This window comes from Rattus rattus, chromosome 15, assembly GCF_011064425.1.
Source record: "Rattus rattus isolate New Zealand chromosome 15, Rrattus_CSIRO_v1, whole genome shotgun sequence".
In the NCBI taxonomy this organism is placed as follows: domain Eukaryota; kingdom Metazoa; phylum Chordata; class Mammalia; order Rodentia; family Muridae; genus Rattus; species Rattus rattus.
In genome coordinates, this window is record NC_046168.1 from 991,239 (window position 1) to 1,052,186 (window position 60,948).

The 60,948-nt window shown below is 39.9% G+C and overlaps 4 protein-coding genes across 4 annotated transcripts; all 4 read left to right on the plus strand.

The window, feature by feature from the left end:
- The first annotated feature begins 19,184 nt into the window (after window positions 1–19,184).
- On the plus strand, window positions 19,185–22,041 carry LOC116884895 (fructose-bisphosphate aldolase A-like). Its single transcript, XM_032886125.1, is given in 2 exon segments — window positions 19,185–19,244; window positions 20,669–22,041. Coding segments are annotated over 2 exon segments (1,245 nt in total). The 3' UTR covers window positions 21,854–22,041.
- Window positions 22,042–28,502: 6,461 nt separating this feature from the next.
- On the plus strand, window positions 28,503–33,795 carry LOC116884614 (protocadherin beta-4-like). Its single transcript, XM_032885754.1, has one exon. It carries the CDS (start codon window positions 30,429–30,431, stop codon window positions 32,823–32,825), a length of 2,397 nt encoding a protein of 798 aa, XP_032741645.1. The 5' UTR covers window positions 28,503–30,428; the 3' UTR covers window positions 32,826–33,795.
- A 7,648-nt stretch (window positions 33,796–41,443) lies between these two features.
- Window positions 41,444–45,608, plus strand: LOC116884702 (protocadherin beta-6-like). The gene is given in 2 exon segments (XM_032885890.1): window positions 41,444–45,329; window positions 45,331–45,608. Coding segments are annotated over 2 exon segments (2,382 nt in total). The 5' UTR covers window positions 41,444–42,977; the 3' UTR covers window positions 45,361–45,608.
- A 5,640-nt stretch (window positions 45,609–51,248) lies between these two features.
- On the plus strand, window positions 51,249–54,378 carry LOC116884758 (protocadherin-3-like). The gene is given in 2 exon segments (XM_032885976.1): window positions 51,249–52,271; window positions 52,274–54,378. Coding segments are annotated over 2 exon segments (2,391 nt in total). The 5' UTR covers window positions 51,249–51,613; the 3' UTR covers window positions 54,007–54,378.
- The last annotated feature ends 6,570 nt before the right edge of the window (window positions 54,379–60,948 follow it).

A 60,948-nucleotide genomic window follows, 5' to 3' on the forward strand; every position in this document is an offset into this window, starting at 1 on the left:
AGGAAAGACTACACACCCGAAAGCAGAACACTCTGTTCCCACAACTGGCTGAAAGAAAACAGGAAAACAGGTCTACAGCACTCTGGACACACAGGCTTTTAGGACGGTCTAGCCATTGACAGAAATAGCAGAACAAGGTAACACCAGAGACAACCTGATGGCTAGAGGCAAGCGCAGGAACCCAAGCAACAGAAACCAAGACAGCATGGCATCATCGGAGCCCAATTCTCCCACCAAAGCAAACACTGAATATCCAAACACATCAGAAAAGCAAGATCTAGATTTAAAATCACATTTGATCATTATGCTGGAGGACTTCAAGAAAAGACATGAAGAAGAACTCAGTGGTAGAGCCCTTGCCTAGGAAAGGCCCTGGGTTGTCCCCAGCTCGAAAAAAACCAAAAAAAAAAAAAAAAGAAAGAAAGACATGAAGAACTCCCTTAGAGAAATGCAGGAAAACATAAATAAACAAGTAGAAGCCTATAGAGATAAATCACAAAAATCGCTGAAAGAATTCCAGGAAAACACAATCAAACAGGTAAAGGAATTAAAAATGGAAATAGAAGCAATAAAGAAAGCATAAAGGGAAACAACACTGGACATAGAAAACCAAAAGAGGAGACAAGGAGCAGCAGAAACAAGCATCACCAACAGAATACAAGAGATAGAAGAGAGAATCTCAGGAGCAGAAGATTCCATAGAAATCATCGACACAACTGTCAAAGATGATGGAAAATGGGAAAAGCTACTGGTCCAAAACGTATAGGAAATCCAGTTCTCAATGAGATGATCAAACCTAAGGCTAATAGGTATAGAAGAGAGTGAAGACTCCCAGCTCAAAGGACCAGTAAATATCTTCAACAAAATCATAGAAGAAAACTTCCCTAACCTAAAGAAAGAGATGACCATAAACATACAGAACTCCAAATAGGTTAGACCAGAAAAGAAACTCCTCCCATCACATAATAGTCAAAACATCAAATGCACAAAACAAAGAAAGAATATTAAAAGCAGTAAGGGAAAAAGGTGAAGTAACATATAAAGGCAGACCTATCAGAATCACACCAGACTTCTCATCAGAGACTATGAAAGCCAGAAGATCCTGGACAGATGTCATACAGACCCTGAGAGAACACAAATGCCAGTCCAGGCTACTGTATCCTGCAAAACTCTCAATTAACATAGATGGAGAAACCAAGATATTCCATGACAAAACCAAATTTACACAATATCTTTCTACAAATCCAGCACTACAAAGGATAATAAATGGTAAATCCCAACATAAGGAGACAAGCTATACCCTAGAAGAGGCAAGAAACTAATCATCTTGGCAACAAAACAAAGAGAAGAAAAGCACACAAACATAACCTCACATCCAAATATGAATATAACAGGAAGCATTAATCACTATTCCTTAATATCTCTAAACATCAATGGCCTCAATTCCCCAATAAAAAGACATAGATTAACAAACTGAATATGCAATGAGGACCCTGCATTCTGCTGCCTACAGGAAACACACCTCAGAGACAAAGACAGACACTACCTCAGAGTAAAAGGCTGGAAAACAACTTTCCAAGCAAATGGTTGGAAGAAGCAAGCTGGAGTAGCCATTTTAATATCAAATAAAATCGATTTTTCAAACAAAAGTCATCAAAAAGATAAGGAAGGACACTTCATATTCATCAAAGGAAAAATCCACCAAGATGAACTCTCAATCCTAAATATCTATGCTCCAAATACAAGGGCACCTACATACATAAAAGTTGGTTCTTTGAGAAAATCAACAAGATAGAGAAACCCTTACTAACGATCAAAGCACACATTGCACCTCACACAATAATAGGAGGAGATTTCAACACCCCCCTCTCATCAATGGACAGATCATGGAAACAGAAATTAAAAAGACATAGACAGACTAAGAGAAGTCATGAACCGAATGGACTTAACAGATATTTATAGAACATTCTATCCTAAAACAAAAGATATACCTTCTTCTCATCACCTCATGTTACTTTCTCCAAAATTGACCATATAATTGGTCAAAAAACAGGCCTCAACAGATTCAGAAAGATAGAAATAATCCCATGCGTGCTATCGGACCACCACGGCCTAAAGCTGGTCTTCAATAACAATAAGGGAAGAATGCCCACATATACGTGGAAGTTGAACAATGCTCTACTCAATGATAACCTTGTCAAGGAAGAAATAAAGAATGAAATTGAAGAGTTCTTAGAATTTAATGAAGGTAAAACATACCCAAACTTATGGGACACAATGAAAGCTGTGCTAAGAGGAAAATTCATGGCTCTGAGTGCCTGCAGAAACAAACAGGAGAGAGCATATATCAGCAACTTGACAGCACACCTAAAAGCTCTAGAACAAAAAAGAAGCAAATACACCCAGGAGGTGTAGAAGGCAGGAAATAATCAAACTCAGAGCTGAAATCAACCAAGCAGAAACAAAAAGGACCATACAACGAATCCACAGAACCAAAAGTTGGTTCTTTGAGAAAATCAACAAGATAGAGAAACCCTTAGCCAGACTAATGAGAGGACACCGAGAATGTGTCCAAATTGACAAAATCAGAAATGAAAAGGGAGACATAACTACAGAACTAGAGGAAATTCAAAATATCATCAGATCCTACTACAAAAGCCTATATTCAACAAAACTTGAAAATCTGCAGGAAATGGACAATTTCCTAGACAGATACCAGGTACCAAAGTTAAATCAGGAACAGATAAACCATTTAAACAACCCCATAACTCCTAAAGAAATAGAAGCAGTCATTAAAGGTCTCTGAACCAAAATGAGCCCAGGTCCAGATGGGTTCAGTACAGAATTCTATCAGACCTTCATAGAAGACCTCATACCAATACTATCCAAACTATTGCACAAAATTGAAACAGACAGAGTGCTACGAAATTTTTTCTATGAAGCCACAATTACTCTTATACATAAACCACACAAAGACCCAACAAAGAAAGAGAAATTCAGACCAATTTCCCTTATGAATATCGACGCAAAAATACTCAATAAAGTTCAGGCAAACCGAATCCAAGAGCACATCCAAACAATCATCCACCATGATCAAGTAGGCTTCATCCTAGGCATGCAGGGATGATTTAATATATGGAAAACCATCAATATAATCCATTATATAAATAAACTGAAAGAACAAAACTACATGATCATTTCATTAGATGCCGAGAAATCATTTGACAAAACTCAACACCCCTTCATGATAAAAGTCCAGAAAAGAATAGGAATTCAAGGCCCATACCTAAACATAGTAAAAGCCATATACAGCATACCAGTTGCTAACATTAAATTAAATGGAGAGAAACTTGAAGCAATCCCACTAAAATCAGGGACTAGACAAGGCTGCCCACTCTCTCCCTACTTATTCAATATAGTTCTTGAAGTTCTAGCCAGAGCAATCAGACAACAAACGGAGGTCAAGGGGATACAGATCGGAAAAGAAGAAGTCAAAATATCACTATTTTAGATGATATGATAGATATTTAAGTGATCCCAAAGTTCAACCAGAGAACTACTAAAGCTGATAAACAACTTCAGCAAAGTGGCTGGGTATACAATTAACTCAAATAAATCAGTTGCCTTCCTCTATACAAAAGAGAAACAAGCCGAGAAAGAAATTAGGAAATGACACCCTTCATAATAGTCCCAAATAATATAAAATACCTCGGTGTGACTTTAACCAAGCAAGTAAAGGATCTGAACAATAAGAACTTCAAGCCTCTGAAGAAAGAAATTGAAGAAGATCTCAGAAGATGGAAAGATCTCCCATGCTCATGGATTGGCAGGATTAATATAGTAAAAATGGCCATTTTATCAAAAGCGATCTACAGATTCAATGCAATCTCCATCAAAATACCAATCCAATTCTTCAAAGAGTTAGACAGAACAATTTGCAAATTCATCTGGAATAACAAAAAACCCAGGATAGCTAAAACTATCCTCAACAATAAAAGGACTTCTGGGGGAATCACTATCCCTGAACTCAAGCAGTATTACAGAGTAATAGTGATAAAAACTGCATGGTATTGGTACAGAGACAGACAGATAGACCAAAGGAATAGAATTGAAGACCCAGAAAAGAACCCACACTCCTATGGTCGCTTGATTTTTCACAAAGGAGCCAAACCATCCAATGGAAATGAGATAGCATTTTCAGCAAATGGTACTGGTTCAACTGGAGGTCAGCATGTCGAAGAATGCAGATTAATCCATGCTTATCACCCTGTACAAAGTTGAAGTCCAAGTGGATCAAGGACCTCCACATCAAACCAGATTCACTCAAACTAATAGAAGAAAAAGTGGGGAAGAATCTCGAACACATGGGCACTGGAGAAAATTTCCTGAACAAAACACCAATGGCTTATGCTCTAAGATCAAGAATCGACAAATGGGATCTCATAAAACTGCAAAGATTCTGTAAGTCAAAGGACACTGTTGCTAGGACAAAACGGCAACCAACAGATTGAGAAAAGATCTTTACCAATCCTACAACAGATAGAGGCCTTATATCCAAAATATACAAAGAACTCAAGAAGTTAGACCACAGGGAGACAAATAACCCTATTAAAAAATGGGGTTCAGAGCTAAACAACGAATTCACAGCTGAGGAATGTCAAATGGCTGAGAAGCACCTAAAGAAATGTTCAACATCTTTAGTCATAAGGGAAATGCACATCAAAACAACCCTGAGATTTCATCTCACACCAGTGAGAATGGCTAAGATAAAAAAAAACTCCAGTGACAGCAGATGCTGGCAAGGATGTGGAGAAAGAACACTCCACCAGTGCTGGTGGGATTGCAGACAGGTACAACCATTCTGGAAATCAGTCTGGAGGTTCCTCGGAAAATTGGACATTAAACTACTGGAGGACCCAGCTATACCTCTCTTGGGCATATACCCAAAAGATGCCCCAACATATAAGAAAGATACGTGATCCACTATGTTCATAGCAGCCTTATTTATAATATCCTGAAGATGGAAAGAACCCTTCAACAGAGGGATTTGTTTTTATTATCCTGGAAAGATGCCCTTCAACAGAAGAATGGATTCAGAAAATGTGGTACATCTACAAATGGAATATTACTCAGCTATCAAAAACAATGACTTTATGAAATTCATAGGCAAATGGATGGAACTGGAAACTATCATCCTGAGTGAGGTAATCCAATCACAGAAAAACACACATGGTATGCACTCATTGATAAGTGGATATTAGCCCAAATGCTTGAATTACCCTAGATGCACAGAACAAATGAATCTCAAGAAGGATGACCAAAATGCAAACGCTTCACTCCTTCTTTAAAAGGGGAACAAGAATACCCTTGGGAGGGAATAGGGAGGCAAAGTGTAGAACAGAGGCAGAAGGAACATCCATTCAGAGCCTGTCCCACATGTGGCCCATACATATACAGCCACCCAACTAGACAAGATGGATGAAGCAAAGAAGTGCAGGCCGACAGAAACCAGATGTAGATCTCTCCTGAGAGACACAGCCAGAATACAGCAAAAACATAGGTGAATGCCAGCAGCAAACAACTGAACTGAGAATGGGACCCCCATTGAAGGAATCTTAGAAAGGATCAAAAGAGCTTGAAGGGGCTTGATACCCCATATGAACAACAATGCCAACCAACCAGAGCTTCCAGGACTAAGTCACTACTCAAAGACTATACATGGACTGACCCTGGGCTCCAACCTCATAGGTAGCAATGAATAGCCTAGTAAGAGCACCAGTGGAAGGGGAAGCCCTTGGTCCTGCTAAAGACTGAACCCCCAGTGAATGTGGAGGGATTTGGGAGGGGATATTGGGGAAGGGGAAGAGGAATAACAATCAGGGGAATTTAAATAGGAAACCGAAGAGGAAAAAAATAAAATAAATATAATATATACATATATACATATATACATATATACATATATACATATATACATATATACATATATACATATATACATATATACATATATACATATCACCTTGGTTACCCTGTATAATAAAAACAAATCCCAAATTTTAAAAGCTAAAAAAAAAAAGTGTGCAAGCCTAAAGATCTGTTTAAGCTAGGTTCAAGCTGCCTCAGGGGTTAGAATTCTGCACTTGCTTTATGAAGCCAAAACATCAGAAAATGTCACATTCTTCATACCGCTTATGGTCTCTTTTAATGCTAGATATGAGAACCTGTGAGACTGCTTTTTATAAAGTAATTGATGGGCAAAAATCACATAGATGGCCGGGTGTGGTGATTTATGCCTTTAACCCCAAATCCCAGATGTAGATGTGGTGGTACACATCTTTAATCTGGGCCATTCTGTTTGCTGGAGACCTACATAAGGATATTGAAAGAGGATGAGACAAAACCTGCATGCAGAGAGCTAGCCTGCCAGGAGGTCTCCCTCCTAAGCCCACAGCCCACAAGTGGGACCCCACTTTCTCTCCATTGATTGTCCAAGGAGAGGCCCACTGAGAGCACAAGGGCGAGGGAGCCACACGGTAGCCTAGGAAAGGACACTTCCAGTCTGCATCTGAGCCCAGAGCTGGGACTGTCCCACGGCTATCATAACCAAAACTTGCCTTGAGAAAGCTGGTCTCCAAGGAGCACTCTCATTTCTACGAACACAGGCTCACAGGCTTAAGGTTTCACAGGCTCACAGGCCCATAGGAGGACAAGCTTCAGTCAGAGACAGCAAGACCAACTAACATCAGAGATAACCTAATGTCAAGAGGCAAGTGCAAGAACCTAAGAAGCAGAAACCAAGACTACTTTGCATCATCAGAACCCAGTTTTACCACCAAAGCAAATACTGGATATCCCAACACATGGGAAAATCAAAATTTGGATTTAGAAGCATATCTCATGATGATGATAGAGGACTTTAAGAAAGACATTAATAACTTCCTTAAAGAAATACAGGAGAACATAATTAAAAAGGAAGCACATAAAGAGGAAACACAAAAATCACAGGAAATACAAAAAAAAACAAAAAAAAAAAAAAAAGGTGAAGGAATTGAACAAAAGCATGCAGGATCTAAAAATGAAAATAGAAACAATAAAGAAATCACAAAGGGAGACAACCCTGGATATAGAAAAGTTAGGTCAGGAGTCATAGAACCAAGCATTACAAAAAGAATACAAGAGATAAAAGAGAGAATTTCGGGGGCAGAAGATACCATAGAAAATATTGACATAGTAGTCAAAGAAAATGCAAAATGCAAAAATCTCCTAACCCAAAACATTCAGGAAATCCAAGACACAATGGGAAGATCAAACCTAAAAATAATTGGTATTGAAGAGAACAAAGATTCTCAACTTAAAGGGCCAGAAAATATCTTTAACAAAATTATAGAAGAAAAATTCCCTAACCTAAAGAAAGTGATGCCCATGAACATACAAGAAACCTACAGAACTCCAAATAGATTGGACCAGAAAAGATATTCCCCCATCACATAATTGTCAAAACCTATATAAACCAAAGAAAGAAAATTAAAAGCAGTAAGAAAAAAAAATCAATTAACATATGAAGATAGACCTCTCAGAATCACACCAGACTTCTCAGCACAGACTATGAAAGCTAGAAGATCCTGAACAGATGTCATACAGACCATAAAAGAATACATATTTCAGCCCAGGCTACTGTATCCAGCAAAACTATCAATTAACATCAATGGAGAAACCAAGATATTCCATGACAAAAACAAATTTACACAATATTTTTCCACAACTCCAGGCCTACAAAGATAGTAGATGGAAAACACCAACACAAGAATGGAAACTACACCCGAGAAAAAGCAAGAAAGTAATCTTCTTGCAATAAACCCAAAAAATATAGCCACACAAGCATAATTCAAACTCTAACAACAAAAATAACAGGAAGCAACAGTCACTATTCCTTAATATCTCTTAACATCAATGGATTCAATTCCCCAATAAAAACACCTAGACTAACAGACTGGATACATAAATAGGACCCAGGATTTTCCTGAACATATGAAACACACCTCACTAACAAATACAGACACTACCTCAGAGTAAAAGACTGGAAAACAATTTTCCAAGCAAATGGTCCCAAGAACCAAGCTGGAGTATCCATTCTAATATTGAATAAAATCCACTTTCAACCAAAAGTTATCAGAAAAGATAAGGAAGGACACTTGATATACTCAAAAGAAAAATCCACCAAGATGAATTCTCAATTCTGAATATCTATGCTCTAAATGCAAGGGCACCTCCATTCATAAAAGAAACCTTACTGAACCTGAAAGCAAACATTGCACCACACACAATAATAGTAAGAGAATTTAACACAACACTCCCATCAATGGATAGATCATGGAAACAGAAACTAAACAGAGACACAATGAAACTTCTGTTAGAAGTTATGAACCAAATGAACTTAACAGACATCAACAGACCATTTCATCCTAATACAAAAGAATATACCTTCTTCTCAGAACCTCATGGTACCTTCACAATGATTGACCATAGAATAGGTCATGAAACAGGTCTTAACAGATACAAGAAGATTGAAATAATCCCTTGTATCCTATTGGATCACTATGGACTAAGGTTGGTCTTCAATAACAACAAAAACAACAAAAATCCCACATACACATAGAAGCTGAACAACACTCTAATCAATGACAACTGGGTCAAGGAATATAGAAAGCAAGAAATTAAAGACGTTTTAGAACTTAATGAAAATGAAGGCACAACATACCCAAAGTTTTGGGATACAATGAAAGTGGTGCTAAGAGGAGAACTCAAAGCTCTGAGTGCCTCCAAAAAGAAAGAGTAGAGAGCACAAAATAGCAGCTTGAGAACACACTTGAAAACTCCAGAACAAAAATAATCAAATACACCAAAGAGGAGTAGATGGCAGGAAATGATCAAACTCAGGGCTGAAATCAACCAAGTAGAAAGAAAAAGAACTATACAAAGAATCAACACAAACAGGAGCTGGTTCTTTGAGAAAATCAACAAGATAGATAAAGCCTTAGCCACACTAACCAGAGGGCAGAGAGATAGTATCCAAATTAACAAAATCAGAAATGAAAATGGAGACATAACAACGGAAACTGAGAAAATTGAAAAAATTATCAGCTCCTAATAAAGAAGCCTATGCTCAACACAACTGGAAATATGAATGAAATGGGCAATTTTCTAGATAGATACTAGGTACCAAAGTTAAATCATGATCAAATAAACCATATACACAGCACCGTAACCCTCCCAAAATAGAAGCAGTCATTAAACGTCTCCCAACTAAAAGAAGCTCAGGACCAGATAGGTTTGGTGCAGAATAAGATCAGACCTTCAATGAAGACCTAACACCAATACTCTTCAAACTATTCTACAAAATAAAACAGAAAAATCACTGTCCAAATTGTTCTTTGAAGCCACAATTATGCTTATACCTAAACCACACAAAGACCATATAAAGAAAGAGAACTTCAGACCAATTTGCCTCATGAATATCGATGCAAAAATACTCAATAAAAGTTTTGCAAAAAGAATCCAAGAACACATCAAAATGATCATTCACCATGATCAAATAGGTTTCATTCAGTGATGCAAGGATGGTTCAATATATGGAAATCCATCAATGTAATCCACTATATAAAAAAAGTCAAGAAAAAAAAACCACATGATCAATTCATTAGATACTGAGAAAGAATTTGACAAAATTTAATACCCCTTCATGATTAAAGTCTTGAGAAATCAGGAGTTCAAGGCCCATACCTAAACATAGTAAAAGCAACATACAGGAAACCAATAGCCAACATCATACTAAATAGAGAGAAACTTGAAGAAACCCCACTAAATCAAGAAATAGACATGCTGCCCATTCTCTTCCTACCTATTCAATATAGTACTTCAAGTTCTAGCCAAAGCAATTGGACAACAAAAGAAGGTCAAAGGAATAAGAATTGGAAAGGAAGAAAACAAAACATCACTATTTACAGATGATACAATAGTATATTTAAGTGATCCCAAAAATTCCACCAGAGTATTCCTACAATCTACGAGCATGTTCATCTATGGTAAACAATGTCAGCAAAGTGGCTGGGTATAAAATTAACTAAAAAATAAATAGTCCTCTTCTATTCAAAGGATAAACAGGGTGGGAAAGAAATTAGAGGAAATGAAACCTTTCACAATATTCACAAATAACATAAAATACCTCAGTGTGACTATAACCAAGCAAGTGAAAGATGTGTATCACAAGAACTGAAGTATCTGAAGAAATAAATTGAGGAAGATCTCAGAAGATGGAAAGATACCCCATGCTCATAGATTGTCAGGATTAACGGTGTAAAAATGACCATCATGCCAAAAGCAGTCTACAGATTCAATGCAATCCCCATCAAAATTCCAATCCAATTCTTCATAGACCTAGACAGAACAATTTGCAAATTCATCTGGAATAACAAAAAACCCAGGATAGTTAAAACTATCCTCAACAATAAAATGACTTCCAGGGGAATCACTATCCCTGAACTCAAGCAGTATTACAAAGCAATAGTGATTAAAAAAACTGTATGGTCTTGGTACAGAGACAGACAGGTAGATCAGTGTAATAGAATGAAGACCCAGAAATGAACCCCCACCTATGGTCACTTGATCTTTGACAAAGAAGCTAAAACCATCTAATGGGAAAAATAGCATTTTTAACTAATGGTGGTGGTTCAACTGGAGGTCAGGATGTAGAAGAGTGCAAAGCAATTCATTCTTATCTCTCTGTATGAAGCTTAAGTCCTAGTGGATCAAAGACCTCCACATCAAATCAGATACACTCAAACTAATAGAAGAAAAGTGAGGAAGAGCCTTGAACACATGGCACTGAGGAAATTTTCCTGAATAGAACACCAATGGCTTATGTTCTAAGATCAAGAATAGACAAATTGGACTTCATAAAATTGCAAAGTTTCTGTAAGGCAAAGGCCACTGTCATTAGTTCAAAACAGCAACCAACAGATTGGGAAAAGATCTTTACCAACCCTCTATCCAACAGAGGGATAATATCCAATATATTCAAGGATCTCAAGAAGTTAGACTACAGCAAGCCAAATAACTCTATTAAAAATGGGGTACAGAACTAAACAAAGAATTCTCAAGTGAGGAGTATTGAATGCCTGTGGAGCATGTAAAGAAATGTTCAACACACTTAGTCATCAAGGAAATCCAAATCAAAAACACACTGTGATCAAACCTCATACCAGTCAAAATGGGTAAGATCAAAAACTCAGGTGACAGCAGATGCTGGAAAGGATGTGGAGAAAGAAGAATACTCCATTGTTTGTGGATTGCAAGCTGGTTCAACAATTCTGGAAATCAGTCTGGAGGTTCCTCAGAAAATTGCACATAGTACTACTTGAGGACCCAGCTATACCACTATTGGGCATATACCCAAAAGATGCTCCAACATACAACAAGGACACATGATCCCCTATGTTTATAGCAGCCTTATATATAATAGCCAGAAGCTTGAAATAACCCTGATGTCCCAGAGGAATGAATACAGAAAATATGGTACATTTACACAATGGAGTACTATACAGCTATTAAAAACAATGACTTCATGAAATTAACAGGCAAATGGATAGAAATAGAAAATATCATCCTTGGTTTCTAGCTGGAGCCTGAACCTCACTGATCCCAGCCCACAGCTCCCTGTTCCCAAACCTGTGGGAGAGAGAGCTCATCACCAGACAGGTGGGCACTTCTGAGATTGCAGGGCAGGAGAGACCTCCAGTACTGCCCACTTTTGCCCACATCCATGGCCCAAGAGGAAAGTGTACAGGGCCTCTGGGAACAGGAAGATAGGAGCACTCAAGCTGCAGGAGCCCTGCGGTCCAGACTGCGCACGGATCTGAAGGGACCTGGTCAAACAGCTCCCTGCACCCATATTCTGTGGAAGGGAGAGCTAGACCTTCAGAGGGGCAGACACACCTGGGAAGCCAGAGGAGACTACTCTCTGCCCACATTTCTGACTCTAGATGAAAACACATAATGCCATCTGGGCCCTCTGTGCACAGGGTCACGAGCAAAGGCAGGACAGGCCCTTCTGGTTGCTGCCCTCACAGAGAGCTGAAACCCAGTGCCGAGGAGCGACTCCAGGCCTGAGAGCGACTTTTCCGCTCCAAGTGACCTACCTGGTGGACTCAGGACACACAAAGGCAAAATTCCTTTGAGACAGGACAATTCTGGTTTCTAGTTAGAGCCCAAACCTCACTGACCCCAGCCCACAGTTCCTTGCTCCCAAACTCCGTGGGAGAGAGAGCTCATCCCCCAGAAAGTTGGGCACTCCTGAGACTGCAGGGCAGGAGAGACCACCAGTACTGCCCAACCTTGCCCACATCCCTGGCCCAAGAGGAAACTGTATAGGGCCTCTGGGAACAGGAAGATAGTGGCACTAAAGCTGCAGGAGTCCTGTGGTTCAGACTGCGTCCAGATCTGAGGGTACCTGGTCAAACAGCCCCTGCACCCAAATCCCGTGGGAGGGAGAGCTAGACCTTCAGAGGGGCAGACACGTCTGGGAAGCCAGAAGAGACTACTCACTGCCCACATTTCTGACTCTAGAGGAAAATGCATAGCACCATCTAGGCCCTCTATGCACAGGGACCTGAGATAAGGCAGGGCAGGCCCTTCTTGTTGCTGCCGTCACAAAGAGCTGAAACCCAGCCCCGAAGAGTGACTTCAGGCCCAAGACCAGAGGTAAGACCAACTTTTATTCTCCAAGTGACCTGCCTGGTGCACACAGGACACATGCCCACAAGAACAGCTGACGACCAGTAGACAGGAATGACTACACACCTGAAAGCAGGACACACTGTTCCCATAACTGGCTGAAAGAAAACAGGAAGACAGGTCTAGAGCACTCCTGACACACAGGCCTATAGGACGGTCTAGCCACTGTCAGAAAAAGCAGAATAAGGTAACATCAGAGACAACCTGATAGCGAGAGGCAAGTGCAGGAACCCAAGCAACAGAAACCAAGACTACATGGCATCACTGGAGCCCAATTCTCCCACCAAAGCAAACACAGAATATCCAAACACACCAGAAAAGCAAGATCTAGTTTCAAAATCATATTTGATCAGGAGGCTGGAGGACTTCAAGAAAGACATGACGAACTCCCTTAGAGAAACACAGGAAAACATGAATAAACAAGTAGAAACCCATAGAGAGGAATCACAAAAATCCTGAAAGAATTCCAGGAAAACACAATCAAACAGGTGAAGGAATTAAAATGGAAATAGAAGCAATAAAGAAAGAGCACAGGGAAATAACCCTGGATATGGAAAACCAAGGGAAGAGACAAGGAGCCATAGCTGTACATGTATCACCAACAGATACAAGAGATAGAAGAGAGAATCTCAGGAGCAGAAGATTCCATAGAAATCATCGACACAACAGTCAAAGATAATGTAAAACGGAAAAAGCTACTGGTCCAAAACATACAGGAAATCGAGGACTCAATGAGAAGATCAAACCTAAGGCTAGTAGGTATAGAAGAGAGTGAAGACTCCCAGCACAAAGGACCAGTAAATATGTTCAACAAAATCACAGAAGAAAACTTCCCTAACCTAAAGAAAGAGATGACCATAAACATACAGAACTCCAAATAGGTTGGACCAGAAAAGAAACTCCTCCTGTCACATAATAGTCAAAACACCAAATTCACAAAACAAAGAAAAAATATTAAAAAGAGTAACAGAAATAGGTCAAGTAACATATAAAGGCAGATCTATTAAGATCACACCAGACTTCTCACTAGAGACTATGAAAGCCAGAATATCTTGGTCAGAAGTCATACAGACCCTAAGAGAACACAAATGTCAGCCCAGGTTACTGTATCCAGCAAAACTCTCAATTAACATAGATGGAGAAACCAAGATATTCCATGACAAATCAAATTTACACAATATCTTTCTACAAATGCAGCCCTACAAAGGAAAATAAATGGCCAACACAAGGAGGCAAGCTACACCCTAGAAAAAGCAAGAAACTAATCGTTTTGCAACAAAACAAAGAGAAGACAAGCATACAAACATAATCTCACATACAAATATGAATATAACAAGAAGCAGCAATCACTATTCCTTAATATCTCTCAACATCAATGACTCAATTCCCCAATAAAAAGACAGAGATTAACAAACTGAATATGCAATGAGGACCCAGCATTTTGCTGCCTACAGGAAACACACCTCAGAGACAAAGACAGACACTACCTCAGAGTAAAGGGCTGGAAAACAACTTTCCAAGCAAATGGTCTGAAGAAGCAAGCTGAAATAGTCATTCTAATATCGAATAAAATCGATTTTCAAACAAAAGTCATCAAAAAAGATAAGGAAGGACACTTCATATTCATCAAAGGAAAAATCCACCAAGATGAACTCAATCCTAAATATCTATGCTCCAAATACAAGAGCACTTACATACAGAAAAGAAACCTTACTAACGATCAAAGCACACATTGCACCTCACACAATAATAGGAGGAGATTTCAACACCCCACCCTCATCAATGGACAGATCATGGAAACAGAAATTAAACAGAGACATAGACAGACTAGGAGAAGTCATGAACCAAAGTGACTTAACAGATATTTAAAAAACATTCTATCTTAAAACAAAAGGATATACTTTCTTCTCACCAGCTCATGGTACTTTCTCCAAAATTGACCATATAATCGGACATAAAACAGGCCTCAACATATACGGAAAGATAGAAATGATCCCATGCCGCCTATCAGACCACCATAGACTAAAGCTGGTCTTCAATAACAATAAGGGAAGAATGCCCACATATACATGGAAGTTGAACAATGCTTTACTTAATGATAACCTGGTCAAGGAAGAAATAAAGAAAGAAATTAAGGACTTCTTAGAATTTAACAGAAATGAAGGCACAACATACCCAAACTTATGGGACACAATGAAAAATGAATGCTGTGCTAAGAGGAAAACTCATAGCTCTGAGTGCCTGCAGAAACAAACAGGGGAGAGCATATATCAGCAGGTTGACAGCACACATAAAAGCTCTAGAACAAAAAGAAGCAATTATACCCAGGAGTATTTGGCAGGAAATAATCAAACTCAGAGCTGAAATCAACCAAGCAGAAACAAAAAAAAACTATACAAAGAATCAACAGAACCAAAGGCTGGTTCTTTGAGAAAATCAACAAGATAGAGAAACCCTTAGCCTGATTAACCAGAGGACACAGAGAGTGTGTCCAAATTGACAAAATCAGAAATGAAAAGGGAGACATAACAACAGAATCAGAGGAAATTCAAACATCTTCAGATCCTACTACAAAAGCCTATATTCAACAAAACTTGAAAATCTGCAGGAAATGGACAATTTCCTAGACAGATACCAGATACCAAAGTTAAATCAAGAACAGATAAACCATTTAAACAACCCCATAACTCCTAAAGACATAGAAGCGGTCATTAAAGGTCTCTGAACCAAAATGAGCCCAGGTCCAGATGGGTTCAGTGCAGAATTCTATCAGACCTTTAAAGAAGACCTCATACCAATACTATCCAAACTATTTCATGAAATTGAAACAGATGGATTGCTATGGAATTCCTTCTATGAAACCACAATTACTCTTATGCCTAAACCATACAAAGACCCAACAAAGAAAGAGAACTTCAGTCCAATTTCCCTTATGAATATCAACTCAAAAATACTCAATAAAAGACTTCCAAACCAAATCCAATACCACATCAAAACAATTTTCCATCATTATCAAGTAGGCTTCATCCCAGGTATACAGGGATGGTTTAATATATGGAAAACCATCAACGTGATCCACTATATAAACAAACTGAAAGATAAAAACCATATGATCATTTCATTAGATGCTGAGAAAGCATTTGACAAAATTCAACTGCCTTTCATGATAAAAGTCCTGGAAAGAACAGGAATTCAAGGCCCATACCTAAACATAGTAAAAGCTATGTACAGCAAACCAGTAGCTAATATTAAACTAAATGCAGAGAAACTTGAAGCAATCCCACTATAATCAGGAACTAGACAAGGCTGCCCACTCTCTCCCTACTTATTCAATATAGTTCTCGAAGACCTAGCCAGAGCAATCAGACAACAAAAGATCAAAGGGATACAGATTGGAAAGGAAGGGGTCAAAATATCACTATTTGCAGATGATATGATAGTAAATTTAAGTGATCCCAAAAGTTCCACCAGAGAACTACTAAACCTGATAAACACCATCAACAAAGTGGCTGGGTATAAAATTAACTCAAATAAATCTGTAGCCTTCCTCTACACCAAAGAGAAACAAGCTGAGAAAAGAAATTAGGAAAACAACACCCTTCATAATAGTCCCAAATAATATAAAATACCTCGGTGTGACTTGAACTAAGTAAGTGAACGATCTGTTTGATAAGAACTTCATGCCTCTGAAGAAAGAAGTTGAAGAAGACCTCAGAAGATGGGAAGATCTCCCATGCTTATGGATTGGCAGGGTCAATATAGTAAAAATGGCCATTACAAAAACTTATCTACAGATTCAATGCAATCCCCATCAAAATTCCAATCCAATTGTTCAGAGAGTTAGACAGAACAATTTGTAAATTGATCTGGAATAACAAAAAACTATCCTCAACAATAAAATGACTTCCGGGGGGAATCACTATCCCTGAACTCAAGCAGGATTCCAAAGCAATAGTGATAAAAACTGTTTGGTATAGGTACAAAGACAGGCACATAGACCAGTTGAGAAGAATTGAAGACCCAGAAATGAACCCACACACCTATGGTCACTTGATTTTTGACAAAGGGGCCAAAACCATCCAATGGAAAAAGGATAGCCTTTTCAGCAAATGGTGCTGGTTCAACTGTAGGTCAGCATGTAGAAGAATGCAGATCGATCCATGCTTATCACCCTGTACAAAGCTTAAGTCCAAGTGCATCAAGGACGTCCACATCAAAGCAGATACACTCAAACTAATAGAAGAAAAAGTGGGGAAGCATCTCGAACACATGGACACTGGAGAAAATTTCCTGAACAAAACACCAATGGCTTATGCTCTAAGATCAGAATCGACAAGTTGGATCTCATAAAACTACAAAGCTTCTGTAAGGCAAAGGACACTGTTGTTAGGACAAAACGGCAACCAACAGATTGAGAAAAGATCTTTACCAATCCTACAACTGGTAGAGGGCTTATATCAAAAATATACAAAGAACTCAAGAAGTTAGACCGCAGGGAGACAAATAACCCTTTTTAAAAATGGGGTTCAGCGCTAAACAAAGAATTCACAGCTGAGGAATGTCGAATGGCTGAGAAGCACCTAAAGAAATGTTCAACATCTTTAGTCATAAGGGATATGAAAATCAAAACAACCCTGAAATTTTACCTCACACCAGTCAGAATGACTAAGATCAAAAACTCAGGTGACAACAGATGTTGGTGAGGATGTAGAGAAATAGGAAACACTCCTCCTTTGTTGGTGGGATTGCAAGCTGTTTCAATCACTCTGGAAATCAGTCTGGAGGTTCCTCAGAATATTGGACATTGCACCACCTGAGGACCCAGCTATACCTCTCTTGGGCATATACCCAAAAGATGCTCCAACATATAACAAAAACACATGCTCCACTATGTTCATAGCAGCCTTATTTATAATAGCCAGAAGTTGGAAAAACTCAGATGCCCATCACCAGAAGAATGGATACAGAAAGTGTGGTACAACTACACAATGGAATACTACTCCGCTATCAAAAACAAATGACTTTATGAAATTTATAGGCAAATGGATGGAACTGGAAAATATCCTCCTGAGTGAGGTAACCCAATCACAGAAAAACACACATGGTATGCACTCATTGATAAGTGGATATTAGCCCAAATACTCGAATTACCCATAGAACATATGAAACTCAAGAAGGATGACCAAAATGGGAATGTTTCACTCCTTCTTTAAAAGGGGAACAAGAATACCCTTGGCAGGGAATAGGGAGGCAAAGTTTAGAACAGAAGCTGAAGAAACGCCCATTCAGAGCCTGCCCCAAATGTGGCCCATACATATACAGCCACCAAACTAGATAAGATGGATGAAGCAAAGAAGTGCAGGCTGACAGGAACCAGATGTAGATCTCTCCTGAGAGACATAGCCAGAATATGGCAAATACATAGTCGAATACCAGTAGCAAACTACTGAACTGAGAATGGGACCCCCGTTGAAGCAATCAGAGAAAGGACTGAAAGAGCTTGAAGGGGCTTGAGTCCCCATATGAACAACAATGCCAACCAACCAGAGCTTCCAGGGACTAAGCCACTACCTAAAGACTATACATGGACTGACCCTGGGCTCCAACCGCATAGGTAGCAATGAATAGCCTAGTAATGGAACCAGTGGAAGGGGAAGCCCTTGGTCCTGCCAAGACTGAACCCCCAGTGAACGGGATTGTTGGGGGGAGGGCAGTAATGGGGGACAGATGGGGAGGGGAACACCCATATAGAAGGGGAGAGGGAAGGGTTAGGGGGATGTTTGCCTGGAAACCGGGAAAGGGAATAACAATTGAAATGTAAATAAGAAATACCCAATTTAATAAAGATGGAGAAAAAAAGAAAGAAAATATCATCCTGAGTGTGGTAACCCAGTTACAAAAGAACACACATGGTATGTACTTAATTATAAGTGGATATTATCCCAAAAGCTCTAAATACCCAAGATACAATTGACAGACCACTTGAAGCTCAAGATAAGGAAGACCATAGTGCTGATATTTCAGTCCTTCTTAGAAGGAGGAACAAAAATTTTCATTGGTGCAGAAATGAAGACAAAGTTTGGAGTGGCGACTGAAGGAATTGCCTTTCAGAGACTGCACCACCTGGGGATCCAACCCACAGCAAACCCAGTTACTATTATGGATGCCAAGAGGTGCATGCTGACAAAAGCCTGATATATCTGTCTCCTGATAGGCTCTGCCACAGCATGACAAATACAGAGGTGTAGTCTCATAGCCAACCATTGAAGTGAAGAGGTGTTCCCCAGTGAGGAAGTTAGAGACAGTTCCAACCAGAGCTCCCAGTGACTGTACCACCATGCAAAGAGTACAAATGGACAGACCAATAGCTCCAGCTGCATATGTAGCAGAGAATGGTCTTGATGGGCCCCAATGAGAGGAGAAGCCCTTGGTCCTGCCACGGCCGGAGCCCAGTATAGGGGAATGTCAGGGCAGGGAGGCAGGAAGGGGTGGTTGGATGAATGGGGGAACACCCTCATAGAAGAAAGGGGAGGGGTATAGGTTAAGGGTTTATGGACAGGAAACAGGAAAAGGGGATAACATTTGAAATGTAAAAAAAATTATCCAATTAAAAATGTTTTTAAAAAACCTCAGAAGTACAATCCTGAGAACACAGAGGAGACAATTACTTTCTGCCCACATTCCTAACCCAAGAAGAAATAGCTTAGTGCCATCTGTGACCTTCGGGCACAGGGACTAGAGCAATCAGGGGCAGGACCTTTCGAGTTTCTGCCTATGCTGAAAACTGAAAGCTGGTTGCCAGGAGTGCCTACACTCCTGAAAACAGAGGTAAGACCAACTTTTCTGCTCCAAGTGACCTGCCCAGTGGCTTCAGGACACACAAAGGCAGAAGTCCTCTGGAACAGGACCCTTCCAGTTTCTGGCTGTGCCCGGAACTGAACTGAACTAATCCCACAGCTCCCTGCACCCAAACCCTGTGGTGGAGAGAGCTGAACTCCCAGAAGTGCAGATAATCCTAAGACCTCAGAGAAGATAGCCACTTCTGCCCACATCTCCTCATATTCCTGGTCCAAGAGGAAACTGCATAGTGGCTCTGGATAGAGGAATATAGGAGCAGTCAGCTGCAGGAACTGTCTGATTTCTGGCTGCACCTGGAACTGAACTGAACAGATCCCACAGCTCACTGCACTCAAATCCCATGGAGGAGAGAGCTGGACCATCAGAAGTGCAGAAAATCCTGAGAACTCAGGGGAGACAACAACTTTCTGCCCACATTTGTGACCCAAGAGAAAATTGCCTAGTGCCATCTGTGCCCTCTGGGCACAGGGACCTAGGAGCAGGAACCTTCGGGTTTCTGCCTTCGCTGAGAGCTGAAAGCTAGGCACCAAGAGAACCTACACACCTGAGAGCAGAGGTAAGACCAACTCTTCTGTACCAAGGAACCCGCCTGGAGGCTTCAGGTCACACAAACCTAAGAACAGCTTTCTGTTCTCAGATCCGGATGAAAGAAAGCCTGTCTACTGAACTGCTAAAAAAACAGGCCTAAAGGAGGGTCAAGCCACTGACAGAGACAGCCAGACAAGCTAAAACCAGAGACAACCTAATGAGAAGAGTCAAGTGCAGGAACCTAAGCAACAGAAACCAAGACTACTTAGAATTATCAGAGCCCAGTTCTCCCACCAAAACAAATACTAAATATCCCAAAACACTGGAAAAGCAAGATTTGGATTTACAATCACATTTTATGATGATGATGGAGGACTTTAAGAAGGATATAAACAACTCCCTTAAAAAAATACAAGACCCCCCCCACCCCAGCTGAATAGGCTGCGTTCTCTTGAAACGCACCGCAGAACGAGGTTCTGGTGACCCCTAGCCGCGTTCCCTCTTTAGTCCTTTCACCTACCCACCGGCATACCCGACAGACCCACCCCGTCCTGTGCCAGTAAAGCGCTGCCACCGGCACCATGCCCCACCATACCCAGCACTGACCCCGGAGCAGAAGAAGGAACTGGCTGACATCGCTCACCGAATTGTAGCTCCGGGAAAGGGCATCCTGGCTGCAGACGAGTCCACTGGAAGCATTGCCAAGCGCCTGCATTCCATTGGCACCGAGAACACCGAGGAGAACAGGCGCTTCTACCGCCAACTGCTGCTGACTGCCAATGACCGTGTGAATCCCTGCATTGGAGGGGTGATCCTTTTCCATGAGACACTGTACCAGAAGGCAGATGATGGCCGTCCCTTCCCCCAACTTATCAAGTCCAAGGGTGGTGTTGTGGGCATTAAGGTAGATAAGGGTGTAGTGACCCTGGCTGGAACCAATGGCGAGACAACTACCCAAGGGCTGGATGGGCTGTCTGAGCGCTGTGCCCAGTATAAGAAGGATTGAGCCGACTTTGCCAAGTGGCGCTGTGTACTAAAGATTGGGGAACATACTCCCTCGTCCCTCGCCATCATGGAAAATGCCAATGTTCTGGCCCGTTACGCCAGCATCTGCCAGCAGAATGGCATTGTACCCATTGTGGAGCCTGAAATTCTCCCTGGTGGGGACCATGACTTGAAGCGCTGCCAGTATGTAACTGAGAAGGTACTGGCAGCTGTCTACAAGGCTCTGAGTGACCACCATGTCTATCTGGAAGGCACACTGCTGAAGCCCAACATGGTCACCCCTGGCCATGCTTGCACTCAGAAATTTTCCAATGAGGAGATTGCCATGGCAACCGTCACAGCACTTCGTCGCACAGTGCCCCCTACTGTCCCTGGGGTCACTTTCCTGTCTGGAGGGCAGAGTGAGGAAGAGGCATCCATCAACCTCAACGCTATCAACAAATGTCCCCTGCTGAAGCCATGGGCCTTGACTTTCTCCTATGGCCGAGCCCTGCAGGCCTCTGCTCTAAAGGCTTGGGGTGGGAAGAAGGAGAACCTGAAGGCAGCCCAGGAGGAGTACATCAAGCGAGCCCTGGCCAACAGCCTCGCTTGTCAAGGAAAGTACTCTCCAAGTGGCCAGTCTTGTGCCGCAGCCAGTGAATCTCTCTTCATCTCTAACCATGCCTACTAACCAGAGCTAATCTAAGGCTGCTCCATCAACACTCCAGGACCCTGCCTACCCACTTGCTATTGAAGAGGGGGCTTCAGGCTCTTTCCCATCACTCTTGTTGCCCTCGTGTGTGCGGTGTTGTCTGTGAATGCTAAATCTGCCATCCCTTCCAGCCCACTGCCAATAAACAGCTATTTAAGGGGGAAAAATACAAGAGAACACTAGTAAACAAGTAAACCTTAAAGAGGAAACAAAAAAGTCTTTTAAAGAATTACAAGAAAACACAAAAAAACAAGTGAAAGAATTGAAAAAGATCCAGGATTTGAAAATGGAAATAGAAACAATAAAAAAGGCACAAAGGGAGACAACCATGGATATAGAAAACCTTGGAAAGAGATCAGGAGTCATAGATGCAAGCATCATCAACAGAATTCAAGAGATAGAAGCAAGAATCTCAGGGGCAAAAGATACCATAAAAAACATCAACACGACCAACAAAGATAATGTAAAATGTCAAAAGCTCCTAGGCTAAAACATCCAGGAAATCCAGGACACAATAAGATCAAACCTAAGGATAATAGGTATAGAAGAAAATGAAGACTCCAAACTTAAAGTGCCAGCAAATAGCTTCAACAAAATTATAGAAGAAAGCTTACCTAACTTAAAGAAAGATACGCACATAAACATACAAGAATCCTACAGAACTCCAAATAGATTGGACCAGAAAAAAAGTTCCTCCCATCACATAATAGTCAAAACACCAAATGCACAAAACAAAGAAAGAATATTAAAAGCACTAAGGGAAAATGTCAAGTAACATATAGAGGCAGGCCTACAACAATCACACCAGATTTTTCACCAGAGACTATGAAAGCCAGATAATCCTGGGCAGATATCATACAGACCCTAAGAGAACACAAATGCCAGCCCAAGTTACTGTATCCAGCAAAATACTCAATTAACATAGATGGAAAACCAAGATATTACATGACAAAAACAAATTTACACACTATCTTTCCACAAATCCAGTCCTACAAAGGATAATAAATAGAAAACTCCAAACACAAGAAGATAAACTATACCCTAGAAAAAGGAAGAATGTAATCTCCTTGCAACGAAATCAAAAGAAGAGAGACACACAAATATAATTCCACCTCTAACAACAAAAATAACAGGAAGCATCAATCACTATTTCTTAATATCTCTTAACATCAATGGACTCAATTCCCCAATAATAAGACATAGACTAACAGACTGGATACGTAAAGAGGACTGCATACAGGAAATACAGAGACAAAGACAAACACTACCTCAGAGTTAAAGGCTGGAAAACAGCTTTACAAGCAAATGGTCCAAAGAAACATGTTGGAATGGCCATTCTAATATCAAATAAAATTAACTTTCAACCAAAATTTAAGGTAAGGAAGAATATTTCATATCCTTCAAAGGAAAGATCCACCAAGATAAACTCTCAACCCTAAATATCTATGCTCCAAATGCAAGGGCACCTACATTCATAAAAGAAACCTTACTAAAGCTCAAAGCACAAACTTCACCTCAAACAATAATAGTAGGATATTTCAACACCCCACTCTCATCAATGGACAGATCATGGAAACAAACTAAATATAGTTAAACTAACAGAAGTTATGAACCAAATGATTTTAAAGGTTATCTATAGAACATTTTGTCTTAAAACAAAAAATGAATATACCTTCTTCTCAGCACCCCATTTTGCCTTCTCCAAAATTGACCATATATATAAAGAGGCCTCAACAGATACAATAAAATAAAATAATCCCATGCACCCAATCAGATCACAATGGATTAAGGCTACTCTTCAATAACAACAAAAATGACAGTAAGCCCACATGTAAATGAAAGTTGAACAACACTCTACTTAACAGTATCTTGGTCAAGGAAGAAATAAAGAAAGAAATGAAAGACTTTTTAGAATATAATGAAAATGAAGGCACAACATACCCAAACTTATGGGACACAATGAAAGTGTTGCTAAGAGGAAAACTCATAGCTCTGAGTGCCTCTAAAAATGAACAGGAGAAAGCATACATTAACTGCTCGAGAGCACACCTAAAAGTTCCAGAACTGAAAGAGGCACATATACCCAAGAGGAGTAGAAGGCACGAAATAATCAAACTCAGGGATGAAAATAACCAAGTAGAAACAAAAAGGACTATACAAAGAATCAACAAAACCAGTAGCTGGTTCTTTGAGAAAGTCAAAAAGAAAGATAAAATCTTTGCAAGACTAACCAGAAGGCACAGAGACAGTATCCAAATTAACAAAATGAGAAATTAAAAGGGAGACACAACAGAATCTGAGGAAATTCAAAAAGTCATCAGATCCTACTATAAAAGTCTACACTCAACAAAACTGGAAAATTTTGGAGGAAATGGGCAATTTTCTAGACAGATAAAAGGTAGCAAAGTTAAATTAGAATCAGTTAAAACCATCTAAAAACCCTATACCTCCTAAACATATAGAAGTAGTTATTAAAAGTCTCCCAACAAAAAAAAAGCCCAGGGTCAGATGGGTTTAGTGAAGAATTCAATCAGACCTTCATAGAATACCTCATATCAATACTGTCCAAACTGTTCCAAAAAAATAGAAATAGCACTACCCAATTCCTTCTATGAAGCCACAATTATGCTTATATATAAACCACAAAAAACTCAAGAGAGAAAGAGAATTTTAGACCAATTTCCCTTAGGAATATCAACACAAAAATACTCGATAAAATTCTTGCAAACCGAATCCAAGAACACATCAAAACGATCATTCATCATGATCAAGTAAGCTTTATCCCAAGGATGCAGATATGTGTCAATATATGGAAATCCATCAACATAATGCACTATATAAACAAAATCAAAGAAAAAACCACATGATCATTTCATTAGACACTGAGAAAGTATTTGACAAAATTCAACACCCCTACATGATAAAAGTCCTGGAAAGATCAGGAATTCAAGGCCCATACCTAAACATAGTAAAAGCAATATACAGCAAACCAGTAGCCTACATTAAACTAAATGGAGAGAAACTTGAAGCAATCTCATTAAAATCAGGGACTAGACAAGGCTGCCAACTCTTCCTACTTATTCAATGCAGTACTCAAAGTCCTATCCAGAGCAGACAATGAAAGAAGGTCAAAAGGATGCAAATTGGAAAGGAAGAAGTCAAAATATCACTATTTTCAGATGATATGATAGTATACTTAAGTGACCCCAAAAGTTCTACCAAAGAACTACTAAGCCTAATAAACAACTTCAGCAAAGTGATTGGGTATAAAAAATCAGTAGTCTTCCTCTTCTCAAAGGATAAACAGGCTGAGAAAGAAATAAGAGAAAGGTCACCCTTCATAATAGTCCCAAATAACATAAAATACCTCGGTGTGATTCTAACTAAGCAAGTGAAAGATCTGTATGACAAAAACTTCAAGTATCTGAAGAAAAACATTGAAGAAGATCTCAGAAGATGGAAAGACCTTCCATGTTCATGGATTGGCAGGACTAATATAGTAAAAATGGCCAAAAGAAATCTAAAGATTCAATGTAATTCCCATCAAAATTCCAACTCAATCCTTCATAGAGTTAGAAAGGGCAATTTGCAAATTTATTTGGAATAACAAAAAACCCAGGACAGCAAAAACTATCTTCAACAATAAAACAACATCTCTGACCTCAAGCAGGATTACAGAGCAATAGTGATAAAACTGTATGGTCTTGGTACAGAGACAGGCAGGTAGATCAGTGTAATAGAATTGAAGACATCAAAACAAACCCACATATCTATGGTCTTTTATCTTTGACAAAGGAGCTAAAACCATCCAATAAAAAAAGATAGCATTTTCAACCAATGTGCTGGTTCAACTGGAGGTCAGCATGTAGAAGAATGCAATTTGAACCATTCTTATCTCCCTATACAAAGCTCAAGTCCAAGTGGTTCAAGGACCTCCACATCAAATGAGATATTCTCAAACTAATAGAAGAAAAAGTGAGGAAGAGTCTCGATCACATGGGCACTGGGGAAAATTTCCTGAACAAAGCACCAATGGCTTATGTTCTAAGATCAAGAATGGACAAATGGGACCTCATAAAACTGTAAAGCTTTGGTAAGGCAAAGGATACTGTCAATAGGACAAAATGGCAACCAACAGATTGGGAAAATATCTTTAACAATCTGATAGAAGATGATACAAAAAACTCAAGAAGTTAAACTCCAGAAAGCCAAATAACCCTATTAAAATGGTGTACAGAGCTAAACAAAGAATTCTCAGGTGAAGAATTTAGAATGGCACAGAAGTACCTAAAGAAATGCTCAACATCCTTAGTCATCAGGAAAATGCAAATCAAAGCCACCCTGAGATTCCACCTCACACCAGTCAGAATGGCTAAGATCAAAAACTCAGGTGACAACAGATGTTGGTGAGGATGTAGAGAAATAGGAAACACTCCTCCTTTGTTGATGGGGTTGCAAGCTGTTACAATCACTCTGGAAATCAACCTCAGAGTTCCTCAGAAAATTGGACATTGCACCACCTGAGGACCCAGCTATACCTCCCCTGGGCATATACCCAAAAGATGCTCCAACATACAACAAAGACATATGCTCCACTATGCTCATAACAGCCTTATTTATAACAGCCAGAAGCTGGAAAAAACCCAGATGCCCTTCAACAGATGAATGGATACAGAAAATGTGGTACATCTACACAATGGAGCACCTCTCAGCTAACTAAAACAATGACTTCATGAAATTCATAGGCAAATGGATGGAACTAGAAAATATCGTCCTGAGTGAGGTAACCAATCACAGAAAAACACACATGGTATACACTCATTGATAAGTGGATATTAGCCCAAAAGTTCAAATTACCCAATATACAATCCACAGACCATATGAAACTCAAGAAGAAGGATGACCAATATGCAGATGTTTCCGTCCTTCTTAAAAGGGGGAACAAAAATATTCATAGGATGGAATACGGAAGCAATGTTTGGAGCAGAGACTGAAGGAATTGCCATTCAAAGCCTGCCCCACATGTGTATATAGCCCTTATTTATACAGCCACCAAAACTAGATAATATTGATTAAGCTAAGAAGTGCATGCTGAGAGCCAGATATAGCTGTCTCCTGAGAGGTACAGCCAGAGCATGTCAAATACAGAGGCAAATGCTAGTAGCAAACCATTGAACTGAGAATGGGACCCCTGTTGGAGTAGTTAGAGAAAGGGTTGAAAGAGCTGAAGGGGCTTGCAACCCCATAAGAACAACCATGCCAACCAATCAGAGCTCCCAGGGACTAAACCAGTACCCAACGTCTATACATGGACTGATCCATGACTCCAGCTGCATATGTAGCAAAGGATGGCCTTGTTGGGCACCAATGGAAGGACAAGCCCTTGGTCCTGCCAAAGTTGGACCCCACAGTGTTGGGAAATGTCAGGGGCCAGGAAGCGGGTGTGGATGAGTAGGGGAACACCCTTATAGAAGTAGTGGAGGGAAATAGGATAGGGTGCTTGTGTCTGGGAAACCGGAAAAGGGAATAACATCTGAAATGTAAGTAAAAAATATCCAATTTAAGAAAAGAAATGTAAAGGAAAATACCCAATAAAAATTTTAAAAATAACATCAATCTCTGAAGAAAGAAATTGAAGAATATCTCAGAAGATGGAAAGAACACCCATGCTCATAGATTGGCCGAATTAATATAGTAAAAATGGCCATCATGCCGAAAGCAATCAACAAATTCAATGCAATCTCCATCAAAATTCCAACTCAATTCTTCATAGAATTAGAACTAGAAAATATCCTGAATGAGGTAGCCCAGTCACAAAAGAACACATAGTATGCACTCAATCATAAGTGAATATTGGCCCAAAAGCTTGGAATACCTAAGAAAAAATTCACAGATCATATGAAGCTCAAGAAGAAGCAAGACAACAACGTGAACACTTCAGTCCTTCTTAGAAGGGAGAACAAAGTACTCACAAGAAGAAATACAGGGACAAAGAGTGAGCAGGAACTGAAGAAAAGGTCATCCCACCTGGGGACCCTCCCCATATGCACCCACCAAACCCAGTCACTATTGCTGATGCCAAGAATGCTCGTGATGACACGAGCTAGATATGGGTGTCTCCTTTGAGGCTCTGCCGGAGCCCTTCTGATACAGATAAGGATGCTTGCAGCTATCCATTGGACTGAACAAGGTGACCCCAATGTAGAAATTAGAGGAAATACTGAAGGAGCTGAAGGGGTTTGCAGCAGCATAGGAAGAACGCAATATCAACCAACAAGACCCTACCAGAGCTCCCAGGAACTAAACCACCAACCAATGAGTACACATGGAGGGACCCATGATTCTAGCCACATATGTAGCAGTGGTTGGCATTGTCCACCATCAATAGGAGGAAAAGCCTTTGGTCCTATGAAGGCTCATTTTCCAAACGTAGACTAATGCCAGAGCATTGAGGTTGAAGTGGGTGAGTGCAAGTGGAAGCATCCTCATAGAAGCAGGGGGAGTGGGGAAGAGGGATAATATTTGAAATGTAAATACAGAAAATATCTGAGAAAAATAAATTTTAAATAAAAAATAGAAAGAAGAAAGATTTGCTCTTCTTTGTCTGCTTACATTTACTTGCCAGCCTTCTACAGAAGACCAGCTGAAACAACTAGCCTCATGGGATTGAGCAACTACTAGATTCTTGGACTTCTCACTAATTGTTGACCATTGTTGGGGTAGTTGGACCACAGACTATAAGTCATCACAATAAATTCCCTCAACTTAGAGAGACATTCCATAAATTCTGTGATTCTAAAGAACCCTAACTAAGACAGTATTCATGTATCAAACATTACTGCTTTAACAACAAAGATCAGAGAAGCAACTACTAAACAACTCAGTCTATGGAAGCAAACTGTGACAAAACCAGGCAAATACAATAATGGGAGAAAACTACATAGCCATTTGTCTTATCATCAATTACTTAAAACACCTCAATAAAATACTGGCAAAAAACAATAATAAAACATGAGATTGTATTCCACAGCTGAAAAGGATTTACCCAAGAACATATTGGCTCAACATACAACAATAATTAAATATGCCTCATGGACAAAATGTCACAATTGTCTACATTAATGAAGAAAATCATTTCAGAAAATCTGATAATTGGAAGAGGAAAACACAAAGTGTCTGTATGTATAAATGGTGTGACCTTGCATGTATAAAATTCTATGTAATCTCCAAATATTCTAACATTAGTGAACAAGTTCAGCAGATGTGTACAATAGAAGATCATTATCCAAAGAATAACCATCTCTACGTGTTTGCATTTGAATCCAGTCCTTGGATTCAAAAGGAGCTGGATGCTTAGAAAGGAAGCAAACAAGTGTGTAGACATATTTTATACAGAACAATAGACAATACTGGAGGATATTGCAGAAGACCTATCCAAGGAGGAAATGTATGTGAACTCTAAGACTGGATATTACAGATTACCCTCAAACTAGTTTACAACTTAATGGAGTCATTATCAAAATGTCAGTTTGCCTTTTCCCCAGAAGTTGCAAAACATCTCTAAATTTTTCATTTGTAAATCCAAGGACTACTGAACAGCCAGAAAAAAAAGAAAAGAAAAAATGACAAATTTTAAAAAATCATGTTTCCTAAATTTAGAGAAATGTTCTAAATTGGAAATAAATTCTTTGAGTGATTTTTATACATTAAATACATAGATACTATTTTCTATTTAAATACAGGCTGGAAATAGTTGTTAGTTGTCTGACAATGCATCAAAAATTTGTAATGTCAAACTACTTCCAAATGCTTTAGAATTAGGAGGTTAGCCAATATTAAACTTAGGTTTGCACTATTTGGTTTGCTGCTATTTCACTCAGCTGTCAGCTGATGAATCTGATCTATGCATCTGTATCGGTACATTGGGGTATTTCAAAAGGCAATGCTTGTGTAATAGTTTATACTAATGATACAAACTGTTGATATTAAGAATGTAACTTTGTTCTTTAGGCACTGTGAGAAAGCACTGTTAGAAATAGGATTTCTTGAGGTTTTTTAAACCTGGTTATTCAAAATTTAAAAGCATGTGTGGGAAGAGCAGCTGTCTTCTCCTTTATGTAAATGATTCTTCTTGTACACAGTAGTGGATGACTTTACCAAATTATGCAGTATAAGATAATAACAATGTTGCCAAAGACAAAACTATATACACTTTCAACAGGGCATTAATCTGAACATTAAGAATGTGTTTTGATATTAAAGAATTGTTTGACTTAAAACTAGAACTGTATCAATTATCCCAAAAAGACACAGGGTGGCGCTGCAGGCTAAGATTGTGATTGAAAAGCTCTAAAGTACCCGGAATCGCTTGTTGCAATACAGAACAAAAGACGCAGGCAAGAGCTTTGCAAGCACTGTGGAGCTATACGGGGTTTGGGGCAAGAATATGATGGACTAATATGAGAATAAGAGCAACACCGTGAAGTCACCTGAAGAGGAAATCAGAATCAGTCTTTCAAAGCATTGGGAGACTGCTACAGGATTGGATGCAAGCATGCACTTCCCCACCATGGAGAAGCTGAGGAAGATTCACCTAAACAGGCAAGTAATGCTGTTTATTTTTATGATGACTTTGGTTCTGGTTTGCAGTGAGCCAACAACTCGATACTCTATCTTAGAGGAAACAGAAAGTGGCTCCTTTGTAGCCCATCTGGCCAAGGATCTGGGTCTGGGAGCTGGGGAGCTGGCTGCCAGGTCTGCACGGGTGGTGTCTGATGATTACAAGCAGAGATTGCTGCTGGATCCTGAGACTGGGGATTTGATTCTGAGAGAGAAACTAGACCGGGAAGAGCTGTGTGGCTCTGTGGATCCCTGTGTGCTGCCTTTCCAGGTGTCTCTTGAAAAGCCAGTGCAATATTTTCAAGGAGAATTATTGATCCAGGACATAAATGATCATGCTCCAGAATTCCCAGATAGAGAATTGCTCTTGAAAATTCCGGAAAACAGCCAGCCAGGCACACGATTTTCATTGAAATTAGCCCAGGATTTGGATGTGGGCAGCAATGGGCTTCAAGAGTACAGAGTCAGCACCAACCCTCATTTTCATGTCCTCACTCGAAATAATAGTGAAGGCAAGAAATACCCAGAGTTGGTGCAGGACAGAGCCCTGGACAGAGAGGAGCAGGCAGAGCTGAGCTTAACCCTCATGGCTCTGGATGGAGGATCTCCACCGAGGTCAGGAACAGCCCTAGTTCGAATCCTGATCATAGACATCAATGACAATGCTCCTGAGTTTGTGAACAGCCCCTATGAGGTGCAGGTCCCAGAGAGCAGTCCCCCAGACTCCCCAATCCTGACTGTCTTAGCACGGGATGCAGATGCTGGCAACTTTGGGAGTGTTTCCTATGGCTTGTTCCAAGCATCAGATGAAATCCAACAAACATTCTCAATAAACGAAACTACTGGAGACATGCGACTGAAAAAGAAATTGGATTTTGAAAAAATTAAATCTTACCATGTGGAAATCGAGGCCACAGACGGAGGAGGGCTTTCTGGGAGAGGTTCTGTGATGATAGAGGTGTTGGATGTGAACGACAATGCCCCAGAGCTGACCATATCTTCACTGACCAGCTCAGTCCCAGAAAATGCTCCTGAGACCATAATCAGCATCTTCAGAGTTGGAGACAGGGATTCTGGGGAGAATGGAAAGGTGGTTTGCTCTATCTCAGAAAACCTGCCATTCCTTCTAAAATCCACTTTCAAGAATTTCTACACTCTGGTGACAGAGAGCCCTCTGGACAGAGAGAGTAGAGCTGAATACAACATCACCATCTCAGTCTCAGACCTGGGCACACCCAGGCTCACAACCCAGCACACCATAACAGTGCAGGTGTCTGACATCAACGACAACGCCCCCGCCTTCACCCAAACCTCCTACACCATGTTTGTCCGTGAGAACAACAGCCCCGCCCTGCACATAGGCACCATCAGTGCCACAGACTCAGACTCAGGCTCCAATGCCCACATCACCTACTCGCTGCTGCCGCCCCAGAATCCACAGTTAGCCCTCACCTCATTAATCTCCATTAACCCTGACAATGGGCAGCTGTTCGCGCTCAGGGCGCTGGACTATGAGGCCCTGCAGGCCTTCGAATTCTATGTGTGTGCCACAGACCAAGGTTCACCAGCGCTCAGCAGCCAGGCTCTGGTGCGCGTGGTGGTGCTGGACGACAATGACAATGCGCCCTTTGTGCTCTACCCACTGCAGAACGCCTCTGCACCCTGCACCGAGCTGCTCCCCAGGGCAGCGGAGCCAGGATACCTGATCACCAAGGTTGTGGCTGTAGACTGCGACTCTGGCCAGAATGCTTGGCTGTCATTCCAGTTGCTCAAGGCCACAGAGCCCGGGTTGTTTAGCGTGTGGGCACACAATGGCGAGGTACGCACCACCAGGCTGCTGAGCGAGCGAGATGTGCCCAAGCACAGGCTACTTCTGCTGGTCAAGGACAATGGGGACCCTGCACGCTCTGCCACAGTCACGTTGCACGTGCTACTTGTGGATGGATTTTCACAGCCCTATCTGCCTCTGCCGGAAGTTGCTCGGAACGCCGTTCAGGAAGATGATGATGCTCTTACACTGTATCTGGTCATTGCCTTGGCATCTGTGTCTTCTCTCTTCCTCTTGTCTGTGCTGCTGTTTGTGGGTGTGAGGCTGTGCAGGAGGGGCAGAGAGGTTTCTCTGGGTGGCTGCTCTATTCCTGATGGACACTTTCCTAGCCACCTGGTGGATGTCAGTGGAGCAGGGACCCTGTCTCAAAGTTACCAGTATGAGGTGTGTCTGAGGGGAGACTCTGGGACTGGTGAGTTCAAGTTCCTGAAACCCATGGTCCCCAATGCTGGGATAGAAATTATGGAAAGTCCCCACTGCAGGGAAAGCTTTGTATTCAACTAAATATTCTAAATGGTCCAATTAATCCTAAAAATTAATATACTTTTTGTAGGTAAGTGTAATATTAACTAGTTTTCAAAAAACTGCTACCTTGTGTGCAGGTCTCCAACAGCTCTCATTTTTCCTATTCATACTAAGCATGCTTAGGCTGTCACTATAGCACATGTTAAGTATGAGGTTTTTATGCAGTCAATGTCTTTGATGACTAATATTCTCATAACTACAAGTAACTCAAGTAACAGAATTTCTTCAAACTTTCAAAAGAAAATTTGAATTTCTATATATAATTATGACACCTGTTTTAACTGTGTCTTTTATCTTTTTAAGGTTAGAACGCTTAGAATTTTATTTGGCCTTAGCATACTTACTTTTCCTAGATCATGTTAGATGCATTTCAATAGAACACTCAATTGTGACACTTGTTACGAGCATCATAAATGTTAGTGTTTGTTTTACGTTTGTTCCTGAAAGTGTTTTAAAAGCAGTCAGGCTAAAAATTTCCATTAATTATATTTTAATAAAAATTGAAAGAGTGCATATTTTATAATTTGTCATCCCTTTCATGAAATAAAATTGTTAATCCATTGCTAAGCATGATTTTTTTCAATAAGCAAAATCCTAATCCAAACATCCCTACATAATGAAGCACCAGACTCACCCTTTCTGACCTCACACTTGGCAGAAACTGAAGCCTAAACTACATTGCATGTTCCTGTAGCCGGCCCTGTCTTCCAATAAAGAAACGTCTACATTCTGACAGCCTTGTTCAGAGCTTACTATTGTGACACAATATTCTTGTCTTTCGTCATTTGGTAGCTATGAGTTCTTTGTAAAATCAGCAGTAGAATCCCCTTTACTATTTTCATTTCTTCTTTGACGTTTAATGTGGCTTCAGTTGTTTTTAACTTTAATTTCCAATCAAATGAATATGCCATTCTAGAAAATAAATACTGGCTCATGATTGAACAGAAAAGCGTTTATTGAATTATAATTGTTTTATAACTTTTAAGTGTTTATTGTTTATACTGTGTTCGGTGAATCTAGTGAGCACATTGTGTGGTTCTACCTAGCTATATTTATATTGATGTGACTGTAAAATGGTCAGTGAAGTTTAGATAAAAAATGAGGAATTGAATGGCTTTCTATAGTTGGGCATGGTGGCACATGCCTTTAATTCCACAGAACTTGGCAGATCTTTTTAAGTTCAAGGCCTTTCTGGTCTTGAATAGTAAGCTCCAGGCCGGTCAATGTTATACAGTGAGTCCATGTCTCAAAATTTAACCAGACACTGGAGCTTGTGTTGCCTTACTCCACAGAAGCCAGTGTGTAGTGTCAGAAATGGACATCACTTTACTTAGAGAGCTGCCAATCTGAGAAGGCAACAAGTCAACAGCCTCACAACCATTTCATGTCTCCCTTCCAGGCAGCAGATTACCAGGAGGAAGGTGGGGTGAAGCACCCAGTCATTCTGAATTTAGTCTCTGAGCAGCTGGTCAGTTACATGTTTTCAGAGTTCTGATATCTTCGTTTCTCTCATTGAAATCAGCTAACCTCTTCCCTCATTCTGTAGATAACAAGTTCAAGATCCTCTTGTGACAGGTCCATTTAGACTTGCTGAATTTATCCTGATAACTCTTCTAGAAGTATCTAGACAGGAATGGTGTGGTAGCTCAGAACAGACAGTTAATCGTGTAAACATATCAAGCTATTCATATGTGAGTTACAGGCTCCTTTTTACAACATGGAGTACACCTAGTGCCTTTATACAGACTATATATGAAAGTGCACCTACCAGTCTTCTCTGGTCTCTGCCGCTTGAAGTTTACATGAATGATCTGGTAAGAGAAACAATCATAAAAGCAGGGAAAAGGCCAGAAACCATTACTCTTCAGCCACAGAAAGCATGCTTTATAATGGGCTGAGGATAAAACCCCCGGGGAATGAGAACTGGGTCCCATTGTCTATTTGCTCCCAAAGAAGTTTTCTGGGTCTGAGCAAACAACACAGGTTTGTCAGCTCACAGAGTAAATAGGCAAACTTAAGTATATTGAAGATTGAAGACCAGTTCCTTCTATCAGGGCACATACTCAGGAAAAACATGCACAGTTCAATGAAGTGGAAATTTCTGGTTTCTTTGAAGACTCAGTTGTATCTTGTGAGGTTTTCCTAGAAACAGTCTGTAGAGGATGATTATCCTGAACAGACACATGGGAGGACGTTTTGCTGAGAACAGACGTGTGATGTTTTTCTGGAAGATGCCTGGAAAAAAAGGGCATGTGATGGTTTGCTAGAGCAGATGCTGGAGAGAACATGCGATGTTTGAAAAGGATATAAATTTAACCCAACAGACAGTGGACGATGCTGTGTGGTATTGGTTTTCCTTGCTACTCTTTTGCTATCATTGGACTTTGCTGATGATGGTCTTTGCTGACAATGCTGAATAGTATTGGTTCACCTTGCCACTCTTTCTTTGCTGGTCATCATTTGTGTGACTTCATAGAGAGAAATGCATCACAGAACTTCTGGTAGTGTTCCAGTGCCTTCTTGAAGATTCCATTGTCTCCGGCCAACTGGCAGACCCTCAGGGTTTCTTCTGGATCAAACTGCTGTTACTGATTTGTGAATGGTGTTTTCAAGTAGATCCGGCTACTGCGGCTGATTCCTGAGAACTGAACTGCTGATATCGAGATAAGACAGATTGAATTCATTACAAAGAACAATTTCTAAACAGGTCCACATGTGCCTTTGCTCTATTAACCTTTCATTTCCACTGCCTCTAGTGGGTGGAGGGATACAAGGTATCTTAGAACATTTACACACACTTATCAAAGTAAGATTTTGAAAATATAAGTCTACAATTAAAACCCAAGAACCTGAATGCAGAGACAGAAGGACCTCTAAGAGTTCAAAGCTACATAATAGTGTTTTTCTTGCTATGTAAAAATTAGGGTTTGAGGCCTGGAACAGGAAAGAGATATCAAGAATACAAATTCTCAACTGGAAATTAAGTAGTATTTGTTGCTTATCAGTCCTGGGACTAACCTTAATTAGGCACAATGCCTGTTTGGATTAGAGTAACTTGATTAGACATGGCTATACCATGCAAAGCTCAAAAGGATCTCCCAAAAGGGAAAATAATAGGAACTTGACCCTTGGTTAAATTTTCACATGAACAGCCAGTCTTCAGTAGAAAGATTTGATGCAAGCCCCCACTACTCAGTGACAAGAATAAACCAAGCAAGAAAGCATAACACATTTGACTTAGAAGGCTCAGATCTTAGACTGAAAGATCGTATCAAAAATCAACTTAAATAATTATTTAAATTAATGAGTAGGGATATCAAGTTGGTTTGGTGGGGAAAAGGGCTTGCTATCACCAAGCCCAAAACCTGAGTTTGTTCTCCAGAACCCAAAAGGAGGAAGAAGAGAACTGACTTGTGAAATTGTCCTCTTGACTTGTACACACACACACACACACACACACACACACACACACACACACACACACACAGTGTCATGTGCATGTGTGGGCTCCCAATTCTAAAACTGATTAACAACTGTTCAATATGTTTTGTGAAAGTCTATCTAGACAAATGATGTGGGAATTGCTGCTTTTGTTGAAGACTCAGTTGTGTCATGTGATTTTTTTTTCTGGAAACTGCCTTGTGAGAAGATGATTTGTGGAGAACAGACATGTAGTGTTTTTCTGAAAGCTGGCTGTTGACATTCGACGTTTTGCCAGGGCCAACACTTGAGAGGACACATGATGTTTGGAAAGAGTATAAATATAACCCAACAGATGGTGGACAAGATTCTGGCATTGGTTCTCCTTGCCACATTTTGCTGGTCATGGTTGGGTTTTGATGACGCTGGTCTTTGCTGGTGACACCCTTGCATTGGTTTGTCTTGCTTTCTCACTGATCTTCATTTATCATGACTTCATAGAGAAAAATAAACCAAAGAACTTCTGGTGGTGTTCCAGCTGCTTCTTACCTCATGCTGATCAGCATAGCCTTGAGCTTTCTTCTGGATCAAATCACTGCTATATTAGTTCACTGTCTGGTGGAGTTTGCTGAGTAGACTGGACCGCTGACAATGAAGATTGGAATCACCTCAAGTAACTATTTCAAAACTGGTCCACAACCCCTGTTTCCTATTAAACTTCCTTTCCCCCTACCTCTAGTGGGTGGTGGGCTAGATGAGAAGTTGAAGCATTAAAGAACCATAATTAAAGAAAAATCTAAGCCTACAGACAAAGGTCAAAACACACCTTAGGAGAAAATTTTAAAAAAGTACAATATTAAAGTCAAATAGAAAAGCAAAAAATTTTCTAGCCATCACATGAAAAAAAATTACTTTTAAAGAAACGTTAGAGAAATGCAGCAATGGCTTCTCAATATAAATCTCGAGACCAACAACAAATGAGTCACGTTTTTGACATCTCAAAAGAGAATTTTTGCACACTAGAATTCTATTACTAGAGAACAGATACCCAAGAAAATGAAGTTTTCAGACAAAGAATATTAGCAATAGGAACACTGAAAGAAATATGTTATAAATACTACATTTAAAAAAAGCATTCTAAATAACCATTCTAGAAGACATCATAGAATTTCAGGAAGAAAGAAAAAATGACTGAAAATGAATATTGATTGAGTGTTGATTATGTAGCCAACAAGAATAGGGAGATTAATTATTTCATAGCATTGTGGATGAAGATATATTGCTGAAATTTCTTAGGTAAGTTTTAAAGAATGATTCAAAGACTAATTGAAAGAAAATTTAATAAAAATATTTGAGTAATATAGGAACAAAACACAGGGGACAAATAATAATATACTGTAAATACAGAGAAAATAGATAGTACATAAATTATAAATGAACTAAAATCTAATTATACAACCAAAATTATCAGACTACATTTAAGAAAAATTGTAAATTACATACAACCAAATATATGTATGTGCAAGGAAAGAAAACAAAAAGACTGAACATTTAAAAATGGTCTCATCCAAAATAAACCAATGTAGTTGAATTCATTGAGTCAAGAGAAAGAGACTTAAAGGGAAAAACACTGCTGATGTAAAAAAAACACTGATGTAAAAGTGAATGTATAATAATGATACACTTGTAAATATAGCAAAAATATGCTATATTAAGATGTAATGATTTCCCAGAACTACAGTTATGAAAAATTTTAAAAATCCAGAAATTCTTTAAACTTAAATAATAGAACTCCTGAGTAAAGATAAGCTCAGAACAGAAATTTCCATAATTTTCAGCAAAATAACAATTAAGAATGAAAATATTGGAACTTAAGTGATGGGAACAGAAGGAACACATGTTCAAGGCAGCCTAGGCTACGTAGCAAGAGAGCTGGTTTTAAAATCCAAAATTAAACAAACACACTAACACACTGCAGTAAAACTTGAAAGTTTAAAACCTTGACTGTATTAGAAAAATGAGTAAGTTTGATCTTGAGAAGTTATACTTGAAACAGCAAGTCAAATACAAATTAAAAAAGAAGGGGGAGAGAGAGAGAGAGAGAGAGAGAGAGAGAGAGAGAGAGAGAGAGAGAGAGAGAGCCCTTGAATAAAGTAGATAACAAATATTCAAGAGAGAAAATGAGACCCCCGTTGCTTTTTTCTAGTAATTAAAACCATTTAAAATTCTTAAATGTGACAAGAAAAAAAGATAAAACAATAGCTTTCAACCCTCTTCCTATTTAAAAATGAAAGGGGAAACAGTTGTAGCATGTGTCTTCAATCCCAGCACTCAGATAACAGAGACAGGTGAATCTCTGTGAGTGTGAGGCCAGCCTAACCTACATAGTGAGTTTCAGGACAGACAGACCTTCCTACAAAGATGCTGACTCAAAAAAAAAATGCAAGGAGTACTCTAAAGAAGTTTGTGCCAATAAAGTTGAAAACATATAAATTATCTTTCAAGCTCCACTTTTTCCAAAACTAAAGTAAGAAAAAAAACTCAAAATCAAAAATTTTAACTAGCTTTTTAAATAATTTTGAAACATAAAATGCCTAGAAATATACTGGCCATAACATGATTGCATAGGAAGCTATACAAAATTTTTGGAAAATCATAAAATCTAAATAAGTTGAGTAATGCTCACAAATTGTCACTAAGTGAAGGATTCAGTAGGTGAAAAGCTAGCTCTCCTCCAATCAATTTACAATAGCAACAAATTCTTAATGTTTCAAGACATCTCTTAATGTATATATTCCACATGAAAATACAAACAGAATAATTGCAATTTTTAAAAAGAAGATAGCATTGAAGTTACTACAACAAAGGTATAATCCCTGGAACAAGAAGTGATACTATCAATGACTCAAATCTTTTCTTCTGCAAAATATCCTATAAAGGAAATAAAGGAAAACTGTAGATTGGGGAGATGTTTCAAAAACCTTATTTCAGAGAGGATGGCTACATAATGTACACACAAATTTATAAAACTCAACAACAATGAAGAATGACATGTAAAAGTTCTCCGAACCACACAGGTGGTCAATATGCACACAAGAAGCTGTGACACATTGTATGTCATTCAAGAAATGCCGGTTTAATTCTGAGGTGCCAAAACAAGACTAGTAGAATGTCCAGACTGCAGAACACCAACGTTGTCAAACGCTGAGGGGGGTGGGGAGCACCTGGAACTCTGATTCGTGGAAATGGGCATGACAACTGATGTAGCCACTTTGGAAGACAGTTGAATGGTTTCTTCAGCATTGAGTGTCCTCTTATTATGTGGTCCAGCATGCACACACTGCAGCGTTCATGTAAAGAAATGGAAAACACAGCTACACAAAAATGTGAACATGTGTGTTTTTAGAAACATTTATACACATCAAAACTTAAGAGATTTAAAGATGGAGATTCCTCAATAGAGCGGTGGATAAATACATTGTGGCAGAAGCAGAAAATCAAGTGTTTAACATCAAAAAGAGCCAACTCCTCATGAAATGGCATTGCAAGGACTTAAGTGCATGTACTAAATGAAGGAAGGCAAGCTAAAGACTCTTCCTTCTTTGATTCTCACAAGACATTTTAGAAAAGGAGAGAGCCATGCTGACAGTAAAAATATCAGTGATTTCCAGAAATCCAGGAAAGGTAGGGAGAAATGGGAAGATTTAAAGAATTTGGAGGCCAGGAAACCAATCTATTTGTCCAAAACTACAGAATATACAACATCAAAGGAAAAAGTAGCTTACAATTTGGGCTTGGTGGTAAAGATGTGTAAACGGAAGCTTGAGATTGCTCAGTGGATAAGAACACTTACTGTTCTTCCAAAGGATCTGACTTTCCATCCCTAGCACCTACATTGGACAGCCTGTTAATTCTAGCTCCAGGGAATCCAGTAGTCTCTTCTGACATCTACACATATTTGTCATACAGTCACATAGCTGTACACAAGAATAAAATAAAAATAAATCCTTTTTTAAAAATAAAGTTAGTTGGGCTGTGGTGATGCAGTTCTTTGAATCCAGTACTGAGAGGCAGGAAGATCTCTGTGAGCCCCTGTGAGCCCAGGTTAGTTGATTGTTGGTTTTCTTGTAGTGTCCTTGACCCCTCTGGCTCCTATAATCCTTCCTCCCCTACTTTAGTAGGAGTCCCTGAACTCAGCCTAGTGTTTGGCTGTGAGTCTCTGCATCTGTTTCCATCAGTTGCTTGATAAAGCCTCTCTAAGGACAATGGCTAGGCACCAATCTCACAGTAGGGGTCTCAACATGGACCCATCAAAAAGTTGGCCATTCCCACCATTACTGTTCTACCTTTACACCAGCCATCTTTCAGGCAGGACAAATTGTAGGTCAAAGGTTTGATGACCTACCCCAATCTCTTCACTGAACATTTTGCCTGGCTACAGATGATGGCTGGTTCAGGATCTGTAGCCCTCATTTCTCAGAGTCTTAGCTACTGTAACCTTCATAGATTCCTGGGAGGTTTCATTGCACTAGGTTTCTTTCTCACCTCTGAAATGCCAACCTCCATTCCAGTATTCTCTCCCACAACTCTCTCCCCCATTCTTCCCCCACCTGATCCCCCTGTTCCTGTCCCTACCCACCTCCAGTCCACCTTCCATATCTATCCTATTTCATCTTCCCAGGGAGATTCATGCAAACCCTTGAGCCCTCCTTGTTCCTTAGCCTCTTTGGGTCTGTGGATTGTAGCATGGGTGTCCTGTACATCTAATGTCCCCTATAAGTGAGTGCATACCATTTTGTCTTTCTAGGTCTAGGTTTCCTCACTCAGGATGTTTGTTCTAGTTCTCATCCATTTGCCTACAAATTTTATCATATTCTTTTTAATAGTAGTGTAATATTCTATTGTGTAAAAGTATCACCTTTTCATTTTCCATTCTTGAGATGAGGGCCATCTAGTTTGTTTCCAAGACTGTTACGACTAAAACTGCTATGAACATGGTTGAACTAGTGCCCTGTGGTGAATTATATTTTACTGCACAATTGAAATGGAAATTTCTGGTTTCTTTGGAGACCCAGTTGTGTCATGTGATGTTTTCCTGGAAACAACCTTATGAGAAGATGTTTTGCTGAAGCAGACATGTGGGAGGATGTTTTGCTGAGAACAGACATGTGGTGATTTTCTGGTTGCTACTCAGAAAAGGTGCAGGAGATGTTTTGCTAGAGTGGATGCTTGAGAGAACACATTTGGAAAGAGTATAAATATAACCAGACAGAAAGTGGACCAGGCTGTGTGGCAGTGGTATTCCTTGCCTATCTTTGCTGATCATTGTTGTGATTTCATGGAGAGAACTGCATCAAAGAATTTCTGGTGGTGTTGTAGTAGCTTCTTGACACTTCAAACTTGGGCCAATTGGCAGAGCCTTGAGGTTTCCTCTGGATCAAACTGCCATTCCTGATTCATGAATGGTGTTTGGGAGTGGATCAAGCTACCACTGCTGATTTGTGTGAACTGAATTGCTGGTATCCTGACAATGCTGATTGGATTAGCTTCAAAGAACTGATTCTAGGCAGGTCCATGTCCTCCTTCACCCTATTAACCATTCTTTTCCACTACCTCTGGTCGGTGTATGGCTAGAAGGGAGGATAAAGCATTTAAGTACCCTTATTAAAAGTAGGTTGTGAAAAATCAAAGCCTAAACACAATAGCCCAATCCCTAGAAATAAGTTCAAAATAAATACATACATATTGCATACAATGGTGAGTATAATAATGCTCATAGCATTACCCTTTAACAAAATTCAAAACTGAAAAATAACATAGTTTGCAAACTGAATCAAGGCATACGTCTACAGAGGAGTTATATAAAACAATGGGGAGAAAGGGAGTTAGAAAAACTTGTCACATATAACTTTACAAATTCAACTAGCACAAGAGAGGATAATCTATAATCTATAAACCCATTTCATAAAACTCCTAAGAAAGATGAGTCATGTGTAATGGTGGCTGTCAGTAAGCTGCCTTTGTAGGGTTGACCATCAAGTAATAGCAACAGAGAGCATGGTGAATTTGGTACATTTTAGGTTTCCTTTATGTTCTGCTTGTATGAACATATTAACCATGGGACTTATTTCTGTTGTGTGCCTTCTGAATGTATTTCCTATATTACCAAAAATGTATAAAATTCAATTATTTCTGGGAAAAATTAATAAGAAACATTTAGCTTAATAAATTATAAGCCCATAAAAAGGGTTTTTTATATTTTCAAAAGAATCCTGTTAAGATTAGTATACAATATTAACAGATTTTATTACAAATGTATTTCCACGTAGTTTTAGCCCAGCAGAGGTATGCTTAGCACTACTGATATATTTAGTATTTAGGAGGTGGAATAAATAAACTACTGGTTATACCTGTATCTCAAAACTGGTTAGAATTCGAGACTAAACTATATGCAATCACGAAAAGGGACGCGTGGTGGCGCTGTCTACTAAGAAAGAGAATTATGGGCTCTGCAGCTACCCAGAAAGCCAGGAAAGCTGGAAAACAGAGCGCTATCTACTCCCTAGAAGAAGGATTTGGGGTGTGATCTAGGGGAGAAAGCTCTGCGGACAGTGAGGCATTAAAGATTAAATTCAAGGATATTTTACCAAAAGATTTTTGTAGACTGAAACTGACTAGAAGAAGCACCGCCCTCTGGACTAAATCTCAACAATGGAGACCGCATCAGAGAAAAGGCAAGTCATTTTCCTTACTATATTGTTGCTATTGTGGAAGTCTGACGCTGAGACAATTAGATATTCAATGCCAGAAGAAACAGAGAGTGGTTACTTAGTGGCTAATTTGGCAAAAGATCTTGGGCTCAGTGTTGGAGAACTGGCCACTAGAGGGGCACGAATCCATCACAAAGGAAACAAAGACCTCTTGCAGCTGGATGCAGAGACTGGGAATTTAATCCTGAAGGAAAAACCAGATCGTGAGGTGCTGTGTAGGGCGACAGAACCCTGTGTGCTGTACTTCCAGATCATACTGGAAAATCCTGTACAGTTCTTTCAAACTGAATTACAGCTCACAGATATAAACGACCATGCTCCAGAGTTCCCCGACAGAAAAATGCTTCTAAAAATCTCGGAGAGCGCCCAGCCAGGGACCATGTTTCCTCTGAAGGCAGCTCAGGACCCTGACATAGGGAGTAATGCTGTTCAGAACTACACAGTGAGTCCCAACCTCCATTTCCACGTCATTACTCACAGTCGCACAGATGGCAAGAAATACCCAGAGCTGGTACTGGACAGAGCCCTGGATAGAGAGGAGCAGCCTGAACTCACTTTAACCCTCATTGCTCTGGATGGTGGCACCCCGCCCAGGTCAGGAGCCACCACAGTTCACATTGAAGTTGTGGACATCAATGATAACCCGCCCAAATTTGACCAGTCGCTCTATGAGGTGCAGATTCCTGAAAACAGTCCCCTCAATGCCTTAGTCGCCACAGTCTCTGCCAGAGATTTAGATGCTGGGATACACGGTACTGTAACCTACTCTCTGTTTCAAGGTGGTGAACTATCTCAACCGTTTGAAATAGATGAAGTCACAGGAGAAATTCGTCTTAAAGGGACATTGGATTTTGAGACAACTCCAAACTATAACATAGAAATTGTAGCTAGAGACCCAGGAGGCTTTTCAGGAAAATGCAATGTAGCTATACAGGTGCTGGATGTGAACGACAACGCCCCTAAACTCACCATATCTTCACTCAATAGTTCCATCCCAGAAAATGCTCCTGAGGCTGTAGTTGCTGTATTTAGTGTTTCTGACCCAGATTCTGGGGAAAATGGAAGGATTGTTTGTTCTATTCAGAACGAACTTCCATTTCTTTTGAAGCCCACATTTGAGAATTATTATACTTTAGTAACAGAGAGGCCACTTGATAGAGAAAGCAGAGCTGACTACAACATCACCATCACTGTCTCCGACCTGGGCATACCCAGGCTCACAACCCAGCACACCATAATAGTGCAGGTGTCGGACATTAACGACAACGCTCCAGCCTTCAACCAAACCTCATACACCCTGTTGGTCCACGAGAACAACAGCCCTGCCCTGCACATAGGCACCATCAGCGCCACAGACTCCGACACTGGCGCTAATGCCCATATCAGCTACTTGCTACTGCCACTCCATGATATGCAGCTGGCCTTCACCTCTCTGGTCTCCATCAATCAAGAAAATGGGCAGCTGTTCATGCTCAGGGCACTCGACTATGAGACCCTGCAGACCTTCGAGTTCAGCGTGGGTGCCACAGACCATGGCTCACCTGCACTCAGCAGTCAGGCTCTGGTGCGGGTGGTGGTGCTGGACGACAATGACAATGCGCCCTTCGTGCTCTACCCACTGCAGAACGCCTCTGTGCCCTGCACCGAGCTGCTGCCCAGAGCGGCAGAGCCAGGATACCTGGTCACCAAGGTGGTGGCTGTGGACTGCGACTCTGGCCAGAATGCCTGGCTGTCATTCCAGTTGCTCAAGGCCACAGAGCCCGGGCTGTTCAACGTGTGGGCGCACAATGGCGAGGTGCGCACCACCAGGCTACTGAGCGAGCGCGATGTGCCCAAGCACAGGCTGCTGCTGGTGGTCAAGGATAATGGGGACCCTCCGCGTTCTGCTACAGTCACGCTGCACGTGTTGCTGGTGGATGGCTTCTCACAGCCATACCTACCTCAGCCAGAGGTGGCGCGAGATCCTGTGCAAGATGATGAGGATGTGCTTACACTGTACCTGGTCATTGCCTTGGCATCTGTGTCTTCGCTCTTCCTCTTCTCTGTCCTACTCTTCATTGGGATGAGGCTGTGCAAGAGGGCCAGGGAGGCTTCATTGGGCGTCTGCTCTGTGCCTGAGGGCCACTTTCCTGGCCACCTGGTGGATGTTAGCGGAACTGGGACTCTGTCCCAGAGCTACCAGTATGAGGTGTGTCTGACTGGAGACTCTGGAACTGGTGAGTTCAAATTCCTTAAACCCATGATCTCCAACTTAATGGTCCAGGACCCTGGGAGAGAAGTGAAGGAAAGTCCTTCATTGCAGGGATAGCTTTGTATTCAGTTAACTGTGTGTGCTTCAGTGAATTTGTTTAAGGCCAATCTATTCCAATATGATTCTCTTAAGAAACTGAATAGCCTTAACTAAGTATTGAAACTGTAATCAAAGAGTATGCATGTCCTCCATTACCAAAATGTATACTTCTTTCTCCATATCCACTGTACTTAGTTTTTTTTAATTTTAATAGATATTTAGGACATACTTATGTTTTGCTTTAGCTCAAGTGTTACACAATAAAATTTAATGTCATCCGGTTTTGTTTTGTTTTGTTTTCAAGGTCTCACTATGTAGCTTTGGCTGTCCTGGAACTTACTATGGAGACCAGGATGGCCTCAAGCAGACACCCATCTGTCTCTGTCTCACAATTGCCAGCTACTTTACCTGTTTTACCACATAATTTCAATTTTTATGGCCAAGGTGCTTGCATTTTATTTCTCGATTTAACTTTATTTTGTTACTATTGGATATTCAACATAGGATTCTTACGTACTAAACACACATTCTGTTAGTGGGATTTTAATTATAGCCGAAATCATTTTAGTTACTCTGAGTAGCCATGAGCATATTTGTCTTCTGAATTATAAACAATTCTTGTATTAAAATATTGAGACACTAGAGTTGTGACCTTTCTACTCTTATGAGAACCACATATGCTAGATTATCTGCATTATTTTCTCACTGCATACCTAGCACACTGTTCTATAAATAATATTAATTTTAGCAATTTCCTTTGTCAATATTAAAAATACAACATTTTATGTTAATAATTTATCACCTCTGTCACTAAATAAAACTGTTAAGAGAGTAAGACTACAATCAGTAGTAGACCATTCATATCAGTCAAGTCATAGGTACAATTCCAAGTAACAAAGAAACACGCATACCGACAAATAACCAAGTTCTGTTTAATCATTGCTTGTCACAATCCTATTTTAAAACTAATCTGAATAACAGAAGTAACCACTGAAGTCCTCCAAAGAACCAAGACTTAAATGATCGGATTTTGTTGAATAATTTCTTTTTATTCATCCTTTTGTTCAACAAATAAAAGTGTAAATGTAGCCTTGGTGGGTCTTGTGCTAATCTCAGTTGTTCACTTAAGATCTAGAGCTACTGGGTACACCTATGAAGGATAATCTTGCTTAGGTTAATTGAGGTTGGAAGAACAGCCATGGAAGACCATTGTGGGTGGCACCATTCCCTGCGCTGAGATCCTGGACTAAATGAAGAGGAGAGAGTGGGCTGAGTGAAAGGGTGCATTGCTCTCTCCTTCCTGTCTGGAGATGCAGTGTGACCAGTTGGTTCAAGTTCCTGTCTTTTACCCTCCTCATCGTGGTGTAATCCTGAACTGGGAGCCAAAACAAATCTTTCCCTCCATATTTACTTTCATTGTGGTATTTTATCATAGAAATAGGAAAAGTGACTGAGTCAGATTGCATGGTCACATGGTGCAGATATCATGTCAGAGAGTTGTGCATTCTAAGCATGCTGTTCACCTTGACACCATTTCTGGTTTATATTAATACACACATTTCCTTTGCTTTCCCCGCAGCTTCTCTTCACCTTTCAAAAGACCCAGGGGATTTCTGGAAATTTCAGCAGTCTATTTGATCCTGAGTATTAGGGCTCAGAAAATTTCACTTCATGTTGTTTTGTAGCTATGGAAAGGGAGACAGTTCCTTCAGTGATATTTGACTAATTCCTGATTTGTTATTTGGTGCAACTTTGACATATTCTCCGTCAATTTAACTTTTCAATTGTGTTGACTACTGCAAAATATACAAAAGATTTGTTCTTAAGTGATTTGAATTACAATGAATTTAACTGAATTATATATTGCTTTTATTCAATGACCTAAATAAACTTACTATGTGATTTCTAAGTAGGTAAGTTTGTGTGAATACAACTTCAGGAAAGCTTTGTTGAACTTTTTGCAGAATATGAGCAATTGAGTTTGGTTATGATCTAATGTTTGGTTTATGATCAAATGTTATATATTTTACTTTTTATGCATTCACTACACAAGCCAATGGGTTGTATATAATGAATATACATTGATTTTGTTTACCCTTTATTTGTTTTTATACTTCAAGAGTCACTCCTCTGGAGTTTAAATATTTGCATCATTCCCTGAAGTAATGTTTTCTCCCTAAGGATATGATGAAATATAAAAGAACATGTCTGACCATTTCTTATCCTTGCTATGTAAGTTTTGGTTATTTGACTTCTAAACTGAAGTGAGAAAGATGTAAAAGTGAGAAAAACTAAGGACTAACAAAACATATCAATAAGACTTAAAAAAATCATCAGATCCTACAACAAAAGCCTATACTCAACAAAACTGGAAATCTGGAGGAAATGGACATTTTTCTAGACAGATACCAAGTACCAAAGTTAAATCAGGATTAGATAAACCATCTAAACAGTCCCATCACCCCTACATAAATGGAAGCAGTCACTGAAAGTCACCAAAGCAAAAAAAAAAAACCCAAGACCAGATGGGTTTAGTGGAGAGTTCTATCAGACCTTCAAAGAAGACCTAATACCAACTATTCCACAAAATATAAACAGAAAGAACACTATCCAATTCATTCTTTGAAGCCACAATTACACTTATACCTAAACCACACAAAGATCCTACAAAGAAAGGGAACCACAGAGCAATTTCCCTCATGAATACAGATGCAAAAATACTCACAAACAGAATCTAAGAACACATCAAAATGATCATTTACCATGATCAAGTAGGCTTCATCCCAGAGATGCAAGGATGGTTCAATATAAAAATCCAATAACATAATCGACTATATAAACAAACTCAAGGAACAAAAAAAGCACATGGCTCATTTCATTAGATGCTGAGAAAACATTTGACAAAATTCAACATCCCTTCATGATAAAAGTCTTGGAAAGATCAGGAATTCAAGGCCTATACCTAAACATAATAAAAGCAATATATAGCAAACCAGTGACCAACATCAAAATAAATGGAGAGAAACTTGAAGCAATCCCACTAAGATTGTCCCACTAGTGTGGGACAAGACAAGGCTACCCACACTTTGCCTACCCATTCAATATAGTACTTGAAGTCCTAGCCAGAGAAATTAAACAACAAAAAGAGTTTAAATGGATAGAAATCAGAAAGGAAGAAGTCAGGATATAACTATTTACAGATGATATGATAGTATACTTAAGTGACCCCAAAAATTCCACCAGAGAACTCCTACAGCTGATAAACAACTTCAGCAAAGTGGCTGGATATAAAATTAACCCAAACAAATCAGTAGTCTTCCTCTACTCAAAGGACCAAAAGCTGAGAAAGAAATTAGGGAAATTACACCCTTCATAATAGCCACAAATGACATAAAATACCTTGGGGTAACTCTAACCAGGGAAGTGAAAGATCTGTAGGACAAGAACTTCAAGTCTCAGAAGAAAGAAATTGAAGGAGATCCAGAAGATGGAAAGATCTCCCATGCTCATGGAGTGGCAGGATTAATATAGTAAGAATGGCCATCTTGTCAAAAGCCATCTACAGATTCAATGCAATCCCCAGCAAAATTCTAACTCAATTCTTCATAGAATTAGAAAGAGCAATTTCCAAATTAAAATGGAAAAGCAAAAAATCCTGGATATGGAAAACTACTCTCAAAAATAAAAGAACTTCTGGGGGAATCACCATCCCTTACCTCAAGCTGTATTACAGAGCATTTGTGCTAAAATAAACCTGCATGGTATTAGTACAGAGGCAGGAAGATAGATCAAGGGAATAGAATTGAAAACCCAGAAATTAACTCACACACCTGTGGTCACTCGATCTTTGACAAAGGAACTAAAAGTATCCAATGGGGAAAAAAACCAGCATTTTCAGCAAATGGTGCTGGTTCAACTTGAAGTCAGCATGCAGAAGAATGTAAATCAACCTTATGTTATCACACTGTACAAAGTTCAAATCCAAGTGGATCAAAGACCTCCACATAAAACCAGATATACTCAAACCAATAGAACAGAAAGTGGGGAAGAATACATAGGAACAAGGGAAAATTTCCTGAACAGAACAACAATGACTCAGGCCCTTAGATCAATTATAGACAAATAGGATCTCATAAAATTGAAAAGCTTAAAAAGAAGGCAAAAAAAAATTGAAAAGCTTTCTGTAAGGCAAAGTACACTGTCAATAGGACAAAAATGGCAACCAACAGATTGGGAAAAGGTCTTTACTATTCCTACACGTGATAGAGGGCTAATACCTAATATATGCAAAGAACTCAAGAAGTTAGACTCCAGAGAATCAAATAAACCTATTAAAAATGGGGTACGGAGCTAAAGAAAAATCCCCAACTGAGGAATATTTAAATAGCCATGAAGCAACTAAAGAAATGTTCAACATCCTTAGTCATCAGGGAAATGTAAATCAAAACAACACAGATTTCACCTCACACCAGTCAGAATGGCTAAGATCAAAATCTCAGGTAACAACAGATGCTGATGAGGAACTGTAGAAAGAACAACACTCTTCCATTGTTGGTGTGATTTGAAGATGGTATAACCACTTTGGAAATGAGTCTGGTGGTTCCTCAGAAAATTGGACATAGTACTACCCGAGGACCCAGCTATACCACCCTTGGGCATACAGGCAAAATATTCTCCAACATATAAGAACACATTCTTCACTATGTTCATAGCAGCCTTACTTATAATAGCCAAAAGATGGAAAGAACCCAGATGTCCCTCAACAGAGGGATGGACACAAAAATTGTGGTATTTTTACACAATGGAGTACTACTCTAGCATTAAAAACAATGACCACATGAAATTTTTAGGCAAATGGATTGAACTAGAAAATATCATCCTGAATGAGGTAGACCAGTCACCAAAGAACACACATGGTATGCACTCACTGATAAGTGGATATTAGACCAAAAGCTTGGTATACCTAAGAAAATTCATAGAATGTATGAAGCTCAAAAAGTAAAACCAAAATATGGATTCTTGATTTCTTCTAAGAAGGGAGAACAAAATACTCATGGGAGGAAATACAGGAACAGAGTGGAGTAGGAACTGAAGAAAAGGTCATCCCGAGACTGCCTCACCTGACGATCTGTCCCATATGCAGCCATCAAACCCAGTCATTATTGCTGATGCCAAGAAGTGTTTGCTGATAGGAGCCAGATATGTCTCCTGAGAGGCTCTGCCAGAGTCCTATTGATACAGATGAGGATGGTTGTACCTAACCATTAGACTGAACAAGGGGATTCCATTGGAGGAGTTAGAGAAAAGACTGAAGGATTTGAAGGGGTTTGCAACATCATAGGAAGAACAACAATATCAACCAACCAGACCCTACCAGAACTCCCAGGGACTAAACCACCAACCAATGAGTACACACGGAGGGAACCATGACCCCAGTCACATCTGTAGCAGAGTATGGTATTGTCCAACATCGATGGGAGGAAAAGTCCTTGGTCCTGTGAAGACTCATTTCCCCAGTGTAGGGTAATACCAGGGCATTTAGGCTGAGGTGGGTGGGTGGGTGGGAGTTGGAACATCCTCATAGAAGCAGGGGGAAATGTCATAACAGTTGAAAGGAAATACAAAAAATATCCAAGAGAAATAAAATTAAAAAATAACTCATGGATTTATCGATGAAGAATTCCCTATGTCCTTTACAGCACAAAGAGTGTCTAAGGAAGTAAAATGAGTAGCTCCATCATTGGGTGAATATCAGATCTTTCAACGTATACATTTAAAACACATTTTGCTGAAATATAACTGGGATAGAAGTTGCGTGTTTATGTAATAATTTATGTATTGATTTTATAGTCATATATAATAAAAATATTTTATAAAATTTATTCTAATACTCAAAAATTAATTCAGAAAATTAATATTAGAACTTTCCGTTGATAAAAACTGAGCTTACAATTCAGGCTGTGTGTGTAAACTAAAAGTATAAAGAAGCACACCAAATTTTAAATTTATAATGAAAATGATGTGCAAAAGCAAATAAGGACGCTTGGTGGCGCTGCAGGCTTAAGAGTGTCAAGAATGAGCTCTTCAGACCGCCCAGGAAGACATCTCATTAAGCCAAGAAGCAGAACTATGGCAGCTGTTTAAAGGAGACAGTAGTAAGTTAGGGTTGATGGAAGAATCGGGGAAGAAGGCGTGTTCCTAATCGGATTTACTCCAGTATCTTCGCGGACCCTCACAAGTGGATTGTAAGCAACCTGAAGCAGCACCCTCTGGACTGAATCTGAACAATGGAGACAGCGCTAGCAAAAATGCCAGAGCAAAGGCAAGTCGTTTTTCTTACTATATTGTTACTACTGTGGAAGTCTGGCTCTGAGGCCATTAGATATTCCATGCCAGAAGAAACAGAGAGTGGTTACTTAGTGGCTAATTTGGCAAAAGATCTTGGGCTCAAGGTGGGGAAACTGGCCACTAGAGGAGCTCAAATCCATTACAAAGGAAACAAAGAGCTCTTGCAGCTGGATGCAGAGACTGGGAATTTGCTTTTAAAGGTAAAACTAGACCGCGAGGTGCTTTGTGGGGTGACAGAACCCTGTGTGCTGCACTTCCAGATCATACTGGAAAACCCTGTACAGTTCTTTCAAACTGAATTGCAGCTCACAGATATAAACGATCATTCTCCAGAGTTCCCTGACACAGAAATGCTTCTAAAAATCCCTGAGAGCTCCCAGACAGGAACTGTGTTTCCCCTGAAAGCAGCCCAGGACCCTGACATCGGCAGCAACGCTATTCAGAACTACACAGTGAGTCCCAACCTCCATTTCCACGTCGTTACTCACAGTCGCACAGATGGCAGGAAATACCCAGAGCTGGTGCTGGACAGAGCCCTGGATAGGGAGGAGCAGCCTAAGCTCACTTTAACCCTCACTGCTCTGGATGGTGGAGCCCCGCCCGCTCAGGAACGACCACAGTTCGCATTGAAGTTGTGGACATCAATGATAACGCCCCCCAGTTTATACAGTCACTCTATAAGGTGCAGATTCTCGAAAATAGCCCCCTTGATACCTTGGTTGTCACGGTCTCTGCCACGGATTTAGATGCTGGGATATATGGCAATGTGGCCTATTCTCTGTTTCAAGGCGATGGAGATTCTCAGCCATTTGTAATAGACGAAATCACTGGAGAAATCCGTCTGAGCAAAGAGCTAGATTTTGAAAGAATAAGCCGTTATAACATAGAAATCGCAGCCACAGATGGAGGAGACCTTTCAGGAAAATGCACTGTGGCTATCCAGGTGTTGGATGTGAATGACAACGCCCCAGAGTTGACAATTAGGAAGCTCACAGTCCTGGTCCCAGAAAATTCCGCAGAGACTGCAGTTGCTGTTTTTAGTGTTTCTGATTCTGATTCGGGGGACAATGGAAGAATGGTGTGTTCTATTCCGAACAATATCCCATTTCTCCTGAAACCCACATTTGAGAATTATTACACGTTAGTGACTGAAGGGCCACTTGATAGAGAGAACAGAGCTGAGTACAACATCACCATCACGGTCTCAGACCTGGGCACACCCAGGCTCACCACACAGCATACAGTAACAGTGCAAGTGTCCGACATCAACGACAATGCCCCTGCCTTCACCCAAACGTCCTATAACCTGTTTGTGCAAGAGAACAACAGCCCCGCCCTGCACATAGGCACCATCACCGCCACAGACTCAGACTCAGGCTCCAATGCCCATATCACCTACTCACTGCTCCAACTCCAAGACCAGCAGCTAGCCCTCTCCTCGCTCATCTCCATTAACCCTGACAGTGGACAGCTGTTTGCTCTAAGGGCACTGGACTATGAGTCCCTGCAGGCCTTCGACTTCCAAGTGGGCGCCACAGATGGCGGTTATCCTGCACTCAGCAGTCAGGTTCTAGTGCACGTGGTGGTGCTGGACAACAATGACAATGACCCCATCGTGCTCTACCCACTGCAGAATACTTCTGCTCCTTGCACAGAGCTGCTGCCCAGGGAGGCGGAATCTGGTTACCTGGTTACCAAGGTAGTGGCTGTGGATCACGACTCAGGCCAGAATGCTTGGCTGTCGTTCCAGTTACTCAAGGCTACCGAGCCCGGGCTGTTCAGCGTGTGGGCACACAATGGCGAGGTGCGCACCACCAGGCTGCTGAGCGAGCGCGATGTGCCCAAGCACAGGCTGCTGCTGGTGGTCAAGGACAATGGCGAGCCTCCGCGCTCTGCCAGTGTCACACTCCATGTGCTGCTGGTGAATAGTTTCTCTCAGCCCTATTTGCCTCTGCCTGAAGTGGAGCATGACCCCATTCACGGGGATGAAGAGGTGCTCACGCTGTACCTGGTCATTGCCTTGGCTTCTGTGTCTTCTCTCTTCCTCTTGTCTGTGCTGCTGTTCGTGGGGGTGAGGCTCTGCAGGAGGCCCAGGGCAGCCTCTTTGGGTGTCTGTTCTGTGCCTGAGGGCCACTTTCCTGGTCACCTGGTGGATGTCAGTGGTATGGGGACCCTGTCCCAGAGCTATCAGTATAATGTGTGTCTGTCAGGAGACTCTAGGTCTGGTGAGTTCAAATTTCTCAAACCCATGATTCCCAACGTGATGCTTCAGGATTCTGGGAGAGAAGTGAAGGAAAGCACCCCCTGCAGGGATAGCTTTGTATTCAGTTAACTGTTGTGTGTGTTTCAGTGAATTTGTTTTTAGCAATTCCATTGCAATATGGTTCTCCTAGAAAAGTGAATCATTTTCTAAGTATTGACACTAATCAAAACATATGCATGTCCTTCATTACTAAAATTGTTTTTTCTTACATTCTTGGTATCCACTATAATTACCTTTTCAGGCGTAATGAATATTAAGAATTTACAAAACACATTACAAAACACACAATATACATATACTGTATATTACAACTTGTGTTTTACTTTAACTCAAGTATTACACACACACAAAAATCTATTTTACTTTACCTGGTTGTGGGTTTTTTGTTTGTTTGTTTGGTTGGTTGGCTGCCTGGTTGGTGTTTTGTTTGTTTTGCTTTGCCTTTAGACAGGGTCTCATTATGTAGCTCTGGATATCTTTGAACTCACTATAACACCAGGCTGGCCTGAAACTGATACACATCCATTTATCCCAGTCTCCCAAGTGCTGATACTTGACTTTTTAGTGCATAATGCCAAGTTTCTATTGCTCAGCTGTTTGCATGTCTTTCATTTTGTGTTATTGCTACTGTGTATTAAACATAAGAACTCTTAAATGCTAACCATACATTTTTTTAGTGAGCCTCACTGGCAGTTGAAATTCCTTTTAGTTACTCTTAGTGTCTATGAACATATGTGTCTTCGGAACTACAAGCAATCACTGTATTAATACATTTGAGTTGTGAACTTTTATTCTTGTAAGAACCATATATGCTAGCATATAGAATATTTTGCTCACCACATATCTAGAACATTGGTCTATGAATTATATTAAAAAGTTTAAAGCTCACTTGTAAACATTAAAGAGGTAACATTGTATATAATTTGTCATCTCTGTCACTGAATAAAAGTGTTAAGACTCTAAAAGCACAACCAGTGGTCGACCATGCATGTCTGTCAGGCCCTACGTACATTTCTAAGTAACAAAAAGATACAAGCAACCCAACAATTAACCAAATTCTATTAAATAATTGCATGACACAATCTTGGTTAAAGACTAATCTGAATAATAAAAGGAACCACTGAAGTTCTTCCAAAGAATCAAGACTTTAATGATCTCATTTTGTTGAACAATCACTTTTTGTTCATCCTTGTATTTCGGAAATAAAAGTGCAAATGTAGCTTTTGTGGGTCTTGAGTTAATCTCAGTTGTCAACTTGAGATCTAGAACCTCTAACCACACCTATGAAGTATCATTCTTGCTTAGGTTAATTTAGGTGGGAAGACCAGCCAAGGAGGTCCACTGTGGGCAGCACCATCCACTAGGACTATACGAAGGGTTACAAAGAGCACAAGTATCTGTTGCTTTCTTCTTCCTACTGGAGAGGCAGTGTTAGCAGTTGCTTCAAGCTCCTGTATTTCACCATCCTTACCAACATGTAATTTTGAACTGAGAGCCAAAACAGATCTTTCCTATTTTATCCTTAAATTAGGAAAAGTAACTGAGTCAGAAGGCATGGTTGCATGGTACTGGATAACATCCCCAGAAACTGTACATTCTAAGCTGGCTACTCACTGTGCCCTGTCTCTGGTTTATATTAATACACGTATTTCCTTTGGTTTCCCTGCAGCTGCTCTTCACCTTTCAAAAGACCCAAGGAATTTCTTGAAGCTTTAAAACTCTATTTGATTCTGGTTATTAGTTCTCAAATTTTTCACTTTAATATATTGGTTCTTAATTGATTTGAACTATAATAAATGTAACTGAATTATAAATTACTTACATTCAATGACTTAAATAATCTTACTATGTGATTTCCAACTAGTTAAGTTTTTGTGGATAAAACTGCAAAAAACTTTGTTGACATATTTGCAAAATATGAAAATTGAAGAGCTTGGTTCATAATCTACTATCTATATTTATATGTGTTGCTTTTTAGTTAGTATGCATTCACTGGGTTTCCTTCATTCGTGTACATAAACATTAATCGTGTTTAATATTTATTTGTTTTTAAATCTCAAGTGTTTTTCCTCTGGAGTTTAAGTATTTGCAAACTTCCCTGAATTAATGTTTTCCCCCTAAGGATATAATGAAATAAAAAAGAAAATTTCTGATGACTTCTTTTCTTAGAAATGTACTTTCTAAACATATCGAAAGACTTAAATTTGACAGACAACACTAATGACTTACCCATTTTGTGCCAGGATGCCTATTCTGATTTGTTATCCAGTATTGTTACAGCTGTTGTAGCCCAACAGATGTGCAGGCATTTGCCTCAAAGGTAAAAATCTCTAGGTTCAATCTCCCCAGCATTAGGGAGAAATACTCCCTCTCTTCCTTCATGACCGAAAGTCACAAAATATATTCATTTTAAAATATTAAATTAAAGATTAAGCATTTGTTTGGTAGAATTCCCTTCCAACTTAGATGGATTATCTGACAGCAGAAAACAATCACAAAAAATTGACTAAATGTCATGTTATCCTTTCAAAGCAACCAGAAGCTGATTATGAGAACTGAGTCCTACACATAGTTTGGACAATGAGTAATTAACAGGTGCATGATATACACAGTAGTTCAATTGCTCTGAGAGAAGGGAAGACTTGATATCAGGGCCAGTTCTCCTTGTCACATCTCAATTCAGTACCCAGGAGAGAAGACTGAAACTGTAACTTGAAAACTCTCTGAAGGCAGAAGGAGATCCTGTACAAAGTATAAAGAGTAGAGCCTGGGGCCTCCCTTCAAACCAACTGCAGAGAATTCATGTTTGCAATGTGAAACGTGTCATGCTTGGAAGAGAACCTTCGCACAGTTCAGCAACCGTTTAAATTAGAGTGACTGCACAAGATAGTGCTCTATCAAGCTGAGAGCAAAGGCTGAGCTCCTTCTAGAAGAGGAGAATCGTGTCATGATCATCTTGGATTTTACATAAATATCCAACAATAAGTAAATGGATGTCACAAACTGGATAATATAAAGAAAACCAAGAAGAGAAAACAACTTTTGACCTAGAAGATCTATATGCTAAAATCAACTAACAATATCAAAAAATAAGAAAGGTTAATACTTTTGAAACAAGGAATAATTAAGCTAATAATTAAGAGAGAATTTTATAAAAAATTGAAATGTAATACTGAAAGTCAATTTCTTAGCAAAGATATATCTGTATAAAACTATATATTGTAAAATTTCATAGAAACAAACAAATAAGGAATTGGTGGGTAGAATGCATACTGATCTAAGATACCTAAAGTAAATTCAGAAGAAAATTAAGACCTTGAAGAGACGGATCAGAATTTAAGAGCAAGTGGATCTGAGATTGAATTTCAGAACCCACTGTCTGTGAATTACCACAACTGCCTTTAACTCTACCTCTGAGGAATCCAACACCCTCTTTAAGGACCTTTACACCCTCAAGATACCTATTCAAATACACACAACACAAAATAAATAAAAACAAATCTTTTTAAATGATATAGAGGAGAGGCTGGAAGGATTGTTCAGTAGTTCAGAACATTTTCTACCTTTCCAGAGGACCAGATTGGGTCCCAACAAATCCATTTGTAACCCTATTTCCAGGGGATGCTAGTTAAAGAGTCCTCTGGCTCTATGGGCCCACCCAAAAGGTATTGTTATTGAGCAAAAAGAAGTTGGATATCAACCTACAGAACGCCATTGAGAAGCTTTTGTGCACATTATTCATAGGAGTTAAGCTGATTTAAAATACTATAAAATTCTGACTATGTAGGCAGAAAAACTACCAGTGATTTCCAAAGATTCTAATGGGAAAGGAGAAAGAAAAAATTAGATTTAGAGGATGGGAAGTGTCTTAGTTAGGGTTTCTATTGCTTCAAGAAAACATCATGACCAAAAAGCAAGTTAGGGCTGAAATGGTTTATTCCAATCACTGTTCATCACCAAAGGAAATCTGGACAGGAAATCAAACAGGACAGAATCCTGGAGGCAGGAGCTGATGCAAGATCCACAAAGAGTTGATTTTTACCGGCTTACTTTGGTGATGAACAGCAATGTGAAGCTGAATAAACCCTTTCCTCCCCATCATGCCTTTTGCTCATGGTGTTTCATCACAGCAATAGAAACCCCAACTAAAACAATTTGGTACCAGGACTGGGGTATTTTTGTGACAGTACTGATCATCTTTGGAGGAGGATTGTGGAAGAGCTTTAGAACTTTGGGCTAGAGGAGCTGTAAAGTGTTAAGACTTCTGTGGAATGTTCTTAGGAGGTTGGAAGGCAAGAATGTGACATTTCAAAGGAAAGATTAAAGACTCTATTAAGGTCATTTGTTATTTTGATTTAAGATTCTTTGGTTCTTGTTAGCTGAAGAATCAACTGAGATTAACAAGATACCAGAACTCTTAAAGTAGAACATTTGTGTTTCTGGAACAATTGATACTGGTTGGCTGAAGCTAAGAAATCAGTGTGGCATCACTGAGGTGAAATCTTCTGGGAAACGTTTTTAGAAAACACAAAGAAGCTGTCTTCCAGAGATAGCCAAGGCTGTACCTCATTCTGGCAGCCAGACTTGCTAATATGTAAAAATCATCTAGGTGGTACTTGTTTAAAGCCATGAAGGAGTCATGGAGAGCAGCTGAGGCTTGGCACTGTAAGAGACCAGGAAAGACCATTGGTTAGTGGCCATTGAAGTGGTAGTACTGAAGGGTTCATGCAAAGAAGTTGAGGCTTGGCACCATGAAGAAAGCCTATGAGAGGTTATTAGTGAAAATGCAGCGTAATTGCAGTGGAAGACCACAGCTTATTAGAGATGCCAGTACCATAGGATGACCACCAAGAATATCAGCAACAATAGAATGTAGTCATCTGAAACCCAGAAGATAAGCTATGTGTGCTATACAGGGCAGAGATGAAGAAGTTCTCTAATCCCTTTGGAGGAGCCCAGAAGATCATGTGTTTGTATGTGAGGTTGACAAGGGATCAGTTGTTCTGCCTGAGTTTGTGTACCATATGACACAAGTTAGAGTTATCAGGGAGGAAGGAGCCTCAGTTGAGAAAAAAATGTCTCCATGAGATCCAACTCCAAGACATTTTCTCAATTAGTGATCAAAGAGGAAGGGTGCATCCCATTGTGGGTGGTACCATCTCTGGGCCAGTGGTTCTAGATTCTAGAAAAAAAGCAGGCTGAGCAAGTTATGAGTAGCAAGCCAGTAAGTAGCACCCCTCCATGGCCTGTGCATCAGCTCTTGCCTCCAGGTTCCAGTCTGGCATGAGTTCTTGTCCTGACTTCCTCCAGTGATAGACTATGGATCTCTAAGTGTAAGCCAAATAAATATTTCCTTCCCCACCTTGTTTTTGCTTTGTTGCAGCAATAAAAACCCTAACTAAAGACAGGAAGAGACAGTGAAACTATGACATTCTAAAAATATGTGTATGTGACATTAAATTGATTCATGCTCAGAGGCATAAAGAACAAGCCTCAACTTAAAATATGGACTCAGTATTTAAAATGTAGGCTCATAAACTGTAAGAAACAGACCAGTGTGACAGAGGATATCTATTAATGAAGGTTGCAGAGGGTGAGGACAGGGTATGTTAGAATTTTCTGCATTTCCCAGTTTTATAATTTTAAAATTACTCATTAAAAATAGACAGCTTTGAAAAATGAGACTTTCCTCTCAACAAAATCTGGGATGAGTCTGGAGTAATGAAAAGAAGAGTATTACATGATCTTCAAAGAGAAAACTGGAACACTGGGCAAACCTGTAACCACCCCAATACAGGGCAATGACAGCCCCTCGGGAAGGGTACATAAGATTTGTAACATGATATAAAGATATTTTGAAATAAAAAATGCATGCTTTAAGTATCTAATACGTTTGTTTCTGAAAGGGAAACTTTCAAAATATACACACGTTATTCTCCAAGAATTATTTACTTATTTTTACTCACTTTACATCACAATCACAGCCTGCTCCCTCCTTGAAGTCCCACTTACAAATCTCTTTCCCTGTTGCCCACTCTTCTCCTTAGAGAAGGGGAAGTCCCCCCCTTGGGTATCACCCCACTCTGAGACAATCATGACTAGGTACATCCTCTCCCACTGAGGCCCAACCAGGCCGTCCAGGTAGGGGGAGGGGATCCAGTGACAGGAAATAAAGATGGAAACAGTCACACTCCACTTGTTAGGAATCCCACATGAAGACCAAGGTGCTCATTTGCTAAAAATGTGTAGGGGGGCTGGTCTAGCCCCTGCATGCTTCCTGGTTTGGGTGTATCTGTGACTGTCTATGAGTCCCCAGGGGCCCATGTTAGTTGATCCTGTAGGTCTTGGGCAGTGTCCTTGACCCCTCCAGATTGGTCAATTATATCCCCCACTCTTCCACAAGACTCCCTGATATACACATATTAAAAATGAATATCTGTATTGAATTGAATTATGGAGATTTAAAAGTCATAAACAAAGTGGAAAGGTATTACCGCAAGTTCATTTGAAATAACAAAACACCCAGGATAGTGAAAGCTATCCTCAACAATAAAAGAACTTCTGGGGAAATTACCATCACTGACCTAAAGCTATATTACAGAGCAATAGTGATAAAAAAAACTGTATGATATCGGTACAGAGACAAACAGGTAGATCAATGGAATAGAATTGAAGACACAGAAATGAACCCACACACTTGCGGTCACTTGATCTTTGACAAAGGAGCTAAAACCATCAAGTGGGAAAAAAACAGCAGTTTCAAGAAATTGTGCTGATTCATCTGGTGGTCAGCATGTAGAAGAATCAATCCATTCTTACCACCCTATAAAAAGCTCAAGTCCAAGTGGATCCAGGTTCTCCACATAAACCAGATACACTCAAACTATTAGAAGAAAAATTGGGAGAGAGCCTCGAACACATGGGCACTGAGGAAAATTTCCTGAAGAGAAAAACCAAAGGCTTATGGTCTAAGATCAAGAATCGACAAATGGGACTTCATAAAGTTGCAAA

What these genes read in the sequence shown, in the direction of transcription:
- LOC116884614 (XM_032885754.1), top strand. Translation starts at nt 30,429, where the DNA reads ATGCACTTCCCCACCATGGAGAAGCTGAGGAAGATTCACCTAAACAGG.